At 37.7% G+C, this 72,089-nt stretch overlaps 3 protein-coding genes and 1 long non-coding RNA gene across 4 annotated transcripts; 2 read left to right on the top strand and 2 right to left on the bottom strand.

Annotated features, from left to right (window-relative positions):
- Positions 1-18,012: 18,012 nt before the first annotated feature.
- Positions 18,013-43,395, top strand: LOC130218509 (uncharacterized). The gene is made up of 6 exons (XR_008835953.1): positions 18,013-18,058; positions 19,753-19,924; positions 20,718-20,861; positions 41,474-41,594; positions 43,164-43,237; positions 43,313-43,395. It is a non-coding gene; the product is annotated as an uncharacterized LOC130218509 (long non-coding RNA).
- tubb6 (tubulin, beta 6 class V) lies at positions 26,599-35,721 on the bottom strand. The gene is made up of 4 exons (XM_056450709.1): positions 35,591-35,721; positions 31,742-31,850; positions 30,359-30,469; positions 26,599-27,788 (listed from the first exon to the last, which is right to left on the bottom strand). Exons 1-4 carry the CDS (start codon positions 35,645-35,647, stop codon positions 26,722-26,724), a joined length of 1,344 nt encoding a protein of 447 aa, XP_056306684.1. The 5' UTR covers positions 35,648-35,721; the 3' UTR covers positions 26,599-26,721.
- On the bottom strand, positions 37,845-47,043 carry cidea (cell death inducing DFFA like effector a). The gene is made up of 5 exons (XM_056450710.1): positions 46,884-47,043; positions 43,465-43,603; positions 41,477-41,632; positions 39,561-39,733; positions 37,845-38,118 (listed from the first exon to the last, which is right to left on the bottom strand). The coding sequence occupies exons 1-5, from the start codon at positions 46,922-46,924 to the stop codon at positions 38,010-38,012; spliced, it is 618 nt and encodes a 205-aa protein (XP_056306685.1). The 5' UTR covers positions 46,925-47,043; the 3' UTR covers positions 37,845-38,009.
- Positions 47,044-48,922: 1,879 nt separating this feature from the next.
- Positions 48,923-64,250, top strand: eci2 (enoyl-CoA delta isomerase 2). The gene is made up of 10 exons (XM_056450971.1): positions 48,923-49,066; positions 51,957-52,116; positions 53,589-53,687; positions 54,424-54,606; positions 56,666-56,735; positions 56,830-56,932; positions 57,506-57,626; positions 57,728-57,817; positions 59,772-59,915; positions 63,628-64,250. Exons 1-10 carry the CDS (start codon positions 49,014-49,016, stop codon positions 63,781-63,783), a joined length of 1,179 nt encoding a protein of 392 aa, XP_056306946.1. The 5' UTR covers positions 48,923-49,013; the 3' UTR covers positions 63,784-64,250.
- The last annotated feature ends 7,839 nt before the right edge of the window (positions 64,251-72,089 follow it).

Raw genomic sequence — 72,089 nt, 5'->3', positions numbered from 1 at the left:
AGGGATGTGGTGGTGCCAGACACTCCGATTACTCCACGCAAAATCCAGTTTGCATTTCAGGCACGGCAAACACAAACAGCGGAAGCCGCCATGCTTATTTAATTTCTCCAGCAGTGATAATGACCGCATGTTTGATTTGCAGGAGCAGGGCTGAGCTTGCAGTTCTTCCGGTGTAACGGCAGCGCTGGGAATCTCTGCGCTCGTTTTTCCCCTTCGATTGAGAGCCGCCGCAGGTGAACAGAATCCCTAATCGCTCGCCTCATAAAAGAAAGTGCTTTCTGGCCAAGAGTGAGAATCCTTCATCTGTTTTATGTGTGTTTCTTTAAAGATCGACGCATTAGAGTCAAGCGTCTCGGGTTGCTTTAATTGGCAATTAGATAGGCTTGTGCGGCCTGTGAGGGATTCTGTCTTCAGACGTATTAATGCTATCAGCAAATCACAGATAGTCCCCTGCGCTTCTCATGGCCTGTGAACTGCTGAATGAGCACATTGTTTAAGTGGACGAGGAGCTGTGTTTGTTTTCTCCTTCAGGGGGCTTGTGGGAGGACGTTTGGATATTTAATAATTAGGTTAGTTTTTTTTAAATGTCAATCAAGAAGTTTGGGCTTGGTAAAGGTTTTAAGTCTTAAGCTGGATTATTTATGTTATTACAAATTAAAATAGCGGTTTTCTAGGTGGGTATATTATAATTAGTCATTCATTTTTGTGATTTAAAGCTGATTTTTTTTTTTTTGTATTGCTACTCCAGTGTCACACAATCCTTCAGAATTTATTTTAAAATATTATAATGTGGTGTAATCATCAGTGTAAAAAGCATTATTATATATCTATATATCTATCTATCTATATATATATATATATTAGTGGGCTTTTAAGCTTCTTTGGTGAATAGAAAGTGTTATTTAATTAATATTCTTTTGGCAGATGCTTTTATCTAAAGTAATTCCATGTGCGTCATCGGTATAATCAGCATATTCATCAGTTCATGCATATGCATAACCTTGATTTTAACATTACCAGTTGCATACTTCACCCATATGAAATTAAGAAAAGCACACAAAATAAGTCCACAGACGAGTTGTTAAATATATTAAATATTGAATATATATAATAGTACACTTAATGATGATCATAAAATATTTTGAAAGAGTACAGGGTTGTGTAAAATTGCACTTTACTCTATAATTTAGTTTAGCTATGTGTAAAATATATTCTTTTTAAAAGATTTACTGTTATCTTAGCCATTTTAATGTAATTTTCATAATGTGATGTACATTCAGTCAAAAATCATGCCCACATTTTGACTAATACTGGGGTTAAGTTAATAAACTGATACATATTTTCCACACAAAGTGAGATTCTGCCATCTTGTGGTCAATGACACTGTTACAATAACTTTAAAAGGGACCTATTATGCTAAAATCACCTTTAAGTCAAGTCTAAACAGAGCTGTATAGCAACAGTCTGTGGATATAACTAGCATCTGATGGTAAAACATTATTAATTCTATTTTTTTATAACCAAACTTCATAAACACAGTCTGCAGAAACACTTTGATTGGCATTCTTTGCTCTTTGTACGTGTCATCAGAGGGGGAAAGTCCAGCCCACTAGTGACCATCTCTCCCGCATTAGCATAAGACTTTAGTCTTGTTTTTGAATCTGCCACTATGCTGACACATATAAAGTTATAAAGCATTATTAATGTGGATTTTGAGCTAAAATGTCACATACACACTCTAGGGACACCGGAGACTTGTTTTACATGAGGCACAACAGGTCCCCTTAACCCTAATCATTTAAAACAACCATGGTGATAACATATGCTTTAGAAAAATTAAATTAAAAATGATTCCATGACAATATTTGCATGACATAGGAGAAATCTTGGGTGTGCATTCTTTTCTAATAACTCTCAATGAAACAGAGTCAATGGTTGGAGCTAAAATCTGCAGAAAGGTAAATCTCCAGCAACAGGACTGGGCACCTTTGGTAAAAATGAAACCATCAACTTTGTTTCATTGAGAATGAGAATCCCCCTCCTATTAAGAGAACTCTAACTACCTACCTATACCCACCACCACCTCCTGCTATTTGGAGGACTCTTCCTACCTACACATACCCACCACCACCCCCTCCTATTTGGAGGACTTTATATACCTACCTACCTACCTACCTATCCCCCCCTCCTATATGGAGGACTCTACCTACCTACCTATGTCCACAACCACCTCATCCTATTTGGAGGACTCCACCTACCTACTTAGCCCCACCACTACCTACTCCTATTTGGAGGACTCTACTTACCTACTTATGCCCACCACCACCTTCTCCTTTTTGGAGGACTCTACCTACCTACCTATCCCCACCACCACCCCCTCCTATTTGGGGGACTCTTCCTACCTACCTTAGCCCACCCCCCCTCCCTACTACTTGGTGGACTCTCCCTACCTACTTACCTACCTACCTATCTCCACCACCAGCCCCTGCTATTTGGAGGACTCTACCTACCTACCTACCCATGCCCACGACCACCTCCTCTTATTTGGGGGACTTTTCCTACCTACCTATGCCCACCACCCCCTCCTATTTAGAGGACTCTTCCTACCTACCTATAGCCACCACCACCCCCTCCTCTTTGGAGGACTCTACCTACCTACTTATGCCCACCACCACCTCCTCCTGTTTGGATGACTCTACCTACCTACCTACCTATGCCCACCACCACCTCCTCCTATTTGGAGGACTCTTCCTACCTACCTATGCCCACAACCACCCCCTCCTATTTGGAGGACTCTACCTACCTACCTATGCCCACCACCACCTCCTCCTATTTGAAGGACTCTACCTACCTACCTACCTATCCCCATTACTACCCCCTTGTATTTGGAGACTCTACCTACCTACCTACCTACCTATGCCCACAACCACCTCCTCCTATTTGGAGGACTCTTCCTACCTACCTATTCCCAGCACCACCTCCTCCAATTTGGAGGACTCTTCCTACCTACCTATGCCCACCACCACCTCCTCCTATTTGGAGGACTCTTCCTACCTACCTATGCCCACCACCACCCCCTCCTATTTGGAGGACTCTACCTACCTACCTATGCCCAAGACCACCTCCTCCTATTTGGAGGACTGTTCCTACCTACCTATAGCCACCACCACCCCCTCCTATTTGGAGGACTCTACCTACCTACTTATGCCCACCACCACCTCCTCCTGTTTGGATGACTCTACCTACCTACCTACCTACCTACCTACCTACCTACCTACCTACCTATACCCACCACCACCTCCTCCTATTTGGAGGACTCTTCCTACCTACCTACCCACCTTCCTATGCCTACCACCACCTCCTCCTATTTGGAGGACTTTTCCTACCTACCTATGCCCACCACCACCTCCTCCTATTTGGAGGACTCTTCTTACCTACCTATGCCCACCACCACCCCCTCCTATTTGGAGGACTCTACCAACCTACCTACTTATGCCCACCACCACCTCCTCCTATTTGGAGGACTCTACCAACCTACCTACCTATGCTCACCACCACCTCCTCCTATTTGGAGGACTCTTCTTACCTACCTATGCCCACCACCACCTCCTCCTATTTGGAGGACTCTACCAACCTACCTACTTACGCCCACCACCACCTCCTCCTATTTGGAGGACTTTTTCTACCTACCTATGCCCACCACCACCTCCTCCTGTTTGGAGGACTTTTCCTACCTACCTATGCCCACCACCACCCCCTCCTATTTGGAGGACTACCTACCTACCTATGCCCATCACCACCTCCTCCTATTTGGAGGACTCTTCCTACCTACCCATGCCCACCACCACCTCCTCCTATTTGGAGGACTCTTCCTACCTAACTATGCCCATCACCACCCCCTCCTATTTGGAGGACTCTACCTACCTAACTATGCCCACCACCTCCTCCTTTTGGAGGACTCTACCTACCTACCTATGCCCACCACCACCTCCTCCTATTTGGAGGACTTTTCCTACCTACCGATGCCCACCACCACCTCCTCCTATTTGGAGGACTCTTCTTACCTACCTATGCCCACCACCACCCCCCTCCTATTTGGAGGACTCTGCCAACCTACATACTTATGGCCACCACCACCTCCTTCTATTTGGAGGACTCTACTTACCTACCTATGCCCACCACCACCTCCTCCTATTTGGAGGACTTTTCCTACCTACCTATGCCCACCACCACCTCCTCCTATTTGGAGGACTTTTCCTACCTACCAATGCCCACCACCACCTCCTCCTATTTGGAGGACTCTACCTACCTACCTATGCCCACCACCTCCTCCTATTTGGAGGACTTTTTCTACCTACCTATGCCCACCACCACCTGCTCCTATTTGGAGGACTTTTCCTACCTACCTATGCCCACCACCACGTCCTCCTGTTTGGAGGACTCAACCTACCTACCTACCTAGTTATGCCCAACACCACCTCCTCCTATTTGGAGGACTCTTCCTACCTACCTATGCCCACCACCACCCCCTCCTATTTGGAGGACTCTACCTACCTACCTTAGCCCACCACCACCTCCTCCTATTTGGAGGACTCTACCTACCTACCTTAGCCCACCACCACCCCCTCCTATTTGGAGGACTCTACCTACCTACCTATGCCCACCACCACCTCCTCCTATTTGGAGGACTCTACCAACCTACCTACCTATGCCCACCACCACCTCCTCCTGTTTGGAGGACTCTACCTACCTACCTATGCCCACCACCACCTCCTCCTATTTGGAGGACTCTTCTTACCTACCTATGCCCACCACCACCCCCTCCTATTTGGAGGACTCTACCTACCGACCTACCCATGCCCACGACCACCTCCTCCTATTTGGAGGACTCTTCTTACCTACCTATGCCCACCACCACCCCCTCCTATTTGGAGGACTCTACCTACCTACCTACCCATGCTCACCACCACCCCCTCCTATTTGGAGGACTCTACCTACCTACCTACCTAAGCCTACCACCACCTCCTCCTATTTAGAGGACTTTTCCTACCTACCTATGCCCACCACCCACCCCCTCCTATTTGGAGGACTACCTACCTACCTATGCCCATCACCACCTCCTCCTATTTGGAGGACTCTTCCTACCTACCTATGCCCACCACCACCTCCTCCTATTTGGAGGACTCTTCCTACCTACCTATGCCCACCACCACCTCATCCTATTTGGAGGACTTTTCCTACCTACCTATGCCCACCACCACCTCCTCCTATTTGGAGGACTCTTCTTACGTACCTCTGCCCACCACCACCTCCTCCTATTTGGAGGACTCTTCCTACCTACCCATGCCCACCACCACCCCCTCCTATTTGGAGGACTCTACCTACCTACCTACCCACCTACCTATGCCTACCACCACATCCTCCTATTTGGAGGACTTTTCCTACCTACCTATGCCCACCACCACCCCCTCCTACTTGGAGGACTACCTACCTACCTATGCCCATCACCACCTCCTCCTATTTGGAGGACTCTTCCTACCTACCTATGCCCACCACCACCTCCTCCTATTTGGAGGACTCTTCCTACCTAACTATGCCCATCACCACCTCCTCCTATTTGGAGGACTTTACCTACCTAACTATGCCCACCACCACCTCCTCCTTTTTGGAGGACTCTACCTACCTACCTATGCCCACCACCACCTCCTCCTATTTGGAGGACTTTTCCTACCTACCTATGCCCACCACCACCTCCTCCTATTTGGAGGACTCTTCTTATGTACCTATGCCCACCACCACCTCCTCCTATTTGGAGGACTCTTCCTACCTACCCATGCCCACCACCACCCCCTCCTATTTGGAGGACTCTACCTACCTACCTACCTATGCCTACCACCACCTCCTCCTATTTGGAGGACTTTTCCTACCTACCTAAGCCCACCACCACCCCCTCCTATTTGGAGGACTACCTACCTACCTATGCCCATCACCACCTCCTCCTATTTGGAGGACTCTTCCTACCTACATATGCCCACCACCACCTCCTCCTATTTGGAGGACTCTTCCTACCTAACTATGCCCATAACCACCTCCTCCTATTTGGAGGACTCTACCTACCTAACTATGCCCACCACCACCTCCTCCTTTTTGGAGGACTCTACCTACCTACCTATGCCCTTCACCACCTCCTCCTATTTGGAGGACTTTTCCTACCTACCTATGCCCACCACCACCTCCTCCTATTTGGAGGACTCTTCTTACCTACCTATGCCCACCACCACCCCTTCCTATTTGGAGGACTCTACCAACCTACCTACTTATGCCCACCACCACCCCCTCCTATTAGGAGGACTCTACCAACCTACCTACCTATGCCCACCACCACCTCCTCCTATTTGGAGGACTCTTCCTACCTAACTATGCCCATCACCACCTCTTCCTATTTGGAGGACTCTACCTACCTAACTATGCCCACCACCACCTCCTCCTTTTTGGAGGACTCTACCTACCTACCTATGCCCACCACCACCTCCTCCTATTTGGAGGACTTTTCCTACCTACCTATGCCCACCACCACCTCCTCCTATTTGGAGGACTCTTCTTACCTACCTATGCCCACCACCACCCCCTCCTATTTGGAGGACTCTACCAACCTACCTACTTATGCCCACCACCACCCCCTCCTATTTGGAGGACTCTACCAACCTACCTACTTATGGCCACCACCCCCTCCTCCTAATTGGAGGACTCTACCAACCTACCTATGACCACCACCACCTCCTCCTGTTTGGAGGACTCTACCTACCTACCTACCTACCTACCTACCTATGCCCACCACCACCTCCTCCTATTTGGAGGACTCTTCCTACCTAACTATGCCCATCACCACCTCTTCCTATTTGGAGGACTCTTCTTACCTACCTATGCCCACCACCACCCCCTCCTATTTGGAGGACTCTACCTACTTATGCCCACCACCACCCCCTCCTATTTGGAGGACTCTACCAACCTACCTACCTATGCTCACCACCACCTCCTCCTATTTGGAGGACTCTTCTTACCTACCTATGCCCACCACCACCCCCTCCTATTTGGAGGACTCTACCAACCGACCTACTTACGCCCACCACCACCTCCTCCTATTTGGAGGACTTTTTCTACCTACCTATGCCCACCACCACCTCCTCCTGTTTGGAGGACTTTTCCTACCTACCTATGCCCACCACCACCCCCTCCTATTTGGAGGACTACCTACCTACCTATGCCCATCACCACCTCCTCCTATTTGGAGGACTCTTCCTACCTACCCATGCCCACCACCACCTCCTCCTATTTGGAGGACTCTTCCTACCTAACTATGCCAATCACCACCCCCTCCTATTTGGAGGACTCTACCTACCTAACTATGCCCACCACCACCTCCCCCTTTTTGGAGGACTCTACCTACCTACCTACGCCCACCACCACCTCCTCCTATTTGGAGGACTTTTCCTACCTACCGATGCCCACCACCACCTCCTCCTATTTGGAGGACTCTTCTTACCTACCTATGCCCACCACCACCCCCTCCTATTTGGAGGACTCTGCCAACCTACATACTTATGGCCACCACCACCTCCTTCTATTTGGAGGACTCTACCTACCTACCTATGCCCACCACCACCTCCTCCTATTTGGAGGACTCTACCTACCTACCTATGCCCACCACCACCCCCTCCTATTTGGAGGACTCTACCTACCTACCTACCCATGCTCACCACCACCCCCTCCTATTTGGAGGACTCTACCTACCTACCTACCTAAGCCTACCACCACCTCCTCCTATTTAGAGGACTTTTCCTACCTACCTATGCCCACCACCACCCCCTCCTATTTGGAGGACTACCTACCTACCTATGCCCATTACCACCTCCTCCTATTTGGAGGACTCTTCCTACCTACCTATGCCCACCACCACCTCCTCCTATTTGGAGGACTCTTCCTACCTACCTATGCCCACCACCACCTCATCCTATTTGGAGGACTTTTCCTACCTACCTATGCCCACCACCACCTCCTCCTATTTGGAGGACTCTTCTTACGTACCTCTGCCCACCACCACCTCCTCCTATTTGGAGGACTCTTCCTACCTACCCATGCCCACCACCACCCCCTCCTATTTGGAGGACTCTACCTACCTACCTACCCACCCTACCTATGCCTACCACCACATCCTCCTATTTGGAGGACTTTTCCTACCTACCTATGCCCACCACCACCCCCTCCTACTTGGAGGACTACCTACCTACCTATGCCCATCACCACCTCCTCCTATTTGGAGGACTCTTCCTACCTACCTATGCCCACCACCACCTCCTCCTATTTGGAGGACTCTTCCTACCTAACTATGCCCACCACCACCTCCTCCTATTTGGAGGACTCTTCTTACCTACCTATGCCCACCACCACCCCCTCCTATTTGGAGGACTCTACCAACCTACCTACTTATGGCCACCACCACCTCCTCCTAATTGGAGGACTCTACCTACCTACCTATGCCCACCACCAGCTCCTCCTATTTGGAGGACTTTTTCTACCTACCTATGCCCACCACCACCTCCTCCTGTTTGGAGGACTCTACCTACCTACCTACCTACCTACCTATGCCCACCACCACCTCCTCCTATGTGGAGGACTCTTCCTACCTACCTATGCCCACCACCACCCCCCTCCTATTTGGAGGACTCTATCTACCTACCTACCTATGCCCACCACCACCTCCTCCTGTTTGGATGACTCTACCTACCTACCTACCTATGCCCACCACCACCTCCTCCTATTTGGAGGACTCTACCTACCTACCTATGCCCACCACCACCTCCTCCTATTTGGAGGACTTTTCCTACCTACCTATGCCCACCACCACCTCCTCCTGTTTGGAGGACTCAACCTACCTACCTACCTACTTATGCCCACCACCACCTCCTCCTATTTGGAGGACTCTTCCTACCTACCTATGCCCACAACCACCCCCTCCTATTTGGAGGACTCTACCTACCTACCTATGCCCACCACCACCTCCTCCTGTTGGGAGGACTCTACCTACCTACCTACCTATGCCCACCACCACCTCCTCCTATTTGGAGGACTCTACCTACCTACCTATGCCCACCACCACCTCCTCCTATTTGGAGGACTTTTCCTACCTACCTATGCCCACCACCACCTCCTCCTATTTGGAGGACTCTTCTTACCTACCTATGCCCACCACCACCCCCTCCTCTTTGGAGGACTCTACCAACCTACCTACTTATGGCCACCACCACCTCCTCCTAATTGGAGGACTCTACCTACCTACCTATGCTCACCACCACCTCCTCCTATTTGGAGGACTTTTTCTACCTATCTATGCCCACCACCACCTCCTCCTGTTTGGAGGAGTCTACCTACCTACCTACCTACCTACCTACCTACCTATGCCCACCACCACCTCCTCCTATGTGGAGGACTCTTCCTACCTACCTATGCCCACCACCACCCCCTCCTATTTGGAGGACTCTACCTACCTACCTATCTACCTACCTACCTATGCCCACCACCACCTCCTCCTGTTTGGAGGACTTTTCCTACCTACCTATGCCCACCACCACCCCCTCCTATTTGGAGGACTACCTACCTACCTATGCCCATCACCACCTCCTCCTATTTGGAGGACTCTTCCTACCTACCCATGCCCACGACCACCTCCTCCTATTTGGAGGACTTTTCCTACCTACCGATGCCCACCACCACCTCCTCCTATTTGGAGGACTCTTCTTACCTACCTATGCCCACCACCACCCCCTCCTATTTGGAGGACTCTACTAACGTACCTACTTATGGCCACCACCACCTCCTCCTATTTGGAGGACTGTACCTACCTACCTATGCCCACCACCACCTCCTCCTATTTGGAGGACTTTTCCTACCTACCTATGCCCACCACCACCCTCCTCCTATTTGGAGGACTTTTCCTACCTACCAATGCCCACCACCACCTTCTCCTATTTGGAGGACTCTACCTACCTACCTATGCCCACCACCTCCTCCTATTTGGAGGACTTTTTCTACCTTTCTATGCCCACCACCACCTGCTCCTATTTGGAGGACTTTTCCTACCTACCTATGCCCACCACCACCTCCTCCTGTTTGGAGGACTTTTCCTACCTACCTTAGCCCACCACCACCCCCTCCTATTTGGAGGACTCTACCTACCTACCTATGCCCACCACCACCTCCTCCTATTTGGAGGACTCTACCTACCTACCTTAGCCCACCACCACCTCCTCCTATTTGGAGGACTCTACCTACCTACCTATGCCCACCACCACCTCCTCCTGTTTGGAGGACTCTACCTACCTACCTACCTATGCCCACCACCACCTCCTCCTATTTGGAGGACTCTACCTACCTATCTATGCCCACCACCACCTCCTCCTATTTGGAGGACTTTTCCTACCTACCTATGCCCACCACCATCTCCTCCTATTTGGAGGACTCTTCTTACCTACCTATGCCCACCACCACCCCCTCCTATTTGGAGGACTCTACCAACCTACCTTCTTATGGCCACCACCACCTCCTCCTATTTGGAGGACTCTACCTACCTACCTATGCCCACCACCACCTCCTCCTATTTGGAGGACTTTTTCTACCTACCTATGCCCACCACCACCTCCTCCTGTTTGGAGGACTCTACCTACCTACCTACCTACCTACCTATGCCCACCACCACCTCCTCCTATGTGGAGGACTCTTCCTACCTACCTATGCCCACCACCACCCCCTCCTATTTGGAGGACTCTACCTACCTACCTACCTATGCCCACCACCACCTCCTCCTGTTTGGATGACTCTACCTACCTACCTACCTACCTACCTACCTACCTACCTATGCCCACCACCACCTCCTCCTATTTGGAGGACTCTACCTACCTACCTATGCCCACCACCACTCCCTCCTATTTGGAGGACTCTTCCTACCTACCTATGCCCACCACCACCTCCTCCTATTTGGAGGACTCAACCTACCTACCTACTTACGCCCACCACCACCTCCTCCTATTTGGAGGACTCTTCCTACCTACCTATGCCCACCACCACCCCCTCCTATTTGGAGGACTCTACCTACCTACCTTAGCCCACCACCACCTCCTCCTATTTGGAGGACTCTACCTACCTACCTATGCCCACCACCACCTCCTCCTGTTTGGAGGACTCTACCTACCTACCTACCTACCTATGCCCACCACCACCTCCTCCTATTTGGAGGACTCTACCTACCTACCTATGCCCACCACCACCTCCTCCTATTTGGAGGACTTTTCCTACCTACCTATGCCCACCACCACCTCCTCCTATTTGGAGGACTCTTCTTACCTACCTATGCCCACCACCACCCCCTCCTATTTGGAGGACTCTACCAACCTACCTACTTATGGCCACCACCACCTCCTCCTATTTGGAGGACTCTACCTACCTACCTACCTATGCCCACCACCACCTCCTCCTGTTTGGATGACTCTACCTACCTACCTACCTACCTACCTACCTACCTATGCCCACCACCACCTCCTCCTATTTGGAGGACTCTACCTACCTACCTATGCCCACCACCACTCCCTCCTATTTGGAGGACTCTTCCTACCTACCTATGCCCACCACCACCTCCTCCTATTTGGAGGACTCTACCTACCTACCTATGCCCACCACCACCTCCTCCTATTTGGAGGACTTTTCCTACCTACCTATGCCCACCACCACCTCCTCCTGTTTGGAGGACTCAACCTACCTACCTACTTACGCCCACCACCACCTCCTCCTATTTGGAGGACTCTTCCTACCTACCTATGCCCACCACCACCCCCTCCTATTTGGAGGACTCTACCTACCTACCTTAGCCCACCACCACCTCCTCCTATTTGGAGGACTCTACCTACCTACCTATGCCCACCACCACCTCCTCCTGTTTGGAGGACTCTACCTACCTACCTACCTATGCCCACCACCACCTCCTCCTATTTGGAGGACTCTACCTACCTACCTATGCCCACCACCACCTCCTCCTATTTGGAGGACTTTTCCTACCTACCTATGCCCACCAACACCTCCTCCTATTTGGAGGACTTTTCTTACCTACCTATGCCCACCACCACCCCCTCCTATTTGGAGGACTCTACCAACCTACCTACTTATGGCCACCACCACCTCCTCCTATTTGGAGGACTCTACCTACCTACCTATGCCCACCACCACCTCCTCCTATTTGGAGGACTTTTTCTACCTACCTATGCCAACCACCACCTCCTCCTGTTTGGAGGACTCTACCTACCTACCTACCTACCCACCTACCTACCTACCTACCTATGCCCACCACCACCTCCTCCTATGTGGAGGACTCTTCCTACCTACCTATGCCCACCACCACCCCCTTCTATTTGGAGGACTCTACCTACCTACCTACCTATGCTCACCACCACCTCCTCCTGTTTGGATGACTCTACCTACCTACCTACCTACCTACCTACCTATGCCCACCACCACCTCCTCCTATTTGGAGGACTCTACCTACCTACATATGCCCACCACCTCCCACTCCTGTTTGGAGGACTCTACCTATGCCCACCACCACTCCTCCAGTTTGGAGGACTTCACCTACCTACATATGCCCACAACCACCCCCTCCTGTTTGGAGGACTTAACAAAAACACAAATGATAAACAATCATGACAATATAACAATTGTAAACAAGTGAAAAAAGCACAGATGCATATTAAGTATTTAACAATGTCTATGCAAAAATACAAGAACATGGATATACATATCATCAGCAAATACAGCAAAGAAAGCTGACAAAAACACATTATACAGAACAACAATTATGACAATCGAATAATATAACAATTCAACATGTAAAACAGTAAAATTCATATTATTTAACAATATCTATGAAAAAATACAAGAAGAAAATAAGATACAGAAAAGCAAGTTAACAAAAACACAAATAATACAGAACAACAATTTTGACAATCAGATAATATAACAATTTAACAAGTTAAAAAGTACATATCCATATTGAGTATTTAACAATATCTATACAAAAATACAAGAGCATGGATGTGCATATATGACAATACAGCAAAACAAGTTAACAAAAACACAAACATCACATAATTATGACAAATATGAAAATATAACAAGCAAAAATAAAAAACTAATACAAATTAAGCATTTAACAATAACAAATCTATATAGAAATACAAGAGCAGCAAATACAGCAAAGAAAGTTAACAAAAACACAAATAATACAGAACAGCAATTATAACAATCAGACAATATAACATTTAAACAAGTTAAAAAATGTACAAATGCATATTTAACAATATCTAAACAAAAATACAAGAACATGGATGTGCACATTATATGCAAATACAGCAAAGCAAGTTAACAAAAACACAAATAACACATAATTATAACAAATCGAAATATAATAAATAACAACCACAGAATAAAAATGACCACAAATGAAGAATACAGAACAGCAATTATGACAATCGAATAATAAAACACTTTAACATGTAAAACAGTAAAATGCACATTATTTAACAATATCTATGGAAAAATACAAGAAAATAAGATACAGAAAAGCAAGTTAACAAAAACACAAATTATACAGAACAGCAATTATGACAATCGAATAATAAAACACTTTAACATGTAAAACAGTAAAATGCACATTGTTTAACAATATCTGTGAAAAAATACAAGAAGAAAATAAGATACAGAAAAGCAAGTTAACAAAAACACAAATGATAAACAATTATGACAATATAACAATTGAACAAGTGAAAAAAAGCACAGATGCATATTAAGTATTTAACAATGTCTATGCAAAAATACAAGAACATGGATATACATATCATCAGCAAATACAGCAAAGAAAGCTGACAAAAACACATTATACAGAACAACAATTATGACAATCGAATAATAAAACACTTTAACATGTAAAACAGTATATGCACATTATTTAACAATATCTATGAAAAAATACAAGAAAATAAGATACAGAAAAGCAAGTTAACAAAAACACAAATTATACAGAACAACAATTTTGACAATCAAATAATATAACAATTTAACAAGTTAAAAAGTACATATCCATATTGAGTATTTAACAATATCTATACAAAAATACAAGAGCATGGATGTGCATATCATATGACAATACAGCAAAACAAGTTAACAAAAACACAAATAACACATAATTATGACAAATATGAAAATATAACAAGCAAAAATAAAAAACTAATACAAATTAAGCATTTAACAATAACAAATCTATATAGAAATACAAGAGCATGGATATCCATATAATATGCAAATACAGCAAAGCAAGTTAACAAAAACACAAATAACACATAATTATAACAAATCGAAATATAATAAATAACAACCACAGAATAAAAATGACCACAAATGAAGAATACAGAACACCAATTATGACAATCGAATAATAAAACACTTTAACATGTAAAACAGTAAAATGCACATTGTTTAACAATATCTGTGAAAAAATACAAGAAAATAAGATACAGAAAAGCAAGTTAACAAAAACACAAATAACACATAATTATGACAAATATGAAAATATAACAAGCAAAAATAAAAAACTAATACAAATTAAGCATTTAACAATAACAAATCTATATAGAAATACAAGAGCATGGACATCCATATAATATGCAAATACAGCAAAGAAAGTTAACAAAAACACAAATACAGAACAGCAATTATAACAATCAGACAAAATAACATTTAAACAAGTTAAAATATGTACAAATGCATATTTAACAATATCTAAACAAAAATACAAGAGCATGGATGTGCACATTATATGCAAATACAGCAAAGAAAGTTAACAAAAACACAAATAACACATAATTATAACAAATCTAAAAATATAACAATTAACAACCACTGAATAAAAATGACCACAAATGAAGAATTTAACGATAACAGATCTAAGTATTTCCTGATAAGCAGGAAATGTTCATGGGCCAATGACATCCCCACATTGAAATGGTCTATAGACCTCAAAATGCATGTAAGAGTGTGCTTTTATCTACAATAAAACCACTAAAGACAACAATAGAAAAACAAACAGACATACAAAGAGTACAGACTTCAGTGTGTAGGTACAGAAATTTCACTTTGACTGTGATTAAATTATTAAATTAAATTATTTTCATTCAATAACTTAACATAAACAGGAGGCTGATTAAAAACTGATCATTTTAGAAGAAAATGTTAAGCAGCACATGGAGGCTTTTGCATCTGTATTCTTCAAATATACACAAATAACATCATATACAAATATTGTGTAGGTCATTTTCTAGATATGAGCAATTCCAGCAATATGGATGTGACATTTGCTGTTAAAACTCAAAATATAAATTTACAGAGAAAGTAAATGTTAACATTATAATTAAACATCTCTTTATATATCAAAAAATATCAGTCTGTAAACATTTTTTATACTTTAAATGAGGGAAATAAGCATGTGTTATGAATGTGACCAAAAAAGTCTGCAAGTTTACGGTTTACAAAATACTTTGTAGAAATTCTTGATTTTGTGGCAATTTTGGATGGGACATTGCCACTTGTGTGACTTTGGTTAATCAAATATAATTGATAATACATTGACAGACATTTTTGAGTATTTTTACAGTACTATAAAATACAAGCCTACTCAAAAAAAACCTAGAAAGGTTTCGCTATTTTAGTAAAAATTTCATTGTTTTCACAGCAAGGTTGATATTTGCATGGAATTGCTCATATCAAACTAAAATAAAAATAATACAAATTAAGAATAACAATAACCTATCTATCTATCTATCTATCTATCTATACTGCAAATATATTGGTAATATATTCTGTCAAAATGATCATTAAGTATGTTTTTCCTTAAAACAAGCTAAATAGTCTTCCATTGGCAGATTATTTTCCTTGTTTTAAGGAAAAACCCACATAAATTCGACATTTTATTTCTAAAACAAGCCATTTTTTTGTTTACCTAAAAATGTTTCTTGATTTAACATTAATTTAAAGATATTTGGACTAGAAACATGACAATAACTTAAAGAAGAGTATTTTTGCAGTCTATCTATCTGTCTAGGAGACATACCTGAACGTTAACAAATTTCAACGACAATTAATAAACAAAATGTCAGAATATTAATAAAATATTAAACAATATTTAGCAAGCAGTCTTTCTGACAATATATAGCAAATGGGCTACTTGCAAGCAGCTGCGACGGCCGATCCTCAGAGAGAGTCTGCTTCCACACGACAGGAAATAAGCGAGTAACAAACATGCTTTAAAGAAATATTAAAATAAAATGAATAAATAAACAAAAACACAAATTAATATACCAATAAATGCTGCAGCCGTCTTGCCTTTAGCCGAGAGTTCGACGCTTTGCGGTTCACTTCGAACGTCTTCTGTATTTCGAACTTCAGAATTCCTGGAATGCGTGACGTCACACAACGGTTCTGCGCTCTTAAAGGTACAGTGACCACTCATATTGATCGCCTGATTGTGGTTGTATATTTGCATTCTTTAATAAAAAAAATAAAAAAAACGTGAGCAAAATTATATAAAATTCGTAGTAAACGGTTTGCTAAATATGATACGCAATAACTATCAACTGCATGCTTTACACTTCCATGTATTTAGCAATTTATTTAGTTTTACAGTTAGAATGGATTGTATATAGTAGCCAGTTCCTTAATCGGTGTAAAGAATAACTGGATGTTTAAATTAATTTTGCATCACAAAAGCATTTAGATATTGTTAAAGGTGTCTGCAACTTTTGTGAGGCATCAAATCAACGTCATAATAACTGTCAAAACATGTTCATGACTGCATAATGTTCCTTTAAAAAAAGTTGAATAATGTGCTTGTCTATTATCATACACAAATTGTACTATTGCGATTGTACGCGTTTGTATCTAAAAAGTTCATATCAATAAATTTGAACCACCAAAAAAAAAAAAAAAAAAAAAAAAAAGGTCTGTTCTGTTATGTGGTCGTGTTAATAGCTGAAACAAGTCTGTGCTTGTAAATAGCATTCGGTGTGTCAATAAATGTGAAAATTAAATATAAAAGTGGATCACACAGCAAGCAACACAAAAGCCAATGTCTCCTCTTTATTAAAAGCCATAGAGAATATACATAAGTAATAGAAAATAAAAAATAACATATACAGGTAATAAACAATGTCAGCGGCAAATACAATTTCAGTATAAAGGTATTACTTACAGAATTAGGAAACCTGTATGAGAATCACACAACGAAATATTTTTGCTTGAACAACTAAATGAACGCCCAGGTTTGTTTATTTTATATATATATATATATATATATATATATATATATATATATATATATATATATATATATATATATATATATATATATATATTAAAAAAGACACATTATCCCTTCACCGGACGTTTATCAGTGTGATCTATCCAGAAAACAGGACATCAGCATCTTCAAAAACTACACTTAATTTGGGTAGAACGTAACTTCACAAGAAAAATACATACATTATTTGAATAATATTTGTCCTTGTCTTGTTTCATAAAATTAGGACAACCAAATAAGATATCTTTGTAAAGTAAAGACTGAACAGCATGTATAAAAATACAAAATAACCCCTTTTAAAAATACAAATATCCTTCCAGAATATATTAGTATATTTTTACAGGTATATATCGTAGACTGTGTGGTAAATATACACAAAAGCCATGTCTCGTGTCAGCAGTAGGGGGAGCTGGAGAGACGTCACGGCAGGAGAAGAACAGAGGAGAGGAGAGGTAGAGATTTTCTCTTCAGGCTCATTATCCATTATAAACAAAGACAAAAGCTTCCTCTAACGTTACTTTAAATTGTCTTTGGGGAAATACATGAAATATGAAATACAAAAAAAAAATCACGGGGAGACGCACTCTGTTCAGCAGGTGTCTTGATATCGTAAGTCATTTTTCGTTTCTTATTTTATATTATTTAACGTTATTATTAATGTTTGAAGTGGATAATAAAGCTGCTAATGACTGAAATACCACATAAAATATTTAACTGAAAAGCGAGGTCTTTGAAGATTAGCAAGAGTTAATTTTGGAGGAAAATACATTTAATCCCTTCACCAAAAGTCCCAATATCGGCTATTTAAAGTTATTTTATATCAACAGAAATCATAATAGCAGCATGTAAAATGTCTACGGTTTTAATTAACCGTTGGTAAACATAAAATGGCGGTTTGTTTTGCTGTGGCGACCCGTGATAAAGCATGATGGTGTGATAAAGTAAAAGATAGAGGATACACAGAGTAACGTTACACATTTGTGTGTAAAATCGAAACTCTATAATGGTCTGATTTATTAAAATGAATAAAATAAGAGGTTGTCATACTTAATTTAAATAACTAAAAACGTATTGATGACAAGTTAGCAAAACCTAATGGTTTGAAGATATACTGGCAAAGTATAGTTAAAATGTCTGAAATCTTGTTTTTTATATCATTTTGATGTGTAAACTATTGATTACCTTAATGTACATCATTATAAAAATGTAATTTAGTCATTTATTTGCTCTGGTGGAAAAACTAAAAATATAAAGCTTTTTTGTGTGTTTTTTATTCATTTATTCATTCGTTCATTTTCTTTTCGGCTTGGTCCCTTTATTAATCAGGGGTCGCCACAGCAGAACGAAACGTCTACTTATCCAGCACATGTTTTACACAGGGGATGCCCTTCCAGCTGTAACCCATCACAGGGAAACACCCATACACTCTCATTCACACACATAAACTACAGACAAATTAACTTGCCCAATTCATCAATAGCGCATGTCTTTGAACTTGTGGGGCAAACCGGAGCACCCAGAGGAAACCCTTTTAGTGGTTTTTGAAAAGTGTTATTGACTATATTGACGTAATCTGCACAAAATATGTGACATTAAGCAACTCCATACCTTTTTATAAAAAATATTATTGAATTATAAAATATAATTTCATCCCATATCACAGTTTGTCAAGAACCACTGGCTATGACAGTCAAAGTGATGCATATTGTACGGGCGAGGCACATATTCAAGCAAGAATTTGATTAGATAGAAAATCTGATGTAGCATATTTCTTCTAAATGAACATTTTGCCATTGTTTAGGAGCACACTAGCATACAGTTAACCTTAAAACTAACATTCTTATAATAAATTGTAATAAAATTGACTGATTGATCTCATGGAGACTTAAAGCTCTAAGGAAAACTTTACTTTTTCACTAATTGGCACTGCACAATGTCTGAGGACTTTATTATTTGTTGCTGGACTAATACTGTGTTTCTAAATATTTTGTAATTACTCACCTTCATCTGCATGCACAAATAAGTGCATTATTGTAGAAGTTGACAGTGATTTTTCTACAAAGGAATAATTTTGTGATAGTATTGCTTCATAATATGATGAAAAAATCTCTTACATGTCTAAAAATAAAGAAAAATGTGAGCATCCTATGATCTGTGCAACAGGTAAATCCAAAGCACATCATCTGGTCAGATGGGTTCTTCAGGCTTCAGTGTTTGGACCACTCCTCTTTTTAATTTACACCTAATCAGTTGCTTCTACCATGATGATTCTGATGACACATGATTTGTATTTTACCTACTAGATCATCCGATGGTAGCTGCTCAGATCTCAGACTGCCAGAAGCACATCTCAGCATTGATGAATCCTGCCAAAGACTGAGCTCCTCATCGTCCCTGAAGTTTCCAACATTCTTCAAAACCATAAATGTGTTCAACAGAACAAAAAAAGTCAAACTGGATTGGAACAAGTGGAGGGTGAGTTTTCATTTCTAGGTTGAAATATGCCTTTAATAGGTTTAACAAAGGTAAAATATCCTTGCTGCTTGCACATACAACATGACAGGTGGAGAAAACTGCTCAGTGGTTGAAACAGTTGCTCAGAATAAACCTACCCATGTAAATGAACCTTTAAGTCTGAAGACAGTAAATATAAAAACAGGGTATCCGCGGGGTCTTAAAAAGTCTTAAAATATCTTAAATTTCAAAAATCTAATTTTAGGCCTTAAAAAGTATTAAATTCACTGCAATATTGACTTGTATATCTTAAATCTTTTTAAATGGGTCTTAATTTTCCTTTGTTTATATAAAGCTACCCAATCGATCCCAAACACACATTCAATCACCAGCAACACATCTCAATAAAACTTTAGCAAAACTATTCATTACTAATATTATAAGAGCTGTGTATACATTTAGTTTTTAAAGAGTTTTTTTTTAAAGTTATGTATGTATACAACTAAAGTCTGCCTGTTTTGACACATTATTCAAAATATGTGGCTGAGAAATTAGCCTTTAGGTTTTCGTTTTAGCATTTAGCCCTGTAGAAGTCTGAAATTTCAATCTTCATGGTCTTAAAAAGGCCTTAAAGTCTTGCATTTGGTTTGGTGAAACCTGCAGATACCCTGTAGAAGCATAACCTGCTTTCCGAATTTGAAATGTTAATTATTTGCATCACAAAACATCATATTGTTTACTTTTACATTTGTAGTGAGTTGAAGACAAAATAAGCAGTTTAGCCATGCAATCATATCGAATACTCTTTATTAAGTACTCAGACTGCCTGAAGCACATCTCAGCATTGATAAAGCCCAGCAAAGACTGACCTCCTCATCTTCCCTGAAGTTTCCAACATTCTTCAAAAGCATAAATGTGTTCAACAGATGAAAGTCTAACTGGTTTGGAACAAGTGGAGGTGAGTTTTCTTTTCTTTTTTTAATTTTTGGGTGCACAATGCTTTTAATAGGTTTAACAAAGGTAAAATGTCCTTGCTGCTTGCACTTATAACATGACAGGTGGAGTGGTGGAAATATTTGTTCTGAATAAATATACCATCCATGTAAACAAACCGTTTAGTCTGAAGTTGGAGTAAATATTAAGAGGTATATAGCCTACTTTCTGAAACTTTAATTTTAATTATTTGCATTACAAAACATCATATTTTTTTACTTTTACATTTGAAATGACAAAATAGGTCTTTCAAGAACCAGGCGATCATATCGAAGACTTCTTAACTTCTCAAAACATGTTGCATTTTTGTTTCTCATGATCTGTCCAGGGGATGTCAGCATTGCTAACTTTATCAGATGAATATGTAAAGATCGAGCTGTTTTGGGCACTTTCAAATTGGGGTTGGGAGCAAATATTTTACTTGAAGATCCATCTGTCCATCTATTTCTAAATTGATATCAATTATCTGATTATTATTGTTACTGATTGTTGCAGTAATTGATCATTTCACAATGATGGCAAGCTTTTAGCTCAAAATATTCCCATGTTTAGATGTTGTTATTGCACTGTTGCTAGTAGCTTTGTAATAATAATCTATTCTGTCAGAAGACATTCGTAGTAATGGATAATTTCAGCATTTTAACCTTGCAAATTTTTCAACATACATTAAAACCTTATAATCAAAAGTCAACCAATAGTTTTATGTAACTTTAATATATTTAACAAACTCCACATTAGTAAGAAATATTAACTGTGAACTAGGAATGCAAAGGATGCAAAAGTTTGATCTGCATTTCCTGAAATACAGTCTTTTATTTGATGAAATACACTCTTATCCCACATATATTATACTATATGGCAAGCCATAGTAGGCTAAAATGTTACTAGTAAAAACTGATTTAGAGTTATCTTTTCTTTACAAAAACAATACAATAACTGATAATTTTAACATATTTTTATTTTTGATATTTTAATGTAATATTTGAATCTAAATATGAGCTAAGATCGCAATTTACTTACTAACATATACCCCTCTCAATGACAAACATCCCAAACTAATCACAATAATAAAAAATATGTTAAAAAATGTATTTATTCCAAAAATGTCAAATGTTAAAACAATTATAAAATGACAAATTACTGTAACCTATTTTAAAGTAGAAAAGATATCTAAAATTTAATTCTTACTAGTAAAAATCCAACATTTTAAGCCTAAAGGGTTTTCCATATAGCATAATATATATGAGATGAATAGGAGAGTCTGTAGTGTGTCTAGTTTGCTGATAGGGTCTGTGTAAACAAGTTAAAAAGAGCCATAAATATGAGATGAAGTCAAATATGTGGTTCGTTTGGAAACATGAATCTGTGCCAGCCTTCCAGCATGTTCATGATACCACTTAATGGTACATTAAAAACAATGTCTTATAAATATTTATGCATAGGAGCTATACGTATTTTAACCACATATTAGAGTTTGAAATACATCTAAGCATGACTATAGTTGGTTTAAACAAATGAGATGAGCAGATTCCAGGTCCGTTTTCAGAGCCTTATTGGGACTGCAGTGACTCCTGCATGCTTGCAAAGTGAGTTAATGAAACTGGGGCATGTTTTAAAGAGGCCTATTATGCAAAAATACTGTGTTTAGGCACAGTTGTGTGGCAACAGTGTGTGGATAGAGCAAGCATCTAATGGTAAAAGTTAATTAATTCCAATTTTTTATAATCAGACTTGATTAAAACAGCAGAAACACTTTGATTGACATTCTTCCTTTGTACGTGTCATCAGAGGGGGAAAGCCTAACTCATTTGTGAGGATCTCTCACTCATTAGCATTAACAGCCCTGAGTGAGAAGCAGCCGTCTGCCATTAGGATTTGAAAGTGGCAGTCGTTAAAATGACATCATTTGGGTCAAAGCCTTAAAGAATCCGTTTCAAAGTGTTATAAATCATTAGTTGTGGGGTATTTTGAGCTGAAACTTCACTTACACACTCTTAGGGACACCAGAGATTTGACCCAGTCGTCGTGACCCAGTTATTTCTCTCAGCTGATTTGAGCGCAGCTGTTAAACATACCAGAGTCAGACATGGAAACAACTGTGTCCACAGCTGCACTGGCCTTTCATGATCCAGCAATTATATGACTGTTTCAAAATATATTGCACATGAAGCTTTCCGTGTTTTTGATCTCCAGATTTTGTTTTGTGTTTACCTTATGACTAAAGTTGTTGCACGTCTGCTGGTTTTCACCTCAAAATGAGTGAGTTTGAGCCGCTTGTACATTAAGGTAGCATTTAGAAAAAACTAAACACCAACAAAGAAACTCGACACAGAGGAACATAAAAACCTACTGCCAGCTAGTGTTTCTGAAGTGTTATTGCAGAGCAACACAAACAGCACGCAGAAGTATAAATGCACAGCAACATGCAAGGCAGGCGCCGCGGGTCACGCTGATCACTCAACGCAGAAGTATAAACCAGGCTTAATACACATATATAAAAACATTATTTTATTTAATATGTATAAAAAAATAACGTTAAATTAATAATAATAGTTGTCAAATATTTTGTTTTATTTATTTAAAATGTATTTCAACTATTTAACAGCAGATGAAATGGAAATTAAGTTGTTGCAAACTGACTAAATGTACAATTTAATAATTAGTAATCTTTTTCATTTATTTCAAAATCAAAACATTAATTTCTAAAATGATATAGCAAACACAAACCACAAAATCATGAAGATACAAATAATTTGAAGCTTCTTTTTTGAGTTTTTATTCATTATAACTTTCAATAGCATACAAATATTAACTAATAAATACATATTATAGAATATTTCAGACTTTTTAATAGTAGAAAAAATATTGTGTGCAAAATCTGTCACTTTAAGGTATTAAACAAACCTTTAACAATGACTTTTAATGCAAGAAACTTCTAATTTGATGCATATTAAAAGTTTTTAAGGTAGTAGTTGGGTTATTTGGTAGGATTAAGAATGTAGAATAAGATCATGCAGAATATGTACTTATTAATTACTAATAACTAGCCAATATCTTAATAAGAGGCAGGTAAAAAAACACTTAATAATAGTGAGAACTGGTCCCTATTCTTAAGTGTTACCACATGATCTTTATAAAATTACATTATTACTTTATAAAAAAAAAACTACAATTCACTACGTTATTAAATTTATTGAATCTTTATTGAATAAAATTTAGCATTTTAATTGTTAAATAGTAATAATTATATAGTACTAAATAGTTAATAATTTATAATAGTCATTCTTGTCAATTCCTTTATTTATAATTTGACAAATACCCATCCTAATAAGTAACTAAGTAAATAAATACTATATAAATAATGTGGGGCAGCACAATTGCCTCACAGAAAGAAGTCGCTGGTTCAAGCCTCGGCTGGGTCAGTTGGCATTTCTGTGTGGAGTTTGTATATTCTCGCCGTGTTCATGTGGGTTTCCTCTGGGTGCTCCGATTTCCCCGGATAATTGGAGAACTGAATAAGCTAAATTCTCCATAGTGTATATGTGTGAATGCAAGAGTGTATGGGTGTTCCCCAGTGTTGGGTTGCGGCTGGTAGGGCATCAGCTGCTTAAAACATTTGCTGGATAAGTTGGCGGTTCATTCCGCTGTGGCGACTCCGGATTAATAAAGGGACAAAGCTGAAAAGATGAATGAATGAATAATGTGGAGCAATGTATCCCATCCACCACAACACATCAGTTTAAATATGACTCCTGCTACAGTATGACTGTCTGATGGTCAGAAAGTCCAGCTGAAGGTCTTTGTGTTTGTTGAATGGTTGTGTTGAGACTGGATTCCTCCATTGTCCTCTATTGGAGATCAGCTGGATCAGCAGCTCTTCACAATAATAGGAGCAGGATTTGTGTCTAGAGCCTCAACAAGAGCCTGTGCTTTACAGAACACAAGCGGATATCAACAAAACGTGTTTTTCAGAGCGATGGGCTCTAAACTGTGCTGTCCAGGCAAACACTTGGTCAGATCTCTCAGACTTTAGCAGGAATATACTCAACATAAAGCGGGAAATATTTTGTTAAAAGCTCAGACAAACTATCAAGCTTTGGACAATAAATGACTTGCCTGAGTTGAATCTATGAGATTGTTGTCAAGCTGTTTAATTCACACATTTCCACAGATGAAGCCGTCATTGAGCTTGAAATATCCATTCATGTTTATTCTGTAATTGAACTAGTAGTATAAAGGAAGGAATGATGATATTGACTTGTGGTGCCACATTATTTATTGTTTGCATTTGTTCAAGAATTGGACAGGATTATATGCACAGGGACTTTTCATTTTGAATAAGCCAGCTCAGGTGCTTTCTGTGAACTGTCATGCCATGATAAACTCATTACCTTTAAGATTTGTTCGTTTAAAATCAGTGATCTTCACTAACTGATTAATTGATATACGATATAAAGTGGGTCTCACACAGGACAAGAAGCACCACATTAAATTACATTATTCTGCGCCATGTCTTTTAAAATATTAACAAAGTTATTGTACCACAGTAGTCTCTATGATGGCCGGCTGCTCTCGACAGTGCTTGCCTTTAAACAGCCTTACGCTTGACAACTAAAAGAATGCTTAAGTCTATGTAAAATGATTTAATTTATTAATTCATTTTCCTTCGGCTTAGTCTTTTATTTATCAGGGGTTGACACAGCAGAATGAAGCGAACCCTCCAGCTGCAACCCATTACTGGGAAGCACCCATATACTCTGGCATTCACACACGCACTCATACACTACGGCCAATTTAGTTAATCAAATTCACACACACAGAAATGCCAACTGACCCAGCTGGGACTCAAACCAGCGACCTTCTTGCTGTGTTAACCATTGAGCCACAGTGACACCCTTAACTGATTTTAGTTTAATTAAGTTACATAATCGTTCTGTAAAAGGAACCATATGAAAAAATAGTCACATAAATGTTTCACTGGAAGTTTATCGGTGGCTGAAAAACATTTGCCGTGCATATAGCCCATTGAAGAGGATGTATGATATATAAAAGGACAAGTGAAGGTTTGAAACAGCATAAACTAAAATGTATGAGTGAATGCATTTAGTAAGCACTTATAATGTGCATTAAATTGTGTCTTAAACATCAGATAAGGGTGCGCGTTTACTATGGACAATACTATGCTTGCTTGCAATACGTCGTACTGGACTAAGTAAAGTTAGCATTCCTCCAGATACTACTGCGCCATTAAAGGGAATGTAAAATAAGTCTCTGATGTCCCAGGAGTGTGTATGTGAAGCTTCAGCTCACACTAATGTTTTATAACTCGTTGAAACTTCCCCTTTTTGTGCATTGATGTGCCATTTTGGCGACTGTCGCTTTAAATTCAAATGAGATGAAATGAGGGCAGAGCTACAAATGCCTTTGTGTCAGCATAGTGGCAGATTCAAAAACAAGACTAACATCCTATGCTAATGAGGGAGAGATGGTCACTAATGGGCGGGGCTTTCCCTCTCTGATGACACGTATAAATTGAGAATGTCAATCAAAGTGTTTCTGCAGACTGTTTTTATCAAGTGCGGTTGTAAACAATGGAATTATTAAATGTTGCCACACAACTATGTTAAACCACTTATAAAAGTGATGCATAATAGGTCCCCTTTTAATTATAATACTCAAAAATATTCTCTGTACACAGTACAAACATCTACTGGATGGTCCTCAGAAAGCATTTATTGCAAACAAGCTTTGTTTACAAGGACTTCACAAAAAAAAAGTGAAAAACAGCTTAAAAAACACTCACAGCACTAAAACAAATCTGTCTTTCACTCGTTCACTTCTTCCTCATCATCATCATCAAATGCTTCCTCGCCAATACTGCATGTGGCCTCCTGGTACTGCTGATACTCGGACACCAGGTCATTCATATTACTCTCGGCCTCAGTGAACTCCATCTCATCCATTCCTTCTCCAGTGAACCAATGCAGGAAGGCCTTGCGCTTAAACATAGCCGAAAATTGCTCGGAAATGCGCTTGAAGAGTTCCTGGATGGCGGTGCTGTTGCCGATAAAAGTGGAAGCCATTTTAAGTCCCCTTGGGGGAATGTCACACACCGCCACTTTGACGTTGTTGGGGATCCACTCCACAAAATAGCTGCTGTTTTTGTTCTGAATGGCCAACATTTGCTCGTCGACTTCTTTCATGGACATCGGCCCGCGAAATACAGTGGCGACTGTAAGATAACGGCCTAACCGTGGGTCGCAGGCGGCCATCATGTTCCTGGCGTCAAACATCTGCTGGGTGAGTTCCGGCACGGTGAGGGCACGATACTGCTGGCTTCCTCTTGCGGTCAGTGGAGCGAAGCCAGGCATGAAGAAGTGGAGGCGCGGGAAAGGCACCATGTTGACTGCTAATTTGCGCAGATCTGCGTTCAGCTGGCCGGGGAACCGTAGCGAAGTAGTGACGCCGCTCATCGTTGCGGACACCAAGTGATTGAGATCTCCGTATGTGGGTGTGGTCAGCTTGAGCGTGCGGAAGCAGATGTCATAAAGTGCCTCGTTATCAATACAGTACGTTTCATCAGTGTTTTCCACCAGCTGATGCACAGAGAGCGTGGCGTTGTACGGCTCCACCACCGTATCAGACACTTTTGGTGAAGGCATGACGCTGAATGTGTTCATGATGCGGTCCGGGTATTCCTCTCGGATCTTGCTGATTAGAAGCGTTCCCATTCCGGATCCAGTTCCTCCGCCGAGGGAGTGTGTGAGCTGGAAGCCTTGCAGACAGTCGCAATACTCGCACTCTTTTCTGACGATATCCAGCACTGAGTCCACCAGCTCGGCTCCTTCAGTGTAGTGGCCCTTGGCCCAGTTGTTCCCTGCACCTGTCTGTCCTGCAAAAGCAATACAATGAGGATTAGTTTGCGATGAAAATGAAATACAATCTTCTTAACCGCTCTCTAGAGTGAACCGTGCAGCAATTGTGCAGCATTCATCATAGCCTCTGACATACTGCATGCCCATTTATGTTCATTCTTGGGATGCGTTCCAGCCAGTTTGTTTGGGGGAAAGATTAACTGAGGGATTCTTGCACTTGAACTGGTGTTCTAACATTGTTCTTTGGATATTTGTGGTGTCAATGACTGGACAAACACAGCGTGTGACCTGTTTACATAAAGATTTTATACACATTATTGTTCAACTAGGCAATCATAGAGCTGCAACTCAATGCATTTAGGCATGTAGACATGCTCAAGATGATCTGCTGAAGGTCAAACCGAGCATGGGGAGGAAATGTAATTAGTGATTCTGAACATGTCTCGGTTGTTGGTGCCGAACGGGCAGTATTTCTGAAATTTCATGCAGTGTTTCCTCTAGGATTTTTTCCACCTGTGGCGGCAGACTTTTTTTTTTTTACAGATCTACCAACTTCATGTGGCGTTATTTCATTGACAAATGTCGTGAGCGCAGTATTAAGTCTAGATCGCATTCATGTAATAGCCAACGAGCATGTCAATCTCTGTGCTCGAGCGCCGATTTCCTCTGTTCCTGCACAACTTCTTGCACGCCCTCAAATATACGCTGCTCAAGTGCAGATCATCTTGCACGCCCTCAAATAAATGCTGCTAAAGTGTGATTTAGTGCGTTTATGTAACTGGTATGTCTCCAACATTTATTAGATTTGCTAGGAATATTTCTGAAGGTCTCCAATAGACCTACAGAGCAGCATTAATGCGTCCTGAAGTGAAACGGCAATAAACTCCAGCAAGATAAAGTCATTGTTTGTTTTATGCAGAGCCACAGACCTTTATCTATAAATAAATATAATTATGGAAACTGTGTTCATCATAACTGAAAGCTACGTCACGTTTGATGGCCTCACGCATCACGCACCTGTCTGTCAGTCAGCTTGCACCTGTCTAGCAGTCACCTTGAAGGGTTAAACAAAGAACGCACGGCACTACTACGGTTACAGAAAGGTTTGCGCTGTTATAATTCACTTACCTTTTAATAAGTTTTTGGTGCGATTATAACCCGAATGTTCTTCTTCTTAAAAACCACCGAATGTTTTGAATGAGAAGCTGTAATGTAGCCGTGGCGGGATGAATTTTGGTATGGCGCCCCGCCACGGACGAATGAATGTAGCGGGAACCATGTCATGCACAATTATCTCATGGGTTTAAAGTACAAATTAAATCAAAACTAACCATATTGATTTTGTTAGCTCACATCGCTATTGGTGAACAATTCATCTGTGCTTGTCATTAAGAAAAAACAGTTTTCCGTTGTAATCTTTAATTGAAATCTGCAAATGCATTTCCTGCTTGTTTTCAGTTAAATTCTCAGATTAAGTCTGTCTGAGGTACTAGGCGTGGCTAACATACATAGCCACACCCCTCCAGCTATCGGTTTTGACAACAAACAGAAATGGTGAGGATGGGGAGTCTGTGAGGTTGTGATAACTCTCCCCAAACCCTTTTCCCCATCGTTCTGAATGAAATGCCTACTTTATTACAATCAGCTCACTGTAAAAAATACAAGCCACGCCCACTGTGTTCACATGTAATACTGCATTTCTCTAGAAACTGCGTCACAATATGAAGAAAATTGTTTTCAGCTTCCGGTTCATTGAGATTTTAAAGAGATTTCTCTGTAAAAGAAAAAATATCCTGTGAGTTCTACGAGTGAAAATGCCCTAATGTCCGGTAGTGCTGTACAATATATTGTTTCAGCATCGATAACTCAACGTGTGCATCAGCAATAGTCACATCACAAGATATATAATGTTGAGTCTGAATTATAGTTGACAAGGAGCCATAGAACACATCTGATTTGTAGAGTGAACCCAGGGAAAGTTTACCTGTGTTTTAAGGCCTTTGATTGATCATTTCAAGAGAGTTTCTCTACAAAAAAATGAAAGTATTGTAATTACCCCATTGGCACATAATTTAGCTTGTTTTAAAGAAAAACTGCTAATTTTGACTTATTCATTCAGAAGGTGAAACCAAAACAATATTTCTACTTGATCTACAAGAATTTTCAGATATATGGACAAGAAACGAGATGAAGCAATATTTTTTTTTTGCATTGTGATTATCCAATATCTGTACCTGAATACTGTTAGACAGAAAACCGTCAAATAGAGCTATTACTACCATCTTGTGAAATGTTTTTATATCGCAATATTTATTGCAGAAAAATAAAATATTGCAATATCAGATTGGGGAGAAAAGACTGTCATTACAGCCAATGCTGCCGAAATGCTGTCAGCTCAGAACAGTAAACCACAATTCAAGGCTCTACTCAACTCAAATGGGCTTGACAAAACTGGGCTAAACAATAGAAGATTGCGAAAAAGGTCTAAACGGAATGGGTCTGAATGAAAACCCTATCAAATAAAATGTGATGAACAGTCCTATAAATGACTCTTCAATAAGGAAAAGTTGACGTGTTGATACTATACCAAAGATGAAGTTGTCTGGTCTGAAAAGCTGCCCAAACGCTCCAGATCGAACACTGTCCATTGTGCCCGGCTCCAGGTCCACAAGGATGGCTCTGGGAACGTACTTGTGAGCTAAACATGAACAAAAACATTATAATTTTTCACTGTAAGTATCATTTACTATAAAAATAGTCTGTAAGTAATGTTGCATAAAGTAATGTACAGCTGAAGTCAAAATTATTCGCACTCCTGTAATTTTTTTATTCAAATACTTCCCAAATGATGTTTAACAGAGAAATAATTTTTCACAGTATTTCCTATATATAATATTTTTTCTTCTGAAGAAAGCATTATTTGCTTTATTTTGGCTAGAACAAAAGAAGATTTTTTAAATAAATTTGTTAAGGTTAATATTATTAGCCCCCTAAAGCAATATTGTTTTCGATTGTCTACAGAACAAACCACTGATATACAATGACTTGCCTAATTAAACTCCATTCAATTCAATTCACCTTTATTTGTATAGCGCTTTTACAATGTAGATTGTGTCAAAGCAGCTTCACGTAAAAGGTAATGGTAAATTGATACAGTTTAGTTCAGTATTCAAAGTTTAAGTTCAGTTCAGTTTAGCTCAGTTCAGTGTGGTTTAATAGTAACTACTGAGGGTTCAAACACTGAAGAGCAAATCCATCGATGCGCAGCTCTACAGATCCCGAACCATGCAAGCTAGTGGCGACAGCGGCAAGGAAAAAACCAATTGGCGAAATTGAAGAAAAAAAACCTCGAGAGAACCAGGCTCAGATGGGTAGGACCATTTCTCCACTGGCCAAACGTTTTGTACAGAGCTGCAGTCCAAGTGCCGGAGTCTCGTCTTGTCCCTGGAGCATCACAGGAATCAGTCTCATGCTCTCCACTCCTCCATGACCACCACAGCAGCTGCTCAGGATACAGCCTGGTCCAGGATATTGAAACCTTGGGACTTTAACTTGCCTAGTTAAACTAATTAACCTAGTTAAGCCTTTAAATGTCACTTTAAGATGAATACTAGTATCTTAAAAAAATATCTCGTCAAATATTATTTACTGTCATCATGGCAAAGATTACATAAATCAGTTATTAGAAATGAGTTATTAAAACCATGTTTAGAAATGTGTTGAAAAAATATACAAGGGGCTAATAATTCTGACTTAGAAGGTATATAAATTTAATATATTTATTTTAAAATAATATAATAACAATATCCATTCATATTTAAGTAATATAAGCACTTTACTAAAACATTATGCCGGTGCGGTCAGACAAGCCCACTGCATTCCTGTGAGCTGACAACACTGTTCAGAGTTTAAGGTCATTGTGAGTTTGTTAAGGGGAGCGTTTCATACTCACTGACACACACATACTTACAGGACGCCTCGTTGTAGTACACATTAATTCTGTCGAGCTGCAGACTTGAGTCACCCACATAGCTGCCGGCTGGATCAATGCCGTGCTCGTCGCTGATGACTTCCCAGAACTATATGTGTGGCACAGATGTTTTGTGTTACTTTAAATGCCAGGTTGGTCAGATACTATCAAAAAACAGTGTTGAGATTCTTTGCATACTCATACACTGAAGGGCACATCAACTATGGCAAGCCGTTTTAACATTTAATCAATAAATCATACTTTTTTATCTCTCTTTCTTTCTTTTTTAACTCGTTTTAGCTATCTGTTCCAGTAGATCCTATCTATCAGTTCATCAAAAAAACATACTTATAATTTTCTGGCATAATATTTATACATTAGAATAAATACAGGGTGTCCGCGGGGGTCTTCAAAAGTATTAAAAGTTGATAAATCAATATAGAGAAATTTAAGGCCCTTAAAAAGTATTAAAAAGTCTTAAATGCTGTTTTGCAGCATTGTTAAACTTTATATCATTTTTGTTTATGCAATGTATGGTTGTATGCTGTTTGCCTGAATTAAATCCGGGAATATCAGGATGCTGTTCAGTTTATGAAATCAATGAAATCCTGCTAGATTTGACATCTTGCTGCTTTGTTTACTGCAGAAACCAAGGCAGCACCGTTATTTCTGCAGCTCTATAGGCGCCAGCTTCCTAAATTAGCTAGATTTAATAGATTTGTATTCAGTATATGAATAATGTTTTAGTTTTGAATTAGTTTCTTATATTAATATTTTGTAAAAATACTGTAAGTTAAAATCCGCCAGTGTTTCTAGTTGAAACCTAAAGTGGTTAAAAGGTCTTAAAATGTATGGAAAGAGTCTTAAAAAGGTCTTAAAAGGTATTGAATTACACTCTCTGATTCCTGTATGTAGCCTGAAATAATAAATAGTATATTTAAAATTAAACACTAGTACTTATTTCAATAGTAATAGCAAAAATTCTGTCAAACTGAAATATCAACTGTTCAGTTCCGACTATAAATATTACAGCTATGATAAGTATGTTGACATATTGTTCATGTCCTTAATTTTTCAACACTATCGTTATAGTAATACTAGAATGGACATTGTACATTTCAATCTAAAGTCTTACAAGTAAAATAATAAAAAAAACAACTAACTGAAAGCATTTGGATTAAACATTTGTATAAATTTAATACGTACAAGTACCTAATATGTATTGGCAATATACTGTTTTACAGTTTTGACGTATTCGGTGTACAATGGTGCCTTATTAATCATGTGAGTTTCTTTTTAAAAAATAACCTGCAATAGGTGAAATCGGTTAAGTAGTCCACTTTATTTTTTACAAATGTTATAGATGTTTTAAGGCTGTGAAACACTCCCTACACACTTCATACTTCTCTCAGACAGGCATTAACATCTCTTGTTTAAACACTCTCAAAGTTCAAACTTTCGTGGAAAATAAGTGCAGTACTATAGAATGATACCAAAGATCAAAACCTGTCGTCAGACACAAACATTCACCGCTGTCAGCAAAAAGTTCATAAAGCTTTTTAGCTTTCGTGTAGATGATGTTGGCATCCAGCGTAATGTTCTTTATCCTGCAGTCACTGATCCACACAGCTAAAGCAGACTCCATCCTTAAGGGGGTTACACACTGGATGAGCCGCGCACATGACAGTTGGAAATAACACACACCGGAGGCACACATTCTCATGTTATTTAAAATGAAATGATTCAGATGGCGCTCTGTGACGCGGCAGACATATAAAGAGTCGTAGCTGGAATATAAACATATGTTTACAATTCTAAAATGCATATCGCTGCGTGGTGCGGCTCATACGATGTGCAACCCGCTTTACGATGGTTTTACTGCGGACAGTTACAACCCTTTTTGCATCCTTATTGAAACTCACACTGCTAGCGATCGAAGATTTATGTTAATTCGTCAAGCTGAATGCATTCCATACTGCACATGAGACGCGGAGGAGATTGTTTGACAGTGGTCTACAGCCAAACAGGATGCAGAACATAATGCGTTGTAAAAATAAAAAGCATGTTAAATTGCACTAAAAAATCAGCGAAACTGCGAGATCGTGAAACGTGAACTGCGTTATAATGAGGGACCACTGTACACAAGAGTGATTGTGTGTATTGACCTTGTTCTTCAATGCGGAAGTACGCTCATTTTTGCGATTGTTTTAGAACTTCCGATTCAGCTGTCTATGGGAGAAATGACTAGGAATAATAAACGGCAGAAAACGGTCAAACTACTTACTCTACAAACAAGTGTTTGCATGACAATACAGACAAAGTAGAATAATATATAAGAAAAAAATATCAGTTTGCAACATCGAACAGCAAAACGAGCTGTTTTTTACGTCTAAAAATGAATGGAAGTGAATGAGACCGGAAGTCTCGAGCCAAAATGATTCAAATGGCTGCGCCTGCTCATATGCGGAGAATAAGGTGAATATTGTTAAAAAAAATAATTAAATAGTTAAAAAATGTACAGTAACTTCCAAAACTACAATTTATTATTTTACACTCATATTTACTAATTAAGTACATAATAAAAGCTATAGCTTTATAAAAGCATCATTACTACCAAATTAAAAATTACTATAAAAACATACATCACACTTGGAATACATACAGTAAAATAGCCAGAACTGAATCAAAAGTGCCTAAAATCTTACATGTTTTATAGTAACAATAGAATAGTTACTCCTCTCTAATGAAATTGAATTAATTGGTACTGGTATGTAATGCATAACTACTTGTATTTACTATTTTACCCTTAAATTTAAATATTAAGTACATAATAAAAGGTATTGCTAAATAGAACTACTACCAAATTATCACTGGTACCAAGTAATATAAAAACTCACATAATCACTATTGGAATGCATACAGTAAAAAAGTCAGAACTGAATAGCTGTTATCTGAACGGCAGATGCCCATAGCATTAATGCCAAAAATCAAAAAGGATTTATTAGTAACAATAGAATAGTTACTCCTCTCTAATCAAATTGAATGAGTTGGTACTATGTAATAGGTAATGCATAACTACTTGTATTTTTATTTTACTATATTAATATGCAAATAAATAAGAACTATGATTAACTATGATACTTAACGTGTACTTCCCTAAGAATGTACCTAATTACATAAGGTAACTGCATGTGTTACAAGGTAAGGTTCAGAGATAGGTGCTTAGTAATTAACCAGCATATGTGATTACTGTGATAAGTACATTGAATTTACACGTGAAACAGGACTGTAAGATATAGTGCTACCCTTAATACACTAGAATAGTGTACTAGTAGTTAAAACTACTGTTAGCATGTTATGAATATTAGCGCGTATAGATGTTGAATGTGGAAACCGCTTGCCATACATTTCGCCACACCTATGTGCATCTGATGCGCCCTTAAAATGTAGCGGGTTTAAGCATCGATCCTATTTAAGCACAATAAACTACACATGGGCTGTATGGATAAGACTTGTTTGCGATTCTCTATCATTTGTTTTAGGAGTGAATCTAGTTCGGGAAAATATTTCGGACTCAATCGAACCGCACTTGTCATTTTATGATTCACTTAAAGAACTGGACCATACGAGTTGTTTGTTTAAGAATCTAACCATAGGCTAACTTCAGTTTTACATTTAAAACTAATGACTTATTTGCTGATTATCCTTCACTTCAGGCAGGCTAGGCTATACTCAAAAAGTTTTACCAAAGTTTTATTTCCCAAACTGCATTAGCCTAAATAGATTTGGATGCAAATATATGATAATAAATCGAGGCATAATGTGAAAAGAAAATGAAAATAAGCTGACCTTTGTTCCTATCTGGTTCCCGCACTGTCCGGCTTGGATGTGAACGATCTCCCTCATTTTGCTGTGTGGGTGTTTGAAGACTGATGAAGATGCTCCTCTGGATGAGCTCTGACTGTCCGTGAGTCAGTTTAGTTCAGTTCAGCACGCGAGCTTCAGCTTTCAGACCCTCCGACTATTGGACGCGAATTTGATTGACAGATCAGCTGCGCAATCACGTGTCGTCATTTCTCTTATTCGCAGATCAACACTTTCTGCTTCAGATGTGCGATATGTGTGTGTGATTGCCGATCTCATACCGAGAAGCTGAGTATTAATAATAATAATAACAGTAATAATAATAAGACATGTTTCCTGAGCAGAGAATTAGCATATTGATATGATTTCTAAAGGATCATGTGACATAATGTTTAGCTTTACATAGCAGAAATTAATGTATCAGCCTGTTTTACTGTTTTATATTAAATAAAAATGAGCCTTTAGCGAGCATTAGAAACTACTTCAAAAACATAAAGAAAATTATCAAATTGTTCTAAATTGTATAAAATTGTAAATGGTTTATAAACATACACTGGCCGGCCACTTTATTAGGTACACCCTACTAATACCAGGTTGGACCCTCTTTTGCCTTTAGAACTCTCCAGTTCTAGCACATCCCAAAGGTGCTCTATTGGATTGAGATCTGGTGACTGTGGAGGCAATTTGAGTACAGTGAACTCATTGTCATGTTCAGGAAACCAGTCTGAGATGATTCGTGCTTTATGGCATGGCACGTTATCCTGCTGGAAGTAGCCATCAGAGGATTGGTACAATGTGCTCATAAAGGGATGGACATGATCAGCAACAATACTCAGGTACGTTGTGGCATTGACACGATGCTCAATTGGTACTAATGGACCCAAAGTGTGCCAAGAAAATATCCCCCACACCATTACACCACCACCACCAGCCTGAAACGTTGATACAAGGTAGGATGAATCCATGTTGTTGATGCCAAATTCTGACCCGACCATCCGAATTTCGCAACAGAAATGGAGACTCATCAGACCAGGCAACGTTTCTCCAATCTTCTATTGTCCAATTTTGGTGAGCCTGTGTGAATTGTAGCCTCAGTTTCCTGTTCTTAGCTGACAGGAGTGGCACCCGGTGTGGTCTTCTGCTGCTGTAGCCCATCCGCCTCAAGGTTGGAGGTGTTGTGTGTTCAGAGATGCTCTTCTGCAGACCTCGGTTGAAACGAGTGCTTATTTGAGTTACTGTTGCCTTTCTATCAGCTGGAGCCAGTCTGGCCATTCTCCTCTGACCTTTGGCATCAACAAGGCATTTGTGCCCACAGAACTGCCGCTCACTGGATATTTCCTCTTTTTCAGACAATTCTCTGTAAACCCTAGAGATGGTTGTGCGTGAAAATCCCAGTAGATCAGCAGTTTCTGAAATACTCAGACCAGCCCGTCTGGCACCAACAACAATGCCACATTCAAAGTCACTCAAATCACCTTTCTTCCCCATTGTGATGCGGGGTTTGAACTGCAGCAGATCGTCTTGACCATGTCTACATGCCTAAATGCATTGAATTGCTACCATGTGATTGGCTGATTAGAAATTTGCGTAAACAAGCAGTTGGACAGGTGTACCTAATAAAGTGGCTGTTGAGTGTATCCCCCATAGTCCAGAGTAATCTTTTAAAATACAAGTCTTGAGATTTTTATATTTCTGACTAAATTTTAATAAATTTTCTGTAATATTTGCTTTTTTAAGATCTTGATGTCAAATCCAGACAAAATTATATTACTGTAATAACACTGTAAAACATTACTGTAAAAATCAATGTGATAAACACATATTGGCTCTATAAAGGGGTACAAATGTCTGGTTTCATTGTAATGTATAAGTAAAACTAACACAATCTCACAGCACTTCATAACTTTTTGATTTAGTGGTTATTAATACGTACTGTATGATTTTGAACAATCTTATTTGTACATTTTAGTATGATTCGTTCGTTCCCAATCATGGTGGTGTTTGGGGACACGTCTCCTTTTAAAAGTCTTATGTGTAGTAAATTAAATTGTATGAATTTCCTTTAATTAGCCACTTTTTTGCCAATACATAAAATAGTTACGTTTCCTGGTGAGATGGTCAAACCAGATCAAATATTTTAAAAATGCAGCGACAGAACAAGTTTAACTGGAGATGTTTGCTGAAGACTTGCTAAATATTTAGTTTTCTTTCAGTTCACTATTTTATTTTTATTCACAGACACAACATTAAATGTTACCAGAAATAAGCAGGTATGCCATTACATATACAATCAATGACGCAATATATGTATTGCTGTCTAAACATGTTGGCAATAACTAAACATGAGTGCAGAAGTTGTTGTTTTTGTTCAATATCTGTAATCTGTCATCAGCTGATATGGCGTTTAGCTTGAGCAGTCCTCTTCTCCGATATACCGTAACACATATGTGGAGGCGCACAGGAGAATCTGACCCGTCAGTTTGGCCATGTACATGAAACATCGCAATAAAGACCTGAGGAAGGACAAAAGTTAGTACTAAAAACATACAGTAACAACTGCAACGTGATAATATTTATAACATACTGTAGACTATGGTTTCATTTATGCTCTATTGTGAATAACAGCAGGGTGAGAACGTTGCACACTTGAAAGTATCTTTACATTTTACATTATTTTTTGCAATATATATATTTTTTTTAATCATTTGTTTTGGCGACGCGGTGGCTCATTGGTTAGGTCTGTCACTTCACAGCAAGAAGGTCGCTGGTTCGAGTCCCAGCTAGGCCAGTTGCCATTTATGTGTGGAGTTTGCATGTTCTCCCAGTGTTGGTGTGGGTTTCCTCTGGATGGTCCGGTTTCCCCCACAGTCCAAACACATGCGCTATTTGTGTGTGTGTGTGTGTGTGTGTGTGTGTGTGTGTGTGTGTGTGTGTGTGTGTGTGTGTGTGTGTGTGTGTGTGTGTGAATGAGTGTGTACAGTTTCCCAGTGTTGGGTTGGGGCTGGAAGGGCATCCGAGGTTTAAATCATATGCTGAAATAGTTGGCAGTTCATTTCGCTGTGGTGACCCCAGATTAATAATGCGACCCAGCTGAAGGAAAATTAATCAATGAATCATTCATTTATTTACATTTTTGTATATTTCATTCATATTTATTTTATATTTCATTTGCCCAGAAGATCTAAATGGCTAAATGAAATTTATTGAGAAAAACAGCATAGATTCATTAGGCAGCGTGTGTGAGAGCACTAGATCATTTCAGAGGTACACCCAGCTCTGCGAGTTCATCAACTCTTTTAGAAACTATAATTGAATGATGGAAGCTTTCAGCAGGGCATTTGATCCCAGTTTGATGAGCCGTTTCTCCTGTGTCAGGCCACCAACTGTGGGCGCTATGTCATAATCACGCCCCTACAAGAGCAAGCACCTGATTGGTTAACGTGGCACGATGGTCAAAATGATCAATTGGCACCGGTTCATTGGCGGGAATTGTGCCAGTCGTGTCGCAGGATGTCTATTCACGTGTATTCACTTAACATGTAAATTACTCGCGCTTGACGCTTCAACCGCGTCTGGTGTGAACACACCATTAGACTATGCGTCAGGTGGTGTAACTGTTTTTCCCATCCTTAAAACAGTCCAAAGTGTTTTTCGACTGAAAGTACACCTATTGCAGGAGATTAACAAAGGAAAGAATCTTTCAAATATGGTAATAGGACATTTTAAACACTAGTAGCATGAGATTTTGCATCTAACTGCATGTGCTGACGTTTCTCCAGACGAGGATTGATATAAATCACATAGGAGCTTTAAAGCCTGGCAGGAAATTAACTTTTGTGTGTGTGTGTGTGTGTGTGTGTGTGTGTGTGTGTGTGTGTGTGTGTGTGCGTGCGTGTGTGTGTGCGTGTGTGTGTGTGTGTGTGTGTGTGTGTGTGTGTGTGTGTGGATAACTTACATCAGAAAGTACTTGGCTCTGGTGCACTTGATGTCATATGAGAGTGTGTATATTTCATAAAGAGTGGCTTTAACGGTGAGGCAGCCCAGAAAATCCTTCGGGTTCAGCTTGTACAGGTCAAAGCTCAGTTTGGCAATCCCACTTCTTCTCGGCTGTCTGAAACTTGGCAGAACCTGTGAAATATGGATTGAGGACAACACAAACATCTTGTGGGACAAATCACTGAGCGAAAGAAACAATTGTGTCATCAGAGTTCTGGGTAAATGCTGGTTGTATAAAGCTGAAACACTGACTGTTTAATACATGATGAAATTAATTCATTATTCGTTTATGCTTTAAAAACAAAACAATTGATGATGACAGTTTCAAAACCTGAGTAGGAAAACAACTGATAAATAAACTGCTGCAAAACTTGGGATTAATCCTGTCCTCAACCCTGATTAAACCCAGTTTTAAATCACTTAATAAACAGAGATTATGAAACACAAAAAGCACAGCTCTTAAATCCTGAATAAAACAGTGTCAATTGTTTTGACTTAAAAAGAAAGTTTTTGTAATTTTTTGCTGTGTTATTCTTCTTTTCAAGGTTTCAGATTAGTATTTCAGTAATTAATGGTCCTTTTTCCACTGAGTGGTCTGGTACAGTTCAGTTCGGTAGGCTTTTATGGCCGTTTCCACTGTCAAAGGGTACCTAAACGCAAACTGTACCATCTCACTTTTTGGGTACCCTTTGCAAAGGGTACCTAGCACAACTAAAGGGTACCAAAAGGCGGAGCTAGACGCTCAGCTGAAGACTATTGGTTTACAGAGATACGTCACTAGTGCGTGCACAAGCCATTTTTAAATACACAGCTGAGACGTTACACCGTTAATAACACATTTGCATTCAATTCAAGTTTATTTGTATAGCGCTTTCCACAATAATTATTGTTTCAAAGCAGCTTTGAGAAGGTGCACATTATTGCATTACAATCAAATTCGGAAAAGTTTAGATTATTAGTTATCATAACTTTTATTAGTTACAATAACTTTAGTTAACCAGTAACTAATAGCTTTTTACCGTTAAAGTTATTAAACATAGAATAGTTAACTTGCGGTTATATAGATGTTGACTAAATTGTTAATGATCATTCCATACTGATAAATAAATAATAATAATAATAAACAGTGACTGTTTTAGGTATTTCTTAATTACTCTTTTCTTATTTTATTTGATTTATTTCTCTTTTCTTTGGATGGTTTATTTTCATGAGTTTATCAAATAAAATATAAAACTGTAAATTAATCGATGCTTGTGTTTTAAGCAAAATAAACAAACCAAAACGTAAAGTAAAATTCAAAGCATTATCTTGTTGAACATAATAGGGTATATGCACAGCTAGCGTCTCTTCCCGTATTGATAAACGTCCGGTGAACAGTCAATGTGACTTCTTTCAGTTTCATACGGTTCCTTTTACAGCATCAATACAGTAATGTAATTAAAACATAATCAGTTAAATAGTCTTCAGCATTCATTTAGTTGTTCAAACGTAAAACGAGATGATAAGCGTTTACACGCACGCGTCTGTCAGGATCAACAGGCTAGCATAAAAATTCTATTGAAAATACTGGAGTAAAATAAATATTCATATTTTAAAGACATGACGCTGAACAATGTTATTTTAATGCAGTGCTTCTTGCACATTCTACTTTATATCGTATATCAGTCAGAAATATAGAAAACAGACCTTAAACGCTCCGATTTTGTTATGGCATACAGTTCACCAGACGCGCTTGACCCAGGTAACTGATAACTTAAAACTCCTTCTGCATACTTCTGCATATACCCTAATCAGATTTGCAGTGTAATGGAGGAAATCTAGATGTGTTGTGTTGTGAGTATGTTGTTTTATTCCTCTTTCCCCCCTCTACAGTACCAGTTTGCTGGGTGTCCAGATGTCTCCTTTCTCCAGGACCATGAATGGAGTATTAGTGGGCAGAGACTGAAAGAAGGCCTCAGACTCCACCACCGTCCCATCATCCTCCAGCACCAGCGTGAGCATCTGACAGGCTATCAGGAAAGAACTGGCCACCTGACAGAGGGAGAGAGATTATTATTATAATTATTATTTTGTTATATTTTCATATTAATGTTTTTTTTTCTATGTTTTTGTCAAAATTCTAATTGTGTGTATTTTTTTCTGTATGTATATATTGATTCATTTTCCTTCAGCTTAGTTCCTAATTATAAGGGGTTAAACTATTCTGGCATATGGTTTTACGCTTCGGATGCCCTTCCAGCCACAACCCAGCACTGGGAAACACCCATACACACACACAGACACACACACACACACACACACACACACTACAGCCAATTTTGTTTACCCAATTCGCCTATAGTGCATGTGTTTGGACAGTGGGGTAAACCGGAGCAGCTGAAGGAGAGCACAGGAAGAAACATGCAAACTCCACACAGAAATGCCAACTGCCCCAGCCGGGACTCCAACCAGCGACCCTCTTGCTGTGCTAACCACTGAGCCACCGTGCCGCCCTGTATTTATATGTATTATATGTAATCTGCAATGCTTTGGCATTGACCCTTTTCACAAGACTTTTAATGATCATCAGGCTTAAATCCTTGAAAGTTTTTTAATATTTGGACTTTTAAAATAATGTATGTATATTTAAATGTACTTATGTATGTAATAAATCATCTTTGCATCCAATTACAAAAAAACAAATAATTATTGCTTATGCAAGGCATTTCTAATGCAGCATCTATTGGGGCAGGACAGTAAATTTCGAGTTGTTTTCTAATCTGGCTGCCATTATCAGTCTCACACTATTTTTTGTATCTTTTTCTGAAAGTCTTAATAACACCACCGTAGAGTTTTTCTCTTATTATTTCAGCAAATAAGATTGTAAAAAAATGATTTCTTGTACTCTCCCATTCACTGCACTCTGAGTTTACCAACTATGACGACTTCTGCTACTGAGAAACCCGGAGATGTGAAAAGAGTCTATACCTGACAAGTCATGCCAATAAATCTTATATGAACTAAATTGAATTGAATTGAGAGGGAGAGAGAGAAATTGACTTTATTGATATTTTATTGATCTCACAACTATGAGAAAAATTTTATACCATTAATTTGATTTAATATATTGTTAAAGAAAATATGTAGAACTATTTTTAATAAAACAAATTTTAACCAACTGAAAGCATCCTGATTATATGGATTGCATGTTATATTTTTTTAAGGAATTTTCAACACAAAACACTTCATTAAAGTCTTAGCTGATGAGCGCCATCAGCTGGACAGGAGTGTGTTTTGTCTGTCTCTTTTCACTGCGCTTCCACTTCATTTCAACTGTGCACACACTTCACTCTCGAGGAAAAACTCACTCCTGTCCAGCTGATGGACCAAAAGATGCACATTAAATGAAGAAAACAACAATAGAGGCCTCTCATTAGACGTATAAAGTTTCAAATAAGGATATTTTTCTTACAAAAACAAATTAATTTACTAAAACAGACCTTTATTCACCCACCAGAGCCAAAGGTGATGAATTTTATTAGACTTCTTATTGACTCCTGATTTTTCTTCTTAACTTTTTCAGGTGATGGTCTGCACCACCTTTGCAGTGCCTGCATCCACACCTTGAGAACCACTGAATTATAGGATGCCTTGAGGGTGAGTATTTACATTTTGGTTGAAGTAACACTTTAAGGCTAACAGATACTAAAGAAAATGACATTTAGTTTTTAGGTGGACTTTAGAAATCATTTCCCAGATGGAGGAAATGAAAGGACATTTTGAAGACTGAACAGAACCAGACTGCAGTATTATTGGTGAGCATGAAAGACTTTTTCAAATCCACTGAAATGACTAGTTTAGCTGTACTGAGCTTCGGATCGGACCTGCTCCATGAGATCTGCCAGAGAGGTGGCCGTGAAGCCTTTCCTCCGCCGCCGGTTCGGTGTGCAGACTTTATACGGCCGCGGCTGAGGAGGGGACAACATTCGCTGAGCCAGAGACGTCTGAACTGACGACACAGACCTACAACACACACACACAAACACACACTTATATAGAAGGTTAGGCGTAGACATGGGCCGGTGTAAGATTCTGACGGTATGATAGGCTCGGTTAAACATTTAACAGCATCTCAGTATTGTGATTACTGCTCTAAAATATGTTCTTTTTAAATGTCTGGGTAAAAAAAAACAACCTTTTCCCCATTGAACACAGTATATTTTATTTTAAAAAACATTTTACATATTTTGGAACAGAAAACATGTCTGGCTAAATAATGAAAGTAAATCATTTAGTTCTGTTGTCTTCATTAGTTTTAAAAACACAGTATTCTTTACAGCTTGAAAAGGCATCTTGATTATCTTTCAAAAGTTTACACTTAGCTGATGATTGATTATAAGCAAGTTTGGCTGTCCCGGGAGAGAGCCCTGAGCTCAAAAGGTCCTTAAGCCCTGGGCTCCCACCCGTTTGCAGGGCGAGAGGGAAGCTTTGAGCTCAGGTAGATCTCGACAACTCCCTCCTTGATAAGAGCTGATGACTAAAATGATTGCTATGAAGAGATATGGAGAGATATGCTGCAGGATGAGAGTTTGACTGTAGTGCTAAATTTAGATCGATCAATTCACTTGTAGTGCACGTTTTTTGGAGTGTGGGAGGAAACCGGAGAACCCGGGGAAATCACACGCGAGCACGGGAACAACATGCAAACTACGCACAGAAATGTCAGCTGGCCTGTTAAAGGACTAGAACCGGTGACGTTCTTGCTGTGAGGCAACAGTGCTAACCACTGGGCCACCGTGCCGCCCTATGAAAGGTGGAGAAGTAGGGGTGGAAGGGTGGATTCTTGAAAAATCAAAGATGGCTGTAGTGAGAAACCCTGGCTCTTTATAGTGGGTTAGGACTGGCCTGATTGGTGGATCATACTTAGCTAATGCAGAACCAGCCGTGTTCAATCATAATCACGTGATCCTCTCGAAATTAGTTTATAAATAAACTTCACTTCTTTTCTTTGGATATAAAGTAAGCGCCTGCACTGTTCAGCTTTAGAGCATGCTTGGATGTTTGTTTATAAGTGATTTGTTTGCTGAATCGTGGACTGACCAGTAGCTTTGATGTGGAGGGCCCTTTTCAGCTGGAGATACTGTTGCCCTAAAAAACTAATTAAAAGAGTTCTTGACTTTATCAAGTTTATAAAACCTTGATTTATCCAAACCACAGTAAACCCTAAACTGGTTACCGTCCCATGCCTAGTTAGACATAATGTATTTTGTACTAGGGCTGCACAATATATCGTCTCAGCATTGATATCAACAGTGTGCAAGTCTGCAGTAGTCACATCAGGATCTGTAACGTCATGTTGGGATGAACTACAGTAATCTAATAGTGTAAAACATTTTCATAATAATGTGTTTTTAGGGCTTGTGACTGTAAGATTTAGAGCGAATTGAAAACATTTGGCCTCAAGAAATGATAATGTTGGCCACATTAAAAAAGGCTAAACTATGATTCGTTATTTATATACTAAAGGTGCTATTTTACATTTGATAATTACATTTCAACGTAATTACTTAATAACTTTTATGCTGTTAGACTCTATTGAAAAGCATGAAGTGATGTTCATTTTGTTTATTATATATAATATATCTTTATTTTACTGTTTTTATCTGTGCTTTCTTTTATTTAGTGTAATTTTGTATATTTTACGCAGAAGCAATTCCCTACGAAATCAGATTAAAATAAACAAAAACAAACAAGTCCATATCGTGGCTCCTCATAACTCACCGAAGTCCTGTGAAACAAAACGATCGGTCAGTGTAAGAAATTGAACAATATTTTTAATATTATTAGCTGTAATCTAGAACCGACAGGACGACAATGGACTAGATTTACGCATGCGCCGAGAACTGTTTGACCAGGCTGTGGATTAAAGCTAATAACATCATAAATAATGTTCAGTTCTGTTTTGCTTCACGACTCATGTCACCGGTGGCCATGGTTATTGATTTGGACTTGTTTGTTTGTGTTTATTTTAGTCCAAAAAAAACCCTGTCACCATTCACTGCCATTATATTAATCACCAAGGACCACGGAGTCAGCTCAAAACCTTCTTTAATGTTCTGCTGAAGAATGAAAGGTCTCCTACATCTTGGATGATCTGCAGCTGAGTAAATAAACAGGAAAATGTTGTTTTTTTGGATGAACTATCTCTTTAACCAACACTTGACCTGTAGTTTCTCCTGCCTACAGCTTGTCTGAATTCCTGAAATAACAGCATTATGACAGGATTTAGGAGTTTCAGGCAATCTGGCTGAACAGTTTTGCATAAGAATGAGTTGTGTTTATATAAACAGGAAGAGAGCTGTTTACTTTAATCCAGCAAGCAGTTCAGATTACTCACTGTTCTGATTACTCAATGTAATTATTTGGTTTGTGCATTTATAGACTATATAATATGTCTATAATAATATAGACTAGACATGTTTGTATTTCTTCCTTTTACAATGAGCAAGAAAGCAGAAAATAACATTAAACTACATTACATTTTAAGGTGCAAAGACTGAAATAGTATTTGATAATCTTTACTTAAAACATTGGAAAATCTTTATAGCTTTTTATATCTACTTTAGTTTAATAGTAGAGAGGTACAATATTAAATTAAAGAGACAATAAGTAACCAACAACTGATCTAATTACCCAAAATTGGTTTAAACTTTCTTACTTTCTGAATCAAACTTAGTACAATTATGAAATCTAGCACCAAATACAACATTAAAAACAAATACACACATAAATTAAAATAATAATGTAAACTAAGATTAAATACATATATAACTACAAATATATGCATAAAATACAGCAATAGTCCAATGTATAATAAGGGTTAATTTGTGTATTGACAATTAACAGTATTTATTAATTTATATTTAATACTTATTTAGTAATACTGTATATTGTTATTCTACGTGTATTAGCATAAACTGTAATGGTTATTTTGACGGCGTTTCAAACCAAATTGGGGTCAAATATGGACCAAACAATGTAAACTCTTGGTTAAAAACTAACTAAATTTACCCGAGTGATTAGGTTTGTCTTATTTTACACAATTGTGAGTTAGACAACACCCTAACATTTGTGAAATGGAAACTAAACATTAATGTTAAGTGTTACGACCTAATTAGGACATTAGATTTCAAACAGAAGAAATACATGAAGGATTTTAACTGTTTATTTACATAAACGTCACCTCAACGATGTTGCTGTGCTGTAAATCTTCAAATACGTTAGCGGTTATAGCGTCTCTTACCTCATTAAAGATGTAGGGACTAATGTTTTCGCGTACTCCATGCTTCACAAACTACCGAAGAGGATAAAAACACACTGAGAGAGCTGAATCTGGAAACACTAACGTTAATACCCTGAGTGTGACCCGCTGAGGAATTAATAATATAATGCTGCACTAATGATGAAACGGTCGAGTGCGCGCACGATATGCGACTGCAGGGGGCGCTGTTCACGTTCATTTCATGTATACCCTACTTTGAAGTTTATTTTAGTACTAGCGACCTTCTAGTGTAGAAATACAAATATTTTCCTGCTCACATCTTTCTTTTAGGTCGCGAATAAATTACAATTAAATACAGTACAATTAAATACCACGGGGCTGTTGAATGCTGGATTTTGATTGGCTAATGAACATTCATAACGCGCAGCTCTAAAGTAGTTCCGGCAGGTTGTGAGCGCATTAATGTTCCCTATGCAAAAATCACATCAAAACAAAACAGAAGGCTTTGACTGAGATGTGTAAACAACTAGTCCTACACGCAGGGGTATTTTGTGGACAAATGTAATTTGATACAATTTGACCCATATGTTCAGGTTTTTGACCCAGTGGAATGTTTACACAAATATTTATTCGTATGCTTTGATAAGTCTTTATTATTTGTTCTTACTGGAGCGATCAGGCCAGTTAAAACCATTTACAAATTAAAAATCCTTCATCGTGAGACACAGAAACTTGATATTGAATATAAAGTAAATGACTTACAATTTGGAAATGCAAAAAACCTAAATTTTCTCTCGGTCTTATATTTTATTTAACCTTTTAATTACCTCAGTGCCTGTTAAATGAGACTTTCTATCATCAGTAGATTAATTTAATTGTATTTCTCAATATTGCACTTTTAAGTATTTTATAATTTATTATGATTTCTATTTATAAAGTGATGTAATACTGTTGTGATATGTTTTTTTACTTAAATTATATCAATAAAGTGCTGTTTTTAAAAGATTTACATCCATCACTGGTTTTATTTACATTAATACATTTAAATAAATGTATCTACTTCATTTTTTATCTAATTAGTGTTTATTAATTTAGTATGATATTAATCAATGCATTTAACAGTAATAATAAGAAAATTAATTATCCATTTAAAAAGATGTTGACATAAATACTGCTATAAATATCTGTTTTATCTATTTAAAATGTATTTTAAATGTTAAAAACGCATTTATCTGAATGGTATTTGCTAGTTTTAAAGTATTTTGTAGAATTTTTTATTAAAATCTTTTATAATAATCTGTTTTTATTTATTTATAATGTTAAACTTTATATATTTTGTATATTTAAATGTATGAATTATTCATTCAAGTCTAATTAAATTAGGTATTACATGTGTTTTAAAATATTTATGTTTTTTACAAACATTTCCAGGGACGCATTAGCACTCCAAAGGTGCCTGGAAAGTCTCAAAAGCTTAATAATTATGTTTACTCTATTAAAAAAAACAATAGTTAAATTTTTAATTCCTAGTGTGTGTGTGTGTGTGTGCGTGTGTGTGTGTGTGTGTGTGTGTGTGTTGTTCTTGTTGTTGATCCTGCAGAGAGTTACTGACATCTAGTGTTTACTTGGGAAAACTGCACGACAAAAGGCAAGGCGAGTGTATTTCTATAGCACATTTCATACACAACGGTGATTCAAAGTGCTTTACATAAACAAAAATAAAAGAAACAAGTATAAGAAAACAAAAACAACAACGAATAAAAATGATTAAAAACAGATTGTAACAGATTATAATGTGTTAAAACAAGTTTTAAAAGAATTAAAAAGAAAAGAAAGACATAATAGTGCGAGTAAAACATTTGTAATTGTTACACAAAAGTTGATTAATTTCAAATAAATAGTTTAAAGCATATAATAATATCTTAAACCACTGAATAAAGTGTCTTATCGCACCAGCTCAGTTGGCCTGCAGCTGGACATTATTGGTTTCAGACAGCTCGTGCTCTCCGTCCAGCAGGCGGCAGCAGCTTTTCTCCACACACATTTCCGCACACACCATACAGAACAAGAAAGCATCTGATTGGGCAGATTATTGACTGCATTGCTGGTTATGATCGCGAGCATAAACTTTGATCGGAGCTTCAGTGTGTAATGGCCTCTCTGATTAAACACATCTCACCGTGGAGATTTGCAAGATTTGTCCGGTAAGAGCTTCATTACAGGTCCGTCGATCATCTGAGCGTTTATTTTGAGCAGGTTTAGAAATGATAATTAGCATAATGAGCAGTTGGGTGTTGTTATGTACGCAACTGTGTACAGTGTGTTGTGTTATTCTGCACAAATGCTGATGTACATTGTGTTTGCATTGACCTTTCCCCTACATAATGGTGAATGATCTTCAACTTCACCTCTCTCTCTCTCTCTCTCTCTCTCTCTCTCTCTCTCTCTCTCTCTCTCTCTCTCTCTCTCTCTCTCTCTCTCTCTCTCTCTCTCACAGATTCAGATTCAAAGAGCTTTATTGGCATGACTGTAAAACAAATCACAATGTTGCCAAAGCAATAACAAAACACAGAACATACATATAGATAAAAGAAAAATAAGTAATAATAAACAAACACATTTATATATATCGTTATATTATAAATGTCTGTTGTCACAATAAACAAGTTAATTAAAAAAGATTAATAAAACTATATAATAATAAACGATAAGGACAGAGAGCTTTAATAAGGGGGTTCAGCCTTTTTCTCTCATATGGTGGCATGAGGACACGTACTGCGCTGCTAGGTAGAGACACTTTTCATTTTCTCCCAAAATATAATGGAGTTTCTCCATATTTGTGGCTTGTTGGAATTGTGGTAGAATTAGAGATGTTTGTGTGAAGTAAGCATCTCTCATGCTGTGATATTTGCTGCAGTGAGTGAGGAAATGCAGCTCATCCTCCACAACTCCAGCAGAGCAATGTGGATACAGTCTGAGCTCTGGGCTTCTCCAGCTGCGCTTGTGTTGGCCCGTCTCCACACTCAGACTGTCTCTCTCTCTCTCTCTCTCTCTCTCTCTCTCTCTCTCTCTCTCTCTCTCTCTCTCTCTCTCTCTCTCTCTCTCTCTCTCCAATGTATTGCCAAAGCAGTTCTAAAGTTTAATATAATTAGTAATAAAAGAAAAAACAGTAAATAGTAGTAGGAAAAAAGATTATATTTTATATAAAATAAAATATAAACAAAACATCATATTAATCTATATATCGTAATATTATTCAATATATCACATCAATATTTAATATATCATATATTATTTTTCAACATATCATTTATTATTATTATTACTCTCTTTCTCTCAAGTTCAAGTTGCTTTATTGACATGACATTCAGTGCAGAATTTCCAAAGCATATTAAATATGTATAATATATGTAATAAATTAACAATCAAATTAATAAAATATACAGTAAATAAGAAATAAATTACAAAAAAGGAAAACAAAAAGCATAATACAGAGCAATATGGCAAAAATGCAACCTCCATAATTCTTATCCATATTGAACTATAACGATATATATATTTTGATAATAGTTGTGAATGCTTCCAGATTTAAAAGAGCATCCCAACGATGACTGAAGCCACAAAAATTAGAGGGTCTATTAAATGGCATAACGTTTTCGGCCGATAAATATTTGGTGGCTGAAAATTCAGTACATCTGTAATATTATACTTATAACACTTCTGGATTACCATTGTTGCATATTTCTGCTGTGTGATTGATTCTTAGATCAATATAAAGTTAAAAAAAGTCTAGATCTTATTGTTATTGACTTAAATATTATCCCTAATCGATATAATATCATTTATCGGCCCAGCTTTACATAATACATTTGATAATTCTAATAAATAATAATAAAAAATCTAGATTATTTAAAGTAGACACGTAAATTTACATGAATCATTTCTTATGGTGTGTAGGGTGTATACATATTTTGCAGCTAGTTTAGATGTCAATTCATCCTCTCCTAGTACATAAATTGTTTTAAATAAAAAAAAAGAATTAATGTTTCATTACGGGAGGAAGGGGGGGGATTGGCCGCGGGCCCTTGATATTCTCTCTGGGGCCCCCCTAAATGTATGGGCCCTTAGAATCTTCCTAACTTCAACCTCCCCTCCCCTTGCGGCGCCCCTGGCCAATGGCATAGTGGAAAGTGCACCGACACATGCACTCCGGTGTTTACGGCGACCCGAGTTCGATTCCCGCCTCAAGGTCCTATGCTGATCCTTCCCCTCTCTCTGCTCCCCACACTTTCCTGTCCATTCTCTCTACTGTCCTATACAATAAAGGTGAAAACCCCTAAATAAAATTATTATAAAACTAAAGAATAAAAAAAGAACAAAGTCCCTTTATTAATCTGGGGTCGCCACAGCTTAAATGAACCGCCAACTTATCCAGCACACGTTTTATGCATCGGATACCCTTCCAGCCACAACCCATCACTGGGAAACATCCAGACACTTTCACACATACACTACAGACAACTTAGCATACCCAATTCACCAGTACCTTATGTCTTTGGACCTGAAGGAAACCCGAGTACCTGAAGGAAACCCATGCGAACACGGGAAAAACATGCAAACTCCACAATGAAATAATGTAATGCATATAATAATAATAATAATACATTATAATACATTATAATAGATAATTATTCAATAAAATGTCAAATGTGTAAAATAAACAAATTATTACATTTATACAATAAAAATATTTTTTAAATAAATAAAAATGAACTTAATAGCATGTGGGAAGTTATGTTGCTTCAGTTTTGTGTTAGTTTGTGGCAGGATGATGCATATCTTTCTGCTGTTTGTGGAGTTTTCATCAAAATGTGACTTGGTAAACACACACAGACAGACAGACATACAGAATCATTCATCAGTTCACTCAACCTCCCACTCAAAAACATATTAACCAATAAAACAACATCTTATTGTATCTGTAGCTTAAATGTGTAAAAGCAGTCATCATGAGTTATGAGATCAATAACATCAAGCATACACTGTGGCTCTATATTCTGCTGTTTGTAATAAATGCTTGTGATTTGTGTCCAGATCGAGTAAGACCGCGTTCATACCGTGTGTTCAGCTGCACAGGACTGCAGTAATGGGAGCATCAGTGGAGGATTTCAACAAGGCCAAGGACAAGCTCAACACTCTGAAGAAGGATCCGGGCAATGAAGTCAAACTCAAGATCTATGCGCTCTTTAAACAGGTAAAAAAATTAGCTATAGCTGCATGCTTTGGTTTCTAAAATACATATAGAAATATTTCTAAAAGTGAATGTACACCAGAATAAATGTACGTTTTTATTTATTAATAATTATGGCTCATAGGATGGTTTAAAGCAGGGGTCACCAATCTCGGTCCAGGAGGGCTGGTGTCCCTCCAGGGTTTAGCTCCAACTTGCCACAACACACCTGCTTGGGTGTTTCAAGTATACCTTGTAAAAATTTGATCAGCTTGTTTAGGTGTGTTTGATTAGGGTAGGAGCTAAAATCTGCAGGACACCGGCCCTCAAGGAACAAGTTTGGTGACCCCTGGTTTAAAGTGACTTATAAGTCAGTATTTAAGTTAAATATGTTTACTTAAAGCTGTGCACAGTCTCTCATCAAACTTTTTATGTAACTTACAGATGCATAATAAAAGCGTAGCCATATGCTTTTTACATTTCTGACTAAGTTTTCATATATTATCATTATATTTAAAAGAAATTAATATGTTTATTCAGCAAGGATGCATTACTCTGATCTAAAGTGACTGTAAAGACCAATACAATGCTAACAAAAAAATATTGGTCATAGGAACTTTAAATTTAATTATATGTAATTAAGATTAACAGTGTGTGTGCGTGTGTGTGCGTGTGTGCGTGTGTGCGTGTGCGTGTGCGTGCGTGTGTGTGTGTGTGTGTGTGTGTGTGTGTGTGTGTGTGTGTGTGTGTGTGTGTGTGTGTGTGTGTGCGTGTGTGTGTGTGCGCGTATGTGTGTGTGTGTGTTTATCAAAATTGTAGTGTTTTTATGTATATGATTTACAGTCAAAAACTTTAGTTTACATTGTGATTAATTGCAATGAATCTTTGCCCAGCATTAAACAAATATGAGTTAAGAAATGTTTTTGTGTCATAATATTAGAATAATTTCTGTTAATCAGTGCTGAATATTCTGCTTTGCATTATATTGTTCATCATATATTTTATATTTCAGTCTATTCAGATAGAAAACAGTAACTTAAAATTTAATTGTAAATATTTCACAATATTACTTATTTAAACTATATGTTTGATCAAATAAGTGCAGTCTTGGGAGGTGGAAATATACAGCTAAAATAAAATCAGACGGAAAAGTTTTGGCATTTCATTGTTTGATAATTTTCATGCATTTCAATGTTTTCAATGTAGTTTGCCTGTCAATTATTTATATGGTCAAATTTTATTATGGAAATAAATGTACTGAACTAAAGCATTAGTATAAATTTAATAAACTGAATCAACTAAATCACTCTGTCCTCTTTGCATTAGTTTAAAGAGAATTTATTGCAGTTCAAGCTGAGGATATTTAAACAGATCAATATGATGTGCAATGCAGCAAACGTAGCATATAAATTTAGCATGTTTTCTCATATTTTTGTGTTGCTCCATACACCATAGATCTCTCATGTACAGTGCATTTGTGTTATCTAAATGATCAGGCCACAGTAGGACCCTGCAACACCCCCAAACCCGGTATGCTGGACTTTGTGAATAAAGTGAAATGGGATGCGTGGAAGGGTCTGGGCTCCATCTCACAGGTGACAGACACTTTATACAGGAATATATATGCTTAAATATTATATTTCTCTGTTTCTCTCTCTCTCATACACTGTTGAAGTCTGAAATATTTCCCCCCCCCCCCTGTATATTTTGTCTCCAATTTATGTTTAATGGAGAGAAGATTTTTCTTCAACACATTTCTAATTATAATAGTTTTAATAACTCATTTCTAATAACTGATTACTTTGTCTTTGCCATGATGACAGTAGATAATAAGGTCACACTTTACAATAGGGTTCATTAGTTAATGTTAATTAATGCCTTTACTAACATGAACAAACAATGAACAATACATTTACCACAGTATTTGTTCATGTTAGTTAACGTTAGTTAATGAAAATACGGTTGTTCATTGTTAGTTCATGTTAACTCACGGTGCATTAACTAATGTTAACCAGCATGGTGTGCTTGATGTTAATAATGCATTAGTGAATTGTCAATTATGATTAATAAATGCTGTACAAGTGTTGTTCATGATTAGTTAACGTTAGTAAATGCATTAACTAATGAACCTTATTGTAAAGTGTTACCGATAGTAATTTACTAAATATTTTTCAAGATACTAGTAGTCAGCCTAAAGTGACATTTAAAGGCTTAACTAGATTAAAAATATATTGCTTAAGGGGGCTAATAATATTGACCGTAAAATGGTATTTAAAAAAAAAAATATATATATGCATGCATGCTGATGGTGTGTTGTCTGTTGTCTTTCAGGAGGAGGCCCGGCAGCAGTATGTGGCTTTGATCTCGTCTCTGGTGGGAGCAGAAGCCCCTGCAGTGGCAGCACAACCCACCGGAGGAGGAAAGACCTTCCAGACGCTGCTGGTCTCCACAGAGGACAACATCACCACCATCAGACTCAACAGACCTGACAAGAAGAACGCCATCACTGTCGAGGTGATCATGCAGGAACACTCGCTCAGTACAACTCTACTGCATCTTAGTTGTTTCTAATCTAGGTTTAGAAGGCTTGAGCTAATACATTCAAGTCAGACGTCAGCTGTTTTAAACAAAGGTCAATTATAAAGTATATAGATTTTTAAATTGTTTTTTCCATTACTAATACTTTATATGTAGTGTCTATGTAAAGATTATTTATTTTTTTAATTTATTTTATTTCAGCTAGTTGTCATATAAATATTTAGCATTTTTATTTGATTCAAACTATAATAACTGAAACTAATATAAAAACATGAATTAAAATGAATGTAGAAAAATAAAAACAGTTTGAACTATTAAGGTTAAGGTATACTTGAAATTAGTTTGTCTCAGAGCTACATACATATTCAATACACAATAATTATTAAGTAACACTAAAGCTATCTGCTAATGTCAGCTACTTTCATGTAATTTTATCTATGTTCAAAGTGCTTTTGTTTAACTTCATTTTCTATTTAATTTTGTTTCTATTTAATCCACTTTCCAGACGATATCAATATTATATTGTGATATAATAAAAAATTGTAATCGCATTTTAGTAGACCTGTTATAATTAAATCTAAATATTTATTTTAGCTATACGTTACTGAAATTGTGACAAACCTGGGCGGGTACCAGGAGGTAGACCTGTGTTAAATGCATTAAACTTAAGGGTGCTGTATGTTGACTCTTATGAAGCATAAAAACACCATAATATGTTTGCAGATATTTCAGGAACATGCTGAGTGAACACTTGTTTATCTGAAAAACAATGCTGAAGTCAGATATTCTGCTTTGAACATGTGCCTTATGTGCCAGAATGTCTTTATTTTGATCCCTTTAGCCCACCCACTGTCAGTTTAGCCAATTATATTTCAGCATTTCAGGTTGCCTTGGTGGAAAACAGCTTATTTCATTAGTTCGATCAGGAAGGCTCTCAAAGCATGACCATGACCAAAAATGCAACCTCTGGTAGACAGTAGCAGACTCCGAAACGAGACGCAGATTCAGAGTTCCACATGAGGGGTTTATTGATAAGCAAATAATATCTATATTACAAACGTAAACATTAGGTGAGCTGGTTATATTGTAACCCCGTATCCTAACAACACGCTACATGAGGAGATACGCAGTGATAAGGAATTTGGCTGTTTGCATCAGACGAAACAGGACAGAAATTTAAATACAGCCATTCAGAAGCACAGAAAAGTGCACTTACTAATGAAATGGTAAAGTTTATAATCTAATTAATACATATTAAACCTCTTTAACATTATTAAATGTAGATGCTGAATCACTGATATGTGTTAGTTTGCACTGAGTCTGAAGTTCAATTTCAGACAGTTTATTTTATTTTCGAGATCTGAGGTCGAGATCTGCTGCTGCTTTTAGTAGTATGGCAATAAATGTCATGTAAAATGACATTCAAACTCACATTATTAGCATTTAACACCGAATAAAGCACATGAGGTATCCCTCGTGTGATCATTGTCAGTTTTCTGTTGTTCAGCTGCAAGAAATAGAAACGGTTTCTAATATATCAATTTCAGGTGTTGGTTAGGACAAAAACTCCTTTTAGGATGAAAAAAATATTCCTTTTATTGCGTGCCGTTGCTTTTATTTAGAAAACGTTGCAAATCAGCCTTGATAGTCAGGCAGACTCTTGTTAATCTGGCAACCTGCTCTTGCATGGACTCCGTCAGAGGAGGAACCGAGTGAAAATGTGTTTTGATCCAGGAGAGCAATACCTAGATCAAACACTAGGTGTCAAACTTACATACTGCACCTTGAAATACATAATCGTTAATGCATAATTTTAAAATTAAATATTGATAGAATGTTTGGTAAATGCTCTTAATCCTTTATTTCTATTAGTCGCCAGAGACTTTTTTTCTTGAATTTCTATTTTTTTTTTTATTGCTTGTTTAATTTTAATTGAGATTTCTGAGTTTTATTAACAGCAACAATTATATATGTTAGCCATTTTTATGGACATATATATTTAGTTTTCTAATGTTTTTTTTCTTGCTGTCTGTAGATGTACAATGAGCTAATTGAAGCTCTGGATCTTGCTGGAAAAGATGATTCAGTCATTACCGTGATGACAGGTGAATTACTCCGCTTTACAGATGTTACAGATTAATGATGAGATTCATCAGCTGTTCCTCTATAAATCATGTGCTTGGTTTAATGTCTGTAAAGGTAATGGAGATTATTACTGCAGTGGAAACGACCTTAACAACTTTACCAAGATCCCTGAGGGTGGAGTAGAGAAGATGGCCAAAGAAGCTGGAGAGTTACTGCGGTAAAGTCTCTTTTACTTCTATTGATGTTGAGGGTGTGTTATGATGCATATCCCGCTTAAGTCAGAATTATTCGCCCTTCTTTGAATTTCTTTTTATAATGTTTCCCAAATGATGTTTAACAGAGCAAGGAAATTTTCACAGTATGCCTGATCATATTTTTTCTTCTGGAGAAAGTCTTATTTGTTTTATTTTGGCTAGAATAAAAGCAGTTTTTAATTTTTTTAAACCATTTTAAGGTTAATATTATATATCTTAAGCAATATATTTTTTGTATTGTCTACATAACAAACCACTGTTATACAATGCTTTGCCTAATTACCCTAACTTGCCTAATTAACCTAGTTAAGCCTTTAAATGTCACTTTAAGCTTAATACTAGTACCTTACTACTATCTAATAAAATATGATGTGCTGTCATCATGGCAAAGATAAAGGAAATCAGCTATTAAGTATTAACTATTATGTTTAGAAATGTGTTGAAATCTTCTTTCCATGAAAACAAATCTTGGGTAAGACATTTAGAGGGGAGCTTATGATTGTGACCTCAACTGTATGTGTGTTTGTGTTGTTTAGGAGGTACGTGAAGGCATACATTGACTTCCCCAAACCTCTGATTGGAGTTATTAACGGGCCTGCGGTTGGCGTTTCGGTCACTCTGCTGGGGCTTTTCGATGTTGTTTATGCCACAGAGAAGGTGAGCTGCTTTTTTTACAGCAGATTGATCAGTTGTGGATCTGTTTAATCGTATCTTTATATCAAATCTGAATTTTAGCTTCCTTTCCTATCTGTCTGCAGGCGACGTTCCACACACCCTTCAGTCAGCTGGGTCAGAGTCCAGAGGGCTGCTCTTCATACCTGTTTCCCAAAATTATGGGTGCAGCTAAGGTACAGCACAAACATACACATACAAATAGCAGGAACAGGTATTTTTAAAACAGCAGGTTTTTTCTCTCTTTCTCTCTGTGGTTTGGCTGTTTTGTCTACACAAAAATGCAGTGTCAGGTGACTGAAACTGAAACATTGAGAAAACTAGGGTGAAGGGTGAAGATTTTGCAAAGCACTGGGCACAGTGTGGTCATGTGGAGAACTATAACTGGAGTTTTTGCCTCATCGACTCGTCAGTGTGCACATTGTTTTTTCTTTTCAGACTAAAATGACTGAAGAAAAGTCTGCACACTCTCAAAACACCAAGGACACCAGTGGGATTTAGTGACAAGCAGTTTAAAAGGGTGGTCCACTACGATATCATATGTTAAACTTTAGTGTATGTGTAATGTAGCTGTGTGAGCATAAACAACGTCTCTGAATGTAAGACGCTCAAAGTTCAATGCAAAGGGAGACACTGGCTTTAACAGAGATAGCTTAGCAAAGCCTACAGTGAACCAAGTTCGGGGACTACAAAAAAATACATCCGGGCTAGTGAAATGACAAACGCTTCAGGTTATGCGCATTCACCCTGCGCAGTGAAGGGTCATGGCCAGAGGCCCTGTAACGTAATAGCAGAGTAAGCAAAAATGCCGTCCACAACCTGTAAGTGTTTTTATTTGTTAAAATGTATCTATTACATGCAGTTTCTAGCATTAATAGTATGTTGTAGCAAGTACGTAAACAAGGATATAAACAACGAGAAATGCTGATTGGCACCGCTAACAATTTAGCTGCAAATTTATATTTATCTGTCAATATATATATGAAAGACACTTGTCAGGTTTTATTTTAGAGAGCAGGCTTGAGGTTCAGCTGTGTCCTCTTCATTTTCTGTTTCATTCAGGCACAAACTGGCTAACAGCTACTGTTTACACAGTGTAAAAGGACATGCAGGGGCGTGACGTGGAGCTGATCTGCGAATCACAGCACATTATTTTAGCTGACCAATCAGAGCCTCGTGAGGGCGGGCCTTTCGGAGGAACTATACATGATAGTCGTTTTCATGTTAGCTGAGTAGCTGTATGTAATCAAAGTAAGATATGTAAAAAAAAAATACCCTAATTTTCATTTTTTACAAATGAAGCATGAGCATACATTACTTTGAGACTTATTAACCAAGCCTTAAAAATACACTCTGGACCACCCCGTTAAGGAAAAAAGGCAAACGTTGTGTGCAATTATGCATGTATTTGGTGTTTATTGCCACCTGTTGGTTCTTTTGGTTTTTTAAACAAAGGGGAGAAACTATAAAAATACCTGCGTTCATGTCAACATGGCCTGATTTGTCATGATTTATTAAAAAAATCAATTGCAATCTATTGTTTTAATCAATAGACAGTTGTAATATGTACAGGCTTGCATCATGTGTCTTCCTTATTAATTGCACTTACGATTATTAATGCTATTTTAAAAAGTGAACAAAACAAAACTCCAAGTTGATTTCATCACCTAAAATCTCCTACATTTTTTTCGGGCGTGCTTTATTATGACATTATTATAACAACAACAATAATGATAATAAATAGAGCTTTAAGCAGCAACATGTAAAATGTATAAACATTACTATTATAATGTTCAACTGCAAGAAATAATAATAATAAATAATGTTAATGTAATGAAATATTGTATTTCAAGGCTTTTAAATATTCCAATAAAAGAATTAAAAATTCCATTAAAGTTTCCGCACTACACAGAGAGAATACCTGCTGTATAACAGTTTCTTATTACAAGTTTGGGAAGTTGTATTGAAGTTTGTCAAATTAGGAGATGCATACTCTACATTAACATCACATAACCAAAATTCTACAGATATCAACTTCCACATCTCACATTTTTCAATCTTTTAAATCTAATTACAAGCCACTTTAAGTGTGTGTTAATAACTCAGAAATGTGTGTGTCGTCTCTGTCAGGCCAGTGAGGTGCTGCTGTTTAATAAGAAGCTGAGCGCCACACAGGCCTGTGAGCTGGGTCTGGTGTCAGAGGTGTTTCCCGAAAGCTCATTCCAGTCAGAGGTGTGGAGCAGACTGAAGGCCTACGCCAAACTGCCCAAAAATGTAAGTCTCACACTGCAGGAGTTAGAAGCATACGACATGCGCTACTGTGAAACAAATTAATCTTGTTGCTTGAAAAAGGTAATCAGAAAATGTAAAACAAAACACAATAAATGTAACCACCACCGTATTGAGCTAAGCAGCAATAAAGGTTTGTCACATAAAGGGGTTTACATTGGGGTTGTCGCGATACTTTTAATTTATGATACGATACTGTACCAGCTGAAGTATCGTGATACCAAGTAGTATTGCAATACTGTAATACATACCTGAAATCTATGAGCTAAAGAAAATAGTCAGAAATACTATGTTTTATGTTCTAATATGCCAACTTGAATTTAATTCTTAATTCCCTAAATATTGAAAAAGTATTTGCACATCACTTAATCTAAAATGCATTAGTTGTTTTGTTTATTTTGTAGATAATTGACCAACAAAAAATACATTAAAATAAAGATATAAATTATATCGAACAAAGTTCATTACAAAAGAGCGTTTTTCCAACCCAAATTGGCTATATGAAGTGGTCTAAAATAGTTTCAATGTTTGCTCTTTTGGGTTTTTCATCTATTGTTGTTGTTTTCTTTGTAAGAGATTGTTGTGCTTGTTGTAGACATATTGACCGGAACAGAAATGAACTGATTCAGATGTGTGTTCGAACTAAAGCATTAGAAAACGTGCAATAGGCTACCTCAAAAGGTGTGAATTCTACATAGTTTTGCAATCTTAAAGGGCTCCACAAGCTATTCAAATAAAATGGTGTATTGTTGCGCAAATCTGTGAGCATTTTTGTGACTTTTCCACATGCAACATTATGTATTATAGACAGTTAATGACGATACTACCGTTTACAAAGTACAGTGGCACCGCCAGTATTTTGGAGCCATAGTATCACGATACTACCATAGTACCATGCAACCCTACTTTACATACTACGTTTCAAACATTAAAAACTGTGTATGGCTTTATTGTGTATAAAAGTTGAGAATAAACAAATGTAAAAAAAAATACAACTGGAAATGCTGCAGCGATGTCAATTAGGGTTGGGTGATTAATGGAAAAAGTAATCTAAATCGACATTCAGAACCTATAATCGATCAAATTTTTCCAGGTCAATTTATTCAATTACATTCCCTACCGTGTGTGGAGTCACGTAATTCTGCTCTGTCGAGGCTAATATATACTTATTATATTATGATTTATACTTACTATATTATTCTGGTATTATACTTCTGTCAAGTGCAGGAATACGGTCTGGCGCAACCTTCGCATACACACACACCTCTCAAAAAAGTTTAACCATATGTCATAATGATTCGTAGCGCAAGGTTTGTGATTGGTTGGTTAGGTAGCAGTGATAAGGGTGGGTGAGCCGCATTTTAGGCAGTGTGTGTTTTAATTTCAGTTGTTCAGTGTTGATGTTCATTAAAGAATCATAGGAAATAGATAGTGTGTGTTTACGCACCCTTCATTTAGAAATCTCTCACTTGTAATATGTGAACATATTTACTGTACAAAACCTGTCTGTGAATTATGAGGGCAAAAACATAAAACAAATAAATAAAATAATATTTATCAATATTAATAATATTATTAACGTTCATTAATTATAATGGAGTTCAAATGTTCAGTTAATCGAGATTTTGCTTTTAGGCCAAATCACCCGGCCCTAATGTCAATTATTAAAAGTTAGTCAATTCATTAAAGTGAGGAATAGCCATATTTAACACAGTTACTGTTAATGTTATTTAAAAAAACTGAATAATTTTATTAGTTGTTAATTCCATTTAATAAAAGAAATAAAACCTTTGATTTGGATGAGTGATTAGGTATGAACTAAGAGTTAACGTCAAATTTTCTAAAGATATATATGCTTATAAGCTTGTATGTTAACCTTGTTGACATTCGTTAACAAACCAGCTTATAAATAGTCAAACTTTTCAGTCAGTATCTCAGCAGATATTGACCAGATTCATGTGAACATATTAAAGGTTGTAAATAGGATAAGTTATGCCTACAAATATAATATTATGTTTGACTACAGCCAGTGTGCATGCAAATTTTCTCAACACAAATATGCAAATACAGAAACGCACTGCAGATAAACCACAATGGAAATGTGTCTGTGTTGTCCTAGTGGTTACCGTGGCCTAATGGTTGGAGACTTGTGATTGTCCTGCGTGTTCGAGTCCCGGCTCTGGCATGGATTGTCGGAGGTGGGAGTGAATTTCAGATCACTAAATGATGATGCTCATTTTAGATCACTCCAAACTTGCACACATGTTGTTGTGTACTAGGCAGAAGGTTTTTCACAAGTACACAAAAACATTCGCAATTATTAGTGAATTTGACCCACGGTTTCATTTGGGACATCGCTGAACACAACACGGTTGAGTTTATAAATGCATGGTGCATGTTAGGGCTGAATGATAATCATATCTTATGTTTATTCTACACTATTAAGGGCTGTTTCTCGATTCCAAGAACGCAGAGAACGGACTCGCGTTCTTGTGGAGACTGGTCTTGCCAAGTTACCTCGGAAGAACGAACTCAGGAGAACGCGAGAACACAGAGCGTGTCTTGTGAAGAATGAGATGCTGCGCTCTTCCGCGGTTCCTCCTGATGGTCACATGACCTTCACGCATTTTTAATGGAAAATTATTTAAACATTACAGCATTCATCCAATGATTTATTATTTCCCCTTTTCAATATATATATATATATATATATATATATATATATATATATATATATATATATATATATATATATATATATATATATATATATATATATATATATATATATGTTGTGGCGAGTTAGAGGGAAAACACTCACACAGAGGGTTGTGGTACAGACTTTTCCCCGGAGGGTGATTTATTTACAGGTATAGTGTAAAGTGAATAGGGGTGTAAAGGTGCTCTTCTGGCCAGGAAGCGTGCAGGTGCTCCGGGGATAGAGAGTGGGGCCGTGATGGGTTGGTCGGTGGTTCAACAAGTTGGCTGCTTGAGTCCGCTGGGAGAGAGAGAGAGACACAGAGGTTAGCTCGGGAGTCATTGGTAGAAATGAAGCTCCCCCTTGGTTGTCCCGATGCTGCTTATATCTGTGTCCCTTAATGACTCCCAGCTGTGGTTGATCCACTGTGATGAGAAGGCAGCTGGGATGAATTTGGGACCATGGCGACATTGCATCAGTATACTCGCCACAATATATATAATATATACGATGCAAAAAGACCATGTAAATATACGTTGCACAATACAAATAAAACTAATTTTAATATTAAGTTCAGCAAATAAACACCCTTAATGTGTTTATGCCTTATCAAAATTTTGATGTTAATGTTTTCTTTCTCATTTAGGGAAACTCCTAAGATAAATAAGTTTTAACTCTGAACATTAATTAAATATCTATATAAAATGCTTCGCCTCCCACCTACTTTATTCAGCCACAATGACTTTGGGACTTGTAGAGCGAGAACTGTATATTTCCTGGGTTCCTTGGGGCAGCTCGGTGCGGCTCGAGAGCACCCTCTGGCCTTCTGGAAGAGACTTCCTACTGATCACATCACTGTACTTTCCTCACATGGTGTGCAAATGCAATTTTATGTGAAGATATCGATCAGCCCTAGGGTGTGTCATTTAGGACGCAACGTGTGACTGCTGTGACTATGAAACATATCTGTGAACTGTGTGCCGTCTGTTCCTCTTCCAGTCTCTGGCTCTGTCGAAGCAGCTGATCCGCGGTTTGGAGAAAGAGAAGCTTCACGCGGTGAACGACGCAGAGGTGGAGAGACTGACGGAGCGCTGGCTCTCTGATGAATGCATGCAGGCCATCATGAGCTTCTTCCAGGGCAAGTCCAAACTCTGAGGAGAGATGCGCGTAAAGAAACACACAGCTAACCTTCACTTTTCTTAAGTTAACCCTATGCCAACTCAGTTCCTGGAGGGTCGCAGTGTAGTTTCTAACCCTAATTAAATACAGCAGATTAAACTAAATCTCTATGCTACAAACACCAGGAAGAACTCTCAGTACTCAACAGTGTTTTTCGTCCAGATTTGTATAATATTGCTAAATGTAATCATGGCATAAGGCAGGGAATTTTATAATTCTGTCATTTAACTTTAATAATAAGATTATGTAATATACAGTATTTTAACACACAACGAACCATCTGTTTACTGTAGCAGAACTCAGTGCCTTACTAATGTCAGCGCATTCGTATTTTTATCTGAGGGCCAAAATACTGTATGTTCCATTGCAGACGTGTGAACATGTTATCATCCGCACTTGATTTAGTCTTGTAACATATTGTTGGAAATAAAATTTTAATATAAGCTGTGAGTGTACTGTTTATATTAATATATATATATTAAGGTAATGCTATTTTACAGTGACTTTATTCATTTAGGTTATTATTTTAAAAAGAGAAAAAAGTAACAGGTATGCATTATGCTGTATCGAAATCTAGCAATTCAGCGAAAGCCCACTAGGACATTTTTATTGACCCCGATGTAAAAATGGCCAACTTTACTGCAGAAAAAAAAGGTGTTTACAGCCTTGTAAAATAAATGATTTTGGTGCATATGTCTAATATTTCACATCATGACAAATGTGAGGGGAGTGAATTTTTTTATAACTCATCCGTTTCATCTATATTAACTTATATTAAGTCTGGATAATTAAGGGCGTGACCACTTGAGTGACAGCTAGGTCTCGCTGGCTGCCGTCACGTCATTCCATCTGATTAGCCGCTGAACTCTGCATATACATCATATTTGTGTTTTGCTTTATGTGGGTTTACACAGTCAGTTGCCTTTTGGAATTATTTCCTACAATTATCAGATGATTATCAGATGATATGCATGCTGTGTGCACTTAATTGTGCTCACAAACCATTCACGTGGCCTCCATTTCCCAGGCGAATGAAATTATATAGTTATATACCATCTCTATAAATGTATTTGTCTGACAGATTGATTGGCTCTAGGCTATAGGTGAATTATAGGTTTGTAAACATTCAGGATGCGCGCGCATTGTGGCTGCAGAAAAAACCGGGAGTGCTAGCATTTACAGCAAGACAATGACATGCGATATGGTACAGAGTTTGTTGCTGTATTAGAGATAAGTTATATTGATTGCATATTACATATATATTATTTACATAATGTGTTCAGTGTATTATAACAGCTCGTCACCCAGTGATGAGCACAGGTATTCAGCAAAATTAATGTTAAAGTGAGCGGCGTTCGTCTGACTGGTCCATTTGCGATCGTACCCTCCCAATGGATATTGGATAAGACGAAAACGCCAAGCATTCAGCCCCAAATATACCCCAAACTCCAAGTGATTTTACACGAGAGAAGTTCAAGGCCTACAAGTCTTTGGATGCTTACAATTTAGTTCTGTGTGTTCATGTGCAAGAAATAATGGTCCATGATTACCAGATTCAAAACTTTGTAGTGCTAAAAATCAAGGTTCTGCCTAGCCAAAGACGAGGAAAGAAGACGGAGCTGTACAAGGCCTGGGTAATCATCAACAAGCAAAACGACTGCATTCTGACAGCCAACTGCACCTGTACGGCAGGGTGTGTGAACTTACATGTTTACATTTCATTCTTAGCATTCAAAGTCCGCAGTTTAATTCGCCATATTGAACTGTTTTTGCTGAAATCATTGCTGCAATCAAAAACGAGTAATATAGTAATAGATATAAAATGAGAACTGCAGAGTCGAGCAATAAATAAGTCGTGTTAACTTCCGGCCTGAACCGTATCTGATCTAGTAACAACTTTGCTTAGATATTTCCATTAGATGTTGATTTTTAATTAGGTCCTCACTCCATTCAGCTCTTATAATGGCTGTTAGCTAAAGACGTCTGCGGTTGGCATTAAAATCAGTGTGGGTAGATGGTATACTGTAAAATTTACATTTTCTATTTTTGAACTTTCAATTTTTGCATCCTACCGCACAACACGACATGTTTGCGGTTTGTCTTTTGCAACCGTTATGCGCAGTTGAACCCGTGTGACGTCATGTGTGACATAGGTTGGTAATTCCCCTATAGATCTGAAACGTTGTCAAACATGGTTATGCCTTGATTTCATAAATAGCTTTGCATTTACTAGACAATATTTGAAGTATTGACAAGTAATTTGTGTTTTCCTCCTGTAGAAAAACATCATAAGAACAATTTTAGTGGCTCAATGTATTACAACAGTGTTTTTAAAAGTCTGAACACTTTATTGATATAGTACACAACCAAGCAGATGTGGTCAGAACACAAACGAGTCGCAGGTAATAAAGTATTAAGTGTTTTTCCCAAAGAAAAATTCATCTAAGCAAAATGCTAGCAGCCGTCTGTAGCTCCGCTCGCGCTCCACCTCTTTGCTCCTTTTTGATGACCCTCGGTCGGTGAAATGATGCACTGCGATTGGCCACGCCCACACGCCAACTCATCTGTGCTCTTCAGAAACCTATGGGTGATGTCACGGATACTATGTCCATGTTTTTTACTGCCTATGGTCGAAGTGCTTATATAAATTTATCTAAAGTTATACGTCACAAATGTTTTGTAAAAAATATTTAGTGTTTTACCCATATCCAACTCACTTTTGGGTCAGAATTATACTGAATTAAATGTATTTAGGCATGCGTATTGACAAACCAACAGTATGAACAATTTTTATTTTGATATTTTATATTTATATATTTTATTTTTTATTTGAACGATTGTTAACACTTTATTTTGATGGTCTATTTGAGTATTAGTACGCTGTCTGCTTTTTCAACAGATGTTTAACTGACCCCTTAATTACACTAACCCCAAAATAAAGTGTGACTGAACATTTAAATTTTTTAATAAGTTATGTTCGTTTGACAAAAAGTTGTCCAAGTTGCCAGTGCTGAAATCTGTAGTCAGTAAGATATAAATTTTGAGTTATTTTATACCATTTCATTCATTTAGACAGTATTAAGAGTAGGTTCTAATTAATGTTTGATATTCAAATGCAATTTCTCATTTATGGTGAACAAATATATATTTTGCATCACCATTATATTGCATCATACACTAAAATCAGTATATGCACACAGACTTTTAATTTCAGCCAGCCAGCCTCAGCGCTTCCAGTGAACAGTGTTTCCATTATAAAATTGGCAAGTTAAAGATCTGATTTCTTTATAAATCAGCGATCTTTACTGCCTGATAGATATACGATACGAAATGGGTCTCAGAACGGACAAGAAGCAGTGCATTCAATTCCATTTCCCCCGCCATGTCTTTAAAATATGACAGTTTCTTTTACCCCAGTGTTTTCAATGGAATTTCTACACTAGCCTGCTGGTACTGACGGCGTTATCAGTGACACGGTCTTTCATCTCATTTTACACTTGAACAACTATATGAATTCTGAAGTCTATTTAACTGAATGTATTGTAATTAACTTGCAGCATCGATGCTGTTAAAGGAACCTTATAAAATTTAAAATGGTCACATTAAGCTTTCACCGGAGTTTATCATTGGCTGAAAAACACTAGCTGTGCATAGAGCCCTTGGTATGCCAATGACTGGCCACCATTACAGAGTGAGTCCAGCAGAGGGCAGAACACACCACTGTAGAGACTTTAAGGTACTCGGTACTTACAATAAATAGTTTGACAGCTGTTTACATATTCATCTGTTTACGTCACATGCAACGCCTCGCACAAACTTGAGTTTAGAATATATCAGATTTCTAGAACGTCATCTAATCACCTGTGCTCTTCCTCTATTCTGTATATAATCATCCAGAGGGTAAGCTTCACATACTTTGCATCTCTCTACTTAGTTTGCGTAACCTGTTAGTGACCGATAGCCAAAGCCTTTGCTGGTTTTGTTAGGGAAAGTGATGTGTCCCGTCTGAAAGGTTAAAAGTGCTTTATCATCAGTGACCAACACATCTGTGTGGAGTTTGTGGGTACTCATTTGTCTGTGTTAGGGTTCACTGACTCATTATATGTCATTGGAGATTATGAATGGCAAGAACATATAATTGTTTAGTTTAACCTCAGAGAACATAGAGGATTGTTGTTGAGTCCGTGCGCACGCCACGTGCAGTCATTCAGTTTAGCCGCTAGTCATATCTTTCCCCCCAAGTGGAGAGAAAACAGACCTAATATCTCAAAATTCTGACTGAATTGAGGGAAGGTAAAGTCTAGATGGGATTCAGCTGCGGATACGCACATCAATATTGCATCATTTTTGTAGCACTGTATAATATATAGTATAATATGGAATAATTAATAATTTTACAGTGCTGTGACGTTGGGTTTAGGTTTGGGGTTGGCTTTAAAAATACAAGTTATTGGGGATTTTAATAAATAACATATATAATGTTTGGTACCACTGCTGCTTTTACATTACTGTGACGTTTGGATTAGGGTTGTGGTAGGGGTAGGCGTTAATAAATCACAATAAATGGGAAATTTAATTAATATAATATAAATAAGTCTTGTTAACTTCCAGCCGCAAACAGATCTGATCTAGTAACAACCTTAAATAGATATTTACATTAGATGTCGCCTACGCTGTTGTTGTTTATTGGAAGGAATGCGTCAACAGAGCCGCCATTTTAGTGCAGGGTAGCGCTCCATTGAAATGAATGTTGGACCAAGGTGCAGTGGAGGACTGGCCATCCAGAGCCAGAGATATATACAAATATACAGACATATATGTATGATCTGAATATATGTATGCAAATACATTTTTTAAATTCTGAAAATTATGATCACTTTTCTACATTGATGGATAAGTGACCGCACGGGCATTGTCAACAAAGAGTGTGTGTTTGTGTGCATGGAAATGTATTATCCTCCCTCCCTGTTTAATTTGATCTAATCCATGTCCTAAAACACACCGCCTCTCCTGCTTTCACTTCTAATGCTAATGGAAGGAGCGATTCGTTTGTGAATGAATCACCGTTATGAACGATTCATGTGAACCATCGATATCCCTGCGTTTCAATGTGCACATCCACCTCTATTATCTAAATGGTTTATAACATTTGTAATATTCAATAATTTAGGGTGGACAGTGTGCACATTTTGTTATCAGGCACCCTTATACGTTACTTCAAATACTAACGTTACTTCACTTAGCTAACAATAATACACGTTTCTGACACCACAGCGTCTTGTTGTCATATTTAATTTACATTGTTTGCTTCTTTTATTCAACAAAACTAGCATAAGTCTAGAATTTAGTGCAAGTTGGTGCTACTTTGCCTTATGATGAGTGCAGTAAGTGACTTTAGTATCATAAATAACGTTACTTGTTTAGCAACAAACATTCGTAACATACAAAATCATAAAAAACTAAATCTTACCCATGAACTCTTCTGCCTTTGTGCTTTGTTTTCTTTTTGTTTGCTCGTTACTACACCCGTACACAGCGCTTAAGTCCAGCACATTGGCTTTAGTCCTAACTAGTGCATTTGAATGACATTTGTCCTGGGAGCACTGTACAAATATGGTGGTGGTGTATATATCTATGACAACCGTGTAGGTACGAAGTCGGATGTGAGATCAAATGAGATTTTCGACGGGTGAAGGGGGGATTGTATAGGAAGTACAAACGGTGAGATAAAAGCTCAATTCTCTGAGGAAAAATGTCAGGAATCTGAAATAAACATAATAATAATTTAAAAAGGCGTGCAGAACTATTCTGAAGTAATATCTCACAAGTTGACGCTCCGATAATAGACTTTTCCCTTGAGAATGCAGAATTTCTCCTTAAAAAATTAAGATGTCATGTGAATTTGTTTTCACTGTGATGAGAAACTTTATGCAACATTTTTTATCACAAAAAAATAACCTTTTTTTTCATTGTGTGATGAACATTTTGATCATGTAAACAGCACTTCACTGTAACTAAAGGATCGTTTATTATCTACTCTTAGGGGAAAAGTCTATTTGGAATTAATTCAGCCAATTTTTACTATGTTTTTATTACTAATAATTAAGTTCATGTCAAAGTCCTGCATTTTTCATGGCCAATAAAAACATTTGTTTTTCATTACGAACATCTTGAATTTCTTATTTCGAATTATGACAAATTCTTGTTTAAAGACTTTCTCTATTTTTTTTGTCTTTATTTCTTTTAAGTCAGTAATGAGATACAAATTTAGAGTTATTTTATAACATTTCATTAATTTATATGAGATGAACAGTTGTAAGGTTATGTTATTATAGGTTTTATATATTAAATACGCAATTTCTCATCAGCTGTAAAAAAATATATGATTTTGCATCATATTCAAATACTATATTGCACAACGTCATTCTCCTACAATCACTAATGATATTCCAATGGCATCTTTATTTTGAAGAAGACGTTATGTATTCTTAGGGGAAGAGTCTATTTTGGGGGCCAACTTGTGAGATATTCAGAATTGTACTGCATTTTATTAATGAAGTCCTGACATTTTTCACGGCCAATACAAACATTTATTTGAAGTACGAACTTCCTGAAGTTCTGAATTTCTTATTTTGAATTATGACAATTTCTGGTTTAAAGATTTTCTCAATTTTTTTAATTTATTTCACACAATTCTAACACACAAACATTTATTTGTGAGAATTACGCTAAATTTTTTATTATTATTATTTATTATTATTTTTTTATTTTTTTATTTTTATTATAATTTTTTTCAGAAAAGTAAAAATAACAATTTTGAGATGAATAAAATCATTGTGGTTTTAGATCTGGCAAATGAGAGTTCAAATAACCTTTAAAGTTGATCTCACAATTCTGAGAAAAACGTTGAAATTAACTTTAATACCGACTTTTACTTTCTCTGAATTATTGCAAATTATTCAGAAAAACTTCTCACAATTCACTCACAGTGCAAGTTTTTACCTCACAATTCTTCACGGACTAAAGAAACGCACTAAAACAAGTTTCTGGGGGAAAAAGCCTAAACTGTGAGATGCCAAATTGCACTTTTATCATTACTTTTACTAATAAATTTATAACTAAAAATGATTATTAGCTGTAAATATATAAGCTGGCAATTACAAAAAACTAATTAAATGAACAGATGTAAAGTAAAAATAGCAAATAAATCATGACATACCTCAGTTTTCTCTTGCCGGAAACAATCGCACACAGTCAAGTGACCTTTTGAAAGAGTCATTTAAAATATTTGAGTCGTTTGGTCATATTCAAATGAAACGCAGTGAATCCACATGCTCATTATACGTAACATGCTGATCCTATGGGGAAAACCATTTGCATTCTGTCACTGACCTGTACAGTGAACGTCTTCAGCACGAGGAAACGCTTATCTGGAAACATTTCTTCCTTATAAGCCTCATAAAACAAAAATAATATCAATGTCAGTGAGCAAGTTATGGTTCTCCATCTCTGTCTTTATTGAAGCATGTTGTAATTAGAGTTTGAATTGTTTAAGTTGTAACCTTGACTTACAAAGCAAAATATACACTTCATTTTTGTGTGTAAACTGTAATATGAATGGTATTTTACTGTATGACAGTTATGCGGTATGTTACTGTACTGTATTTTAAAGTTGATCCTCCCGTCGCCATTAAAACCGTATTTTTAATTTGCTGTATATTAAAATACAGGAAGAAAATCGGCCAATGAGAAATACGGTAATTTACCATTAGGGCTGTTTTACAGCAAATAGAGGAATTAACAATGAATTATTATTATTATTATTATTATTATTATTATTGAAGTTATGTCTTGTTGTATTAAAATGTATTACAGGTGAGAAGCATTAAAATGCAGTATATTTTAGGTATACAATAGTGTAAATACATGTACAGTAAGATACTTTTATAACAGTATTTTGCTGTAATTTTGATGCACAGTAAAATTGAATATAAAAGATTAATGAAATTATAAAATAAAACATGTTTTTCTTAAAAACAACAACAAAAAACACATGAACAGAAACAAACATGGAAAACTACAATGGTAAATACTAAAGTGTTTTGAAGCTACAGTAATGTGCAGGGTTCAACGCTAAGGATTTTTTCTACTGGCCCGATCGGGTGTGATATGACAAAATTTCCCAGAGATCCTGACAAATAATGACTGTGACTCTAGAATTTAAATACTTAAAAATGTTAATAAATATATATATATATTGAGCTAAATTCGAAGTGTTATGC

The sequence above is a fragment of the Danio aesculapii genome, chromosome 24 (assembly GCF_903798145.1).
Source record: "Danio aesculapii chromosome 24, fDanAes4.1, whole genome shotgun sequence".
Taxonomy (NCBI): Eukaryota; Metazoa; Chordata; class Actinopteri; order Cypriniformes; family Danionidae; genus Danio; species Danio aesculapii.
This window is presented reverse-complemented; position numbering and strand designations above follow the sequence as displayed.

What these genes read in the sequence shown, in the direction of transcription:
- tubb6 (XM_056450709.1), bottom strand. Translation starts at nt 35,647, where the DNA reads ATGAGGGAGATCGTTCACATCCAAGCCGGACAGTGCGGGAACCAGATA. An exon ending in GGAACCAGATAGGAACAAAG is followed by an intron (nt 31,851 to 35,590) that starts GTCAGCTTATTT and finishes CCACACATATAG; the next exon opens with TTCTGGGAAGTCATCAGCGA. An exon ending in ACCAGACAACTTCATCTTTG is followed by an intron (nt 27,789 to 30,358) that starts GTATAGTATCAA and finishes TTGCTTTTGCAG; the next exon opens with GACAGACAGGTGCAGGGAAC.
- cidea (XM_056450710.1), bottom strand. Translation starts at nt 46,924, where the DNA reads ATGGAGTACGCGAAAACATTAGTCCCTACATCTTTAATGAG. An exon ending in GTCCCTACATCTTTAATGAG is followed by an intron (nt 43,604 to 46,883) that starts GTAAGAGACGCT and finishes TGTGTGTTGTAG; the next exon opens with GTCTGTGTCGTCAGTTCAGA. An exon ending in AGAGCCAAGTACTTTCTGAT is followed by an intron (nt 38,119 to 39,560) that starts GTAAGTTATCCA and finishes GTCCTTCCTCAG; the next exon opens with GTCTTTATTGCGATGTTTCA.
- eci2 (XM_056450971.1), top strand. Translation starts at nt 49,014, where the DNA reads ATGGCCTCTCTGATTAAACACATCTCACCGTGGAGATTTGCAAGATTT. An exon ending in TCTATGCGCTCTTTAAACAG is followed by an intron (nt 52,117 to 53,588) that starts GTAAAAAAATTA and finishes CTAAATGATCAG; the next exon opens with GCCACAGTAGGACCCTGCAA. An exon ending in AGAACGCCATCACTGTCGAG is followed by an intron (nt 54,607 to 56,665) that starts GTGATCATGCAG and finishes TGCTGTCTGTAG; the next exon opens with ATGTACAATGAGCTAATTGA.